The sequence below is a fragment of the Macrobrachium nipponense genome, chromosome 1 (assembly GCF_015104395.2).
Source record: "Macrobrachium nipponense isolate FS-2020 chromosome 1, ASM1510439v2, whole genome shotgun sequence".
Lineage (NCBI taxonomy): Eukaryota > Metazoa > Arthropoda > Malacostraca > Decapoda > Palaemonidae > Macrobrachium > Macrobrachium nipponense.
The window spans coordinates 8858606-8927703 of NC_087200.1; the positions used below are offsets into that span (position 1 = coordinate 8858606).

Below are 69098 nucleotides of genomic sequence, written 5' to 3' on the forward strand. Positions count from 1 at the left end.
TATACTAACTACCAAAATTTGGTTCAAAAGAAAAACTATGCTTCCACTAAAATTAGGTATATTTTCACTAAAAATTGCAAGGGATATCACAGGGGTTCCTATTGAACCCAGTGGCACATTAAGCTTTGTTAAACAGTTACAAACACTAACTAGTGCCACACCTGGTATGATGTAATAACTAAATTTGCTAGAACTAATCATAGAGTTAACACTTAGAGTAAAAACAGGTTTTTCTTCGACAGGTCTAACACAAAACAAGTAGATGCAAGGTAACACTCAAATAATAGTGTCTATGACCACTTAGAAATACTTAATTGCAACTGTTTCTGTTTAACATCGTTGAATGACACACAGGTAGACACAACAACACTGGTAGTATATGTGGCAACTGAGAACAGGGCTATTGGAAGGAATTTACTTTCCTTTGAGGCGCAAGCGCAAAGCAAAACTTCATTAATTTTTGCACTACGTTTCAAGCAAAAATATTACTTGACAGCTTGATGCCAAAAATACAACTAGATTCACTTATTAACAGATAACTATATCACTGCAAAGAAATATTTATGTCACTGCACTAGGCCACATTTTTACTGGAATGGGAATCTGAGAAAACAAATTCATGGGTGATTGAGGATTTAGGAATGGGAATGGAGAGGTTGGTTAGGAATGGGAGCTGGAATTACAGACACTGGTTTAAATCCAAAATACAATTCTCTCGGCACATTACCTGATATGTCAGTGGACTTAACGTTCGTTGTAGTGTGAGCCAATGGGATGATGGTCGAGGAAGCTGGTATCTTCTCAGCCAATGAAGGGAGTAAGTAGGGTGTGATTGTTTGTTTGTTTGTATGGTGCTTTTACGTTGCATGGAACCAGTGGTTATTCAGCAACGGGACCAACGGCTTTACGTGACTTCCGAACCACGTCGAGAGTGAACTTCTATCACCAAAAGTACACATCTCTCACTCCTCAATGGAATGGCCGAGAATCGAACCCGCGACCACCGAGGTGGGACGCTAATACCATACCAACCACGCCGCTGAGGCGCTTAGGGTGTGATTGGATTGGCTGATTGCACAAGGTCGATGGTAGAAGGTTTTGGCTGTGATGGTGAGTTAGGGGTTCACCTGGAGTACGAGTCTGTTAGGAAGGGTTCATAGGCTTCTAGTGTAAGCCAAGGCAATGGGCCGCAAGGTGGACAGCCAAGTCCGGTGATAGCTATGGGTGTATAAGCCTTTTGTGACTAGAACCTTCTTCCTACTTTACCGATTTGTAAGGGCGACCTCAGATCCTTATATCCCCGTCTGCAGCTGCCATCTCAGATGTTTTCCTATTGGCAGCTTACATTGTTTCTTCATCAAAGGAGGACCCTTCAAATCCCCAGGTAGTGCAGGATGAGAACAATATTTGGACTGAAACGAGTGTCTCTAAAGGAACAAGAATGGAAGGGGGCTCTCTTAGCTGAGGAGAGAGAGGTTGAGAGTAGGCGAAGTCACTGGGTACAAAAAAGTTAGGGTCAGGTCAAATACCACAAGGGGTTGGCCACTGGAAATGAGGTGTTAATGAGGGTATCGTGCCCCTAGGGAAATTTATACAATAGTGAGAACAGAGGTGTGAAGATTAAGGGTTGTCCCTGTCCCATGAATTTTATGACCAAATGCAGGTGGGCACATGCAGGTTGCCAACTAGTTGGGTGGCGTGAAGCGCTAATGACAGCTGGAGGTCGTTAAAGGTGACTATATGGATTTGGATAGGGAATTGGACTATAGGCTTAAGGGATGGACATCGCCGGAGATCGTCTGGAGGACTCGTTAACAGCGATGCGGGTGTTCTCAAAGGGGGTGCAGCGGTCTTTGCTGCTGCTAATCCGAGAATCCTTTGGAAATTCTCTGGATAGTTTTGCTATTGTATTCACAGTGCATGAAAGGAAATTTTAAGGCTATGAAGGGGTACGTTAAGTAAAATGAAGCTAAGCCAGGCTTATTATGGCACTAAGCTGATTTATGATGACATTAAGGAATTGTATTTGATAGCAAGATGAATTGGACTAATTTTCCCTGGCACTCTTTTGTGCTGCTCCTATCTGGAGGTAGAAAATAACTCCAGGTAAACCACCTGTGTTCCTGAACTGAAAAGAACCCACATTTTTCGCTTTCTTTCACTTTAAACATTCTTTTGGTTGGGAAAATTGAATTAAGGCGAAAATGTGTCATGAAGTGATGCATGCATATATATATATATATATATATATATATATATATATATATATATATATATGTATACATATATATATATATATATATATATATATATATATATATATATATATATATAGCATCTTTGGGATGAAACTGCTAGCTCTTCACCTTAATTAACAAATGTTCAAGAGGTTAACATGCAAACAGAGTCAAATTTGCTGGAGGCTCAGGTCATGCTTTAGTAGGTTTCTGAAAAGACAGTGGTTTGTTTTTTAGAAAGTGTTTTTTTTAAGCTTAGTTTTTGTTTATTCATTCAATTTTTTCTCTATAGCTGTAGTAAGTTTTTTTCTATTTTTGTCTTTTCCGGAGTAGTACCTTACGAAATTTGCTTTCGGAGGTTGCTTCTTCAGATGTTTGACGTTCTGTTCTGCTTGCATAAGAGAGGTGGTGTAGCCACGTAGGCAGTGTTCTGTTTATCGTAAAACGCAGTTTTAGAAAGTTGATATCTTTACAAACAAAATGTGAAGATAATACTTCTTAGCCCATATATGAGGTGAAAACCTTAATTAGGGAGTTTGTTTATGGTGGCTGTTGTGTAGTGAACTTAATAAAAAAAAAGTTTCATCTTTTTATTTGTTTGATCCAAATAATAAATTAAGGAATAGGCTACAGAAAATTGATGATTTATACTTGGTCTTCAGAACTACTTAAAGGCTTTTCTCTTTGACTTTGAGAACAAAAGTAACAGAATAGTATATTAATCCGGTGGTTGTGCATTGATTTTTTTTTTAACCTGGTGAAGGAACTGAGCCAATAGGCTGTAGGTGGTATTGAAGATTTTTGTTTTGTGTTTTGTATGTGTTGACTTATTTTATTCTCTTGTGCTGAAATCACTGATGTTGTAAAGTGCAAGAAAATATTATATATATATATATATATATATATATATATATATATATATATATATATATGTGTGTGTGTGTGTGTAGTGTGTGTGTGTGTGTGGTTTTCGTGGTTTGATTATGTAATTCAAGGTTTGATGTATGATTGATGTGTGTGAGTTGGAAGTCCCAGCATTCATTGGAAATATTTCACTGCTTAAATTTCATACCTATACTGTTTATATATATATATATATATATATATATATATATTATATATATATATCAATTCAAGCTACAAATGTCCTTTAATATCTAAATTCACTTTACCTCCCAAATGATATATTTAATTTTTCATATATGTACCGAAGGGGAATTTTTTTTAATTGATAATAATTTCGTCCCCCCTATGGGATCGAACCACCGTCCAAGTGGACGGGGACGAAATCAGGACAGTCAGTGACGCTATCCATCCAGCCAACAGAGACTGACTGTACTGATTTCGTCCCCGTCCACTTGGACGGTGGTTCGATCCCATGGGGGGACGAAATTATTATCAATTAAAAAAAAAAAAAACACGTCTAAGCACTGGCTAGACCCAGCATTGCATAAGTCTGCTCAAGATGCGATCAGCGGTATGGAAAGCTTCACCTCCTGCATGGCATACCATATGATTTCTTTGTCTATATTCTATAATCTTTCAAAGAAATTCTATCCTCAAGCAAATAAAACCATGCTATAGGGGCTACGATTATCAAATCAAAATACAATTATCAGGATGATTTTATAATTAGCATGTTTTATTTAACCAAAATATTAAAGGTAACTAACTATACCAGAGAGAGAGAGAGAGAGAGAGAGAGAGAGAGAGAGAGGAGAGAGAGAGAGAGAGAGAGAGAGAGATTTACGATACGAGCGTAAAAATAAAACTGTTAGCATTTCAAGAATGAAATTATCTTAAAAAATCTAAGAGGGTTCAAATGCATGCAAATATTTGTCAATAAAACTCCTCATACTAAACTCGTAACTTCGTTAGCCTGGTCACCATCTTGGTTGTACCCTTTCAGTTATACAGTATTCACCCAACCAGCCCTCTCGCCCACAGATATCACTCCATGATCTAATAGAATACTTCCACCAGTTTATTTGCAGCAGTTGCCAAGGGAACAACCACCAGACGGTCGGTGCGTCCTCTTTATTTGTTTGTTTGTCTTTTGAGTCATCCACCCACGAGCCTTAACAGATTCTATTCTTTTTACGTCATCTGCTTACAATTCAATTATGGATTCACACCCATATGCGCATACTTGGATTCTGGTTATTTATAAGTATTTATATGTGAAGTGTACAGTTACAAAAGAAAAGGAGTGAAACTTCAGCTCGGTTTCATAATACTGAAAATGAGAATATGACATCTTTAGCTGAATTGAGGAAACAACTTCTAGGTTATCAATGATATTTGTTTGTTCCTGAAATGCCAGCTCTCATACTTCTTCCTTCCATTATATTTAGTTGAAATTAGTTCCTAACCCGCTGCCTCGTCGAGGCGGAAGAAAGTTTATCCGTCTTTCGTGACATGAAAGTGAGCGCCGTTTGTTTCTCAGTGTTCGACACCACGAGCGAATCATCTTTGCGTCCGTGACGTCACAGTGACATCATATGGGTCTAGCACCTGCGAGAGGTGCGGAGTGACCTTCCCCAAAGAGATTGAACTTCAACCCACAAGCTTAGCCTTTGTCATCTCATAATCATCGCCAGTCCACTGCGTGTGGTTACTGTGATAAACCACTGCTGTACGACTCTCCATTTTGCTTCGGAACCAGCAAGGTAAGGGAATGCAATGTTTTATTTGGATTTTAATTTCATTATTTTTTTTTTACTTTGAATGATTGACATTAGTTAGTTATTAAACGATATTCAAAGAGAAAGGGGACATTCAGTGTTGTGAAAATTACAAAGGAATCAAGCTCGTATCACATACACTAAAGGTATTTGAAAGAATTATGGATGAAAGATTCCGGCAACAAGTTTTCTTTGGTAGACAGCAACTAGGATTCATGAAGGGATGGATGGATGTATGATATTTAGGGCCAAGAAGGCCATTCAGCGCCGTAATGAAGGTTAAATAAGTTGAATTATGGTAAATGAATTAATGAATTAGTGAAAGAAATGATTCATAAAATTAGATGTGACTAATAAATAAATTAAAAATATGAATTTTAATGAATGGAGTAATATATATTAAAAATAGTTTAATGTCTTTAAAAATCTGTATATGATATATAAAAATTTATCTAAATATTATTAAAAATTTCTATACACTTTAAAAAGGAAATGAGAGCAGAAATGTCTGCTTCATCTCCCAAGATATATGAGAGGGATTTACCCTGGAAGGATTGGAAATATCTTTCCCTTTGGTTAAAATATCTTTGGCAAAGCATCAGAATGTGCTCCACTGTTAGTATCTCGTCACAGTAAGCACACACTGGTGACTGGTGGGCTGCTTCCTTCTAAAATAAACTGATGGGTTAAATAAGTGTGCCCAATCCTTAACCTCGTTAAAATAACCTCTACTCGTCTGTCAAGCTGGAATGACGAAGGCCACGGCTGTATATTTTTCCTAATACTTCTATACTTACTGTTATTGGCAAGAAGAGGAGAAGTCCACCTTTCTTGCCATTTACTTAATACATAAGACCTAATAGGACCTTCTAGGTCTGTATGAGGCACTTTCCTGAAGGTTGTTTCTGGCAAAGCACTAGCAGCTTTTAAAAGCTTCCTTGTCTGCAGTCTCGTTTCCGTGAATCCCCACGTGAGAAGGAACCCAACAGAAAGAGACTGACTTATGCAGACAATATATACTGTTAATTCGGCAGTAAATATTGATGCAAAGTCGGGTAATTTAGCTGTATATGCTGTATCACCAAGGATAACAGCACACCCAACACCACTATCTGACTTTGATCCATCTGTATAAATCTTCACATAATTGGCATGGGTAACGTCGTGCTCTAAGAATTTTCCCCTAATCTCTTCTTCAGTACAATCCTTTTTCTTAAATGATTTCTTGCATACTAATGCTTCAGGAATAAGCCATGGAGGATTTACAGGATGTTTTACTTCCAGGACTTTCTGGGATTTGAGATGGTTATCCCTAACATCCTCATTCAGTCGAATTTGGAATGGTTTAGAAGCTCTTGTACCAGAGAAATTCTGCGAGTCTGTTTCCTTAAGTACTTGAAAGGAGGGATTTTTGGGAGCACTTTTCATTCTAGCTACGTATCGCAACCCTAGCTCTTGCCTTCTTAGATCAAGGGGAAGATGATCTGTGTCGACATACATGCTTTCAGCAGGAGAAGTTCTAAAAGCCCCTGAGCATATTCTCAACCCCATGTTCTGTACAACATCCAATTCCTTTAGCTTGTTGGTTTTACAAGCTGAGGAATAGATCTGACAGCCATAGTCTAGATTGGAGCGACACAGTGAGTCATATAGCCTCAAAAGGGATTTTTTATCAGCCCCCAACTAAAACCAGAAACAACCTTTAAAATATTCAAAGATTTTTTCACATTAATCTTTAGGGCATTTATGTGGCTGGCCCATGTTAATTGTGTAATCAATACATCCCCAGAAATTTTACTTCACTTTCATAAGGAATGATAGATCCTTTTAACTAAGTGTGGGAACTTCTTCCACGCCAGCATCTGGTCAATCTTACTGCAACTGTTTTTTGGAAGAGGAGAATTTAAGACCATTCTCATCAGCCCACTTAGTAATTGCGTTAATAGACCTTTGCAGATGTTTACATACTGACAATGAATCATATCCTGTGCAGTATATTGCAAGGTCATCAACAAAAAGTGAGCATTTAACAGGAGGCAAGATTTTTTCAACCACACTATTTATTGCCATTGAAAAGAGTGTTACACTTAGAAGGCTTCCTTGGGGAACTCCTTCCTCCTGCACAAAAGGTTGGGAGAAAGAGTTTCCCACTTTACCTTTAAAAAATCTGTCTGTTAAAAAGGATATATAAATCTGATCATTCTTCCACATATGCCCATATTGTGCAAGTTTTTCATGATGCCAATTCTCCAGGCAGTGTCATATGCTTTTTCGAGGTCAAAAAATACTCCGATGGTCTGACATTGTTTGGCGAATCCTTGCTGGATTTGGTTGGTCAGCCTCAGCAACGGATCAAGGGTGGAGCAGTTTTTCCTGAAACCAAATTGAAATGGTGATATTAATCCTTTAGTTTCTAAGTGCCAAACTAGTCTAGTATTTATCATTTTCTCCATCAGCTTACATACACAGCTGGTTAGAGCTATTGGCCTATAGCTGGTGGCTAGGGAAGCATCTTTATTAGGCTTTTTAATTGGAACAACCATGGATATTTTCCAGTCGTTGGGTAAAATTCCAGTTTCCCATATTTTGTTTATAATCTTCAGTAAATATTTTTTGGCATCGTCTGGGAGGTGTTAAAGCATTTCATATATGATTGTATCCTCACCTGGAGTTGTGGATTCACTTAGAGGAGAGCGCCTCCCGTAATTCTCTCAAGGAAAACCTGTAGTTGTATGGTTCAGATTTTCCGAAATCGAATTCCAGAATCATTTCAGAATTCCTAATTTTTTTAAATTCTCGAGAATAATTCTTGGCGCTGGAAACTTCAGAAAAGTGTTCTCCTAGCTCATTGACAACTTCGGTGGGCTCTGTGATCAGAGTGTCATTTATTTTTAATGAGGGTAATGGTGACGCAACAAATTTCCCACTCAGTTTCCTTATTTTGCGCCACACCACTTTCAGTGGAGTCTTTGAGTTTATTCCATTAATATAGTAAAGCCAACTTTCTCTTTTGGCTCTCTTATAAAAGCGCCGTTGCTTGGCTAATGCACGTTTGTAGACTAATTTAGACTGAGGAGAACCACTAGTTTTGTAACGTCTGTAGCACTTCTTAGTAACTTTCCTCAAAATACCACAAGTCTTATTCCACCAGGAACTGCAGGTCTACGAGGTTTGCCTTTTGTTTTGGGAATCGAGCCTTCAGCACTCTTCAGAGTAGATTCAATAAAGTAATCATAAGCATCTAGATGAGAATGAAATGACTCAAACTCCCTATCTAGTATGACGCCCTTACTGAATTTATCCCAGTCTGCCTCCTCTACCTTCCACTTCGGTAAAACTTCAGATGGACCATTCACAGAATATTTCAAATGGATCAGGTAATGATCACTCCCATTTAAATTCTCGTTAACAGACCAAATAAAATCAAGGTGGATACTTGTTGAAGAGATACTAAGGTCCAGTGCAGAGAAATAATGATCATGAATGCTGTGGAAAGTCATTGACCCATTATTATATAGGATAATATCATTCCTATCAATAACATCTTCAATTAATTTCCCTTTACTGTCTAGAAACCCACTCGCCCAAAAGGGGGTTGTGGGCATTAAAATCACCTAGGAGAAGTAAAGGAGCTGGAAGTTGGTTAATTAAGGACTTAATATCTTCACTGTTAAAAACAAGATCTGGTGGAAGGTATAAGGAGCAGACTGTTATCCTCTTTTCCAAGATGACTGAAATAGCAACAGCCTGTAGAGTTGTATTTAATTGTATTATGGAGTGCTGCAGAGCTTTATTAACAATAATTGTAGCACCTCCATGGGCTCGACCACCACTTGGGGGAGAGGAGTTAAATATTGAATAATTTAGTCCATGATTATAAGGAGAGTTACCTAACATTGTCTCCTGCAGGCATATAATCCCTGGATTGAATTCATGAATTAAGACTTGAAGGTCTTCTGCACGGGCTCTGAGACCTTTACGGTTCCACTGAAGGATATCAAACATGAATGTTAAGGTGGTAAAAAGTGCTACTTCCCACTCCTTAGAGGGGAAGTACTGTTCCTAGTGTGGAGAGGAAAGTTCTCCTTTATAAGTGACTGTTTCTTTAATCCCTTTTCATTTGAATTGGAATTTAGAGTTTTTGGCTGATCATATTTTTGGTATTGATTCTGATCAGAATTTCTCCTGTGATTCTGCGAATCACAAGGCATGTCCTTTGTCTTAGGGCGGCAAGACTGATCAGAACTCATATGTTTTCGGGCTGAAACTGCTTTTGGAACTACCTTTCTAGGTGGAGAGATCTCTTCCAAAACACTGAACCCATTTGAGGTTTTTATTTTAAAGCCATCATTATTTGGGGATGTATTCCTTGTGCGCTTCTTGGCGGTTGTAATTATAGTTTTCTTTTCATTTTTGTTTGTGGCTGTGGCAATTGATGGCTCTGAAGTAGCTCTATCTAATTGGGATTAGTACATTGGATTATTCTTGCTGGAAGTGTTTTTGGAACAGCTTCCTGAATTATTAATTGATTTTGGCTCCCTTTTTTGGGAGGTGAGCCTGCAACTATCATATTAGTCACCTTTGTATTGACTTTGGTAGGTGAATTTTCTGTACTTCTTGAAGTGCAACTTTTGGTGTTGGACCCCAAGGCACTAGCAGATGAAAATTTCTTGACAGATTGGGGATCTTCATTATTTACAGTCCGTGGAGTAGCAGGTATGTGATGCCTATTATCAGATGCAGTTATTAGTTGCCTTACAATGCTGGAACTTTTCATAAGTTTTATTACTGAAGCATAGGTTGAGTTGGCACTTTTGTTTGCCCCCATTACCACACGCTTTGCTTCGCTAATGCTGACATGTTCATTGTCAGCCACTGCCAATACATCTTCAAATCTGTATCTGAGGCAAGTCCTAGAATTTGGAGAGTGATCACCCTTACATTGAAAACAGTATTGGGCTGCTACACACTCGTCAAAATTATCATGCTCCGAAGAGCACACAGAACATCTTTTGTTGTTTTCACAAGAGTTTTGAATGTGGCCATATTCAAACATTTGCGACACTGTTTAGGAGTCTTTTATATCTTTTACCTGCATCCTCTCATGGCCAACAATGATAGTATCAGGTAGGTAACTAGAGGAGAAGGTTAAAAGGATAGCTGCATCCCCTCCATGTTTTTTTACGTGAGATACACAAGGAGGACATCGATGGAGAATCTCCTCCTCTTCAAAAACATGCAGGTCTTTTGAGTATACTACACCTTTCAGTGTGTTAAAGAATCTATGCGATGCAATACATTCGATATTTCCACTTTCAGGAGGTTTAAAATTTTGTGGCAGTAAAGAAACACAGACTTGGTTTTTTCTTCTTTACTTAAAAAATGATATATATATAATGGATACAGACACACAACAATCCTTTGGTGGAGAGGTATAATCTCCCTATAGGGCTTGACTTCAACTAACCACACATACTCCCCACTCTCCAAGAGAACATCTTGAATAATCATTGACAATCAACAACAAGTAATATACAAACTCAACTAGTCATAAACGGTCATTTACACCTCTTCCTTAATAACCCACAACAACAGAAATACCTTTATACATAAACTGTCCACTTAAACCCAAACAGTAATTAACAGTTTCAAACAATAATTATACACTACCCCCTGAATTACATTCACATATATTACAAACTCTAGCTCTTCTAACTCTTATTGAATGTCTTGGAATCGCGTTGCACTCAGCAACAGTGCCTGAATCTTCCTCTTCCCCCTCATCTTCATGAACAGGAAGCTGTATAAGAAGCTCCTCATCCTCAGCATCAGTAGTTTCCTCACTCAATATTAATCCTTGTGAAGAACACGAACGAAGATCTCTAACATGGCGTGGAACTCCATTGACTTCAACAGCTTGTTCTGACAAAACTCTCGTAACCTTGCCTCTTTCAAATTGCGTATTGCATCGCATGTTGGATGGTTTTACCCACACCTCATCACCTGCTTTGTAGGGGCCACTCACTGCCACTTTGTTCATTGAGCATGGATCCACTCCTCGGACCCTCACAGGGTAAGAATACAGCATACTGACAGGGGCAGTCGTTGAGTCGCAGTCATCATGAGGCATCAAATTATACAGATATACAGCCTCTGCAATGCTGCAGCCTTTCCTTGCAGCAATGACTTTAACAGTTCGATGGCATCTCTCAGCTATACCATTTCCTGATGGGAACATAAGCACATCTAAAATTAAGATGCACGCACCACTTTTTTGCAAAGTCAGCAAATAGTTTTGCTGTGAAAAGCAGGGTCATTGTCAGTTAACAGTTCCTCCGCTCCGGCTCCTCGTTCATAGAACACTGTCTCAAGTTGCCCGATGATGCTCTCACTGGTCTGAAAATGGAGCCGACGCCAGATGGCAAATCGAGATGGTCCACAATCAATGAGAGTAAGATACGGCCATCCATCATAGTGAGTAATATCCATGCCAACTCTCTGCCACACTCTATCCACTTCCAGACTACCCTTCTGCCACTTCACTGGGGCCGGGGTCTATTGACTGGCATGCCTCACAGCATTTGACAACAGCCTGTACTTGCCGCCTGGTAACTCCTGGATGGACTTTCTTCAACAAAATAGAGAGTTCTTCTCACACACCTGGGTGACCAGCAGCATGATGGATCTCCTTAATTCCATCACTAATGGCAGGGACAACAGAAGCACACACAAGTTTTGCATCTTGGTGACATGAACCAAGGCGCCCTCAGCCAGCGCTGAGGTACACGTGTCAACTGTCAGCGTTATTATTGGCAGAAGGACACCAAGTGTAATAGACAGCTGGAGGTCACACTCTTCTATCAATGACAAGACTATTCCTAGTCTTCTTCTGATGAGCATTTTCACTTGCGGCCTTAGTCTTCAATCTGCTTTTCCTAAAAAGTCCATCTGAAATCCATCTATGCACAGTAGATGAGTCAGTCATTAATTCCACCTTTTGTATCTTCCAAGCCAGTGCAAGATTCAATCCTTTAATGACTGCATCTAGCTCAGCCATATTGATGTGGCAAGAGTCGTCTTTCCGCAGCCAGCTAGCATCTTCCACAATGGAACCATTTACTTCCACTGCAACACCAAGCGCAAGAGAACTAGCTCCACCCAGATCTTGATTTGTCACCGGTGGACATTCCACTGTCCTCTCACAGGGTCATCCTTCTTAACCTTCTCCAGAAGTTCCTGCAAACATATTTTGATGTAATCATCATTAATGACGTCGTCCCATCCTTCAGTGACTTTATTGACTCTTCTCTTGATGAATGCTACCGCCACTCGCAGCATCCACAAAACAGGGTAATGCCTAACAGTCTACCACAGTATTAGAACACTGCTCGCCGAGTCAATTGTCTTGGTGCATCGCCCAGGTCATTGTCCCTTTTCCAAAAAATATCTCCTGCTCCCCCCAAAACTCTCAGGCCCAATGCTCGAGCCCCTTCATTCAGCAAGTCTTTGGTGTGGCTTACTTACTAGCCCAAAATTTCTAAGATGCTCCCTCTACACGGCTGGCCTTAACAATATCTTCATTCACCAAGATGTCATCAATATAAGCTGATGTTCCTTTTCTTACAATTGGGTCCTGAAGGAGAACACAGTTTAAAACAGATTTCATTACCATCGGAGCAATATTCAAGCCAAACCCCAGTCGAGTCAGGCAATACCTCTGGCCTTTGAAATATACAGTCTGGTATGACCACAGAGACTCATGGATTCTTATTTGCAGGTAAGCTTTAGCCAAGTCTACTACAGATACATTCACTCCTTGCCTGCGCCACTCACGTAGTTTGTCTGAGCACACATCCGAGTCTGCTGTAAATGCATCAATGTACGTATTCAGTTCTCTGAAGTCCATTACAGGCCGCACCTTCTTTTTATTTTGCTGTACAACAGCCATGAGAGGGGAATAAGCCCCTTAGCTGGTCCATATTTATTCTCATCATAAGGAAGCAGCCAGCCATCATTCACCCATCTTTGGTAGCTCTGATTTCATACAGGTCCTTTGCCTCCTGAGGTACAGAATATGCCTTTACTCCATTCTCCAGGACGCCAGGTTCCTTGCCCTCAGACCATTTCCATGTAGATGTCCAAACATTTAATCATAGGATCAATAAAATTGCACTAAAATCACGCTCATCCACCCCCACCTTCACATCAGCAGCTGCAGAAAAAAGAGTGTCTTCCATTCCAAACGTACACCACCCTGGGTATCGACAGTGACTCCTCCTAGAGCCCTCACACATCCATGCGAAGAAGAAATTTAAAACCGACATTAGAGTAGTATCACATACAGAAATGCTGGCAGTAGCTCCATTACTGAGCTGCAAATGCACGACGCCCATTCCTTCACACACCCATTCTTGCCCACTCACAGTTATCATGCTAACTGCGCACTTGTTCCATGCCTTACAGCATGAGACATGAGCGATGCTTTGAGAACACCCAGTGTCTACTAACACGCAACACCGAAGACCCTCTACACTCAAAACAGTACTTGGCAGCACCTTACTCAGTGGGTTTGGGGGAGAGGAGGCTGGCGCTGATGCCTCCTCTCCTTGCTCGTTTCCCGGACAAGCTGATGCAATGTGCCCCATTCACCACCACCGATAGCACTTTACCCTTCTCCGAAATCGACCATTTACTCGGTTTTGCGAGCAAAAGACAGTCCCTGGCAAAGTGATTTGGTCCAAGGCATACATGACATTTCTGAACTGTTGGTTTCTACTGGCACAGAACCCAAGCTTCCTGTGGCGCCCCAAAACATGTTTCCACTGAAACAGAAGGAAGGTCATCTTTCAGCCCAACCGCCCGTGCCCGAGCCAAAAAATCTGTTCCAGATCGAGGGCCTCACATGCGAGACCCAGCTCTCAACAGCTGACGAATTCTCTCTGGAAGTCCAGCTACAAAAGCACATGCAAGAGCTTTTTCAGAAATTCCTCCAAACAGGGATCCGAGTCGACGTAGATCAGCTAAGTAGACATCCAGTGGCCTCTCCACTGTGCAACTCCTACTGACAAACTGTTCATAGGCTACATAGGGATCAACAGCAAACGCAGCTAACAATGCTTCTTTCACCTTGTCAACCTTCTTCCTATCTGCTGTGGGTAACTGTAAGTACACTGCAAAGGCACCACCTGTAAGCCGCAGAGGAATCACACTGGCCACATCATCAACTTTCCGAAGCTTGCAAACCAGCTCCAATTGTGCGTTTCTGCCATCATACTCAGGGATCAGTTTCAAGTCGAAGTTACTCTCCATACTGCCTAGATTAGCTTTGTGGCAGTTAAAGAAAACACAGACTTGGTTTTTTTCTTCTTACTTTAAAAAATGATTATATATAATGGATTACAGACACACAACGATCCTTTGGTGGAGAGGTTAATAATCTCCTATAGGGCTTGACTTCAATAAACCAACACATACTCCCCACTCTCCAAGAGAACATCTTGAATAATCATTGACAATCAACAACAAGTAATATACAAACTCAACTAGTCATAAACGGTCATTTACACCTCTTCCTTAATAACCCACAACAACAGAAATACCTTTATACATAAACTGTCCAATTAAACCCGAACAGTAATTAACAGTTTCAAACAATAATTATACAAATTTGATAGCAAAATTGCTTGGGTTTCATTACCAGCTTTTATTAGCAAGTTCTTTCCATAACGCTTCAAGTTTCCAATGGGAATGGAACCTACCTTGCTCTCGATACACTCAGCAGCCTTTATAAAATTTTTTCCTCCCTCCTTGTAGCTAGCAACATGCCATAGAGGGGTAGGAAGCACTGTGGTACATGGGGCTGGTCCATGTTCTTTGTTCTTGGGGATAAAATCAAATGGCTCATCATTTAAATTTTTCACTGAAAACACTTTCGTGCTAAGAACCGAATCATTAAGAATGTGGCCATGGAGTCTTTGTTGTGCCTCACTAGCTTCCAAGGGTGAGGAAAATTTAACATAAGCAGAAAATGACTGCTTGTCTTTTTCCAGAACTAATTTCATTCTTTCCACTTTACCAAATTGTTTCATTACACTGTACAAACACTCATAATCTAATGACAAGTTTATATTAGTGCAATGAAGGACTCTATTATTAGGATCAAATCCACCAGATTTACTAACACCCTGGTGTCTCAGTGTTTGATTCTGTCTGATAGCCGAGCTCATATCCATCTTCAAGCCAGAAGTCGTTGCCAGTGCCAGTAAGTCGTCGGATCCAGGGGAGGAAAAACTTTGGTCCAAATCCATAGAATAATGCTGGTTCATATTCAGAAGTCCAAAAAGTGCGCACCCAAAATCCAAGAGCCCCGCTGAGACCCCAACAGCACATCAGAAAGGGAAACCAAGGCAGACCACCTCATATCAAGAAAGTATCGTGGATCATCAGGTATTCACATTCTCCACCAATGGCACAAGTGAGAGTGATTGCCCAGTAGTCCACCCCATACCCTACCCTTTCGGATAGCATCAATATGCTTGCAGTGGCCAGGTATAACCCAATCCGCTGCTGGGAGTTCTGCCCCCACTAATGGGGACCGACTCCCCACTCCAAACGTATTGGTGGGCTTCCGGACAGAAGCCAGGAGGCCCATCCCCAAACACCAGCCCCCCCTGGATTCCGATGGGCTGATCCCTGGAGATGGTTCCGCCCTCAAGATTGCAATAGGAAAATCCCATCACCATCTCTTAGGTCCAAACCATATCGGGTGGCGACTCAACCACCACACCTCCCACAATTAGCTTCGAATGCAAACCCCTTCCAAGGCACGATCCCTTCTCAGACTCACCAAGCAGTAAAATTTTTCAAAAAGTGGAAAATTCCACTAAATTACTCCAAAACATTTCTAATATTTTAAATACATGAGACTCTTGGACTCAAACCCGGGAACAAATTCCAGGGGTTCAAGAGCCCCCTCACCACGTCAAGGTGGTTTCACTTTGAGGGGGGGATTCATGAAGGGTCTCAGTACTGTGGATGGTATTTTCGCTCTGAGACAAATTATGGAAAAATACAGAGAGAAACAAAAGATCTTGCATGTGGCCTATATAGACCTTGAGAAGGCATATGAGAGTACCACGTCAAGAAATATGAAGATGTCTCAGGGAGAGAGGTGTGATGGAGAAGTATGTCAGAATGATCAGGGGCTGTATAGAAATGTAGAGACCAGCGTCAGATTTACAGTTGGAAGAACAGAAAACTTCCAAGTTGGAGTCAAGCCACATCAGGGATCCATTCTGAGCCCACTTCTGTTTAATATCGTATTGGATGTGTTGACGGAGGATGTCAGGGAGGAGCCACCATGGTGTCTACTCTATGCAGATGACAGTCTTGGTAGCTGAGAACAGGTGGGAAGAACTTGGAGAAGAACTTGAAAAAGATGGAGATATGCCTTGGAGAGTAGAAGTTTAAGGATAAGCAGGAAAAAGACAGAATATATGACAACCAAATTGGATGGCGACCAGCAAACCAAAATCAAATTGGGCGGCGGAAACATCAAAAGGGTCCATAACAGGGTTGCCGTTTTGAGGAATTTTGTCTACTAGTGTGACTTTCTGCTGACATCTGGTAGCCCTCTGTGGCTTTTCCGACCACGGGCCATGGCACTGAGGAATAAAATTCTTCACTTTGCCTTTTTATGTTTTATTATGAAAATAAAGTTATAAAACATATCCTGCTTATTTATAGAAATAAATTTTATGGAAATCCTTTATTTTTTCTTCATCAAAAATACTTTATGCTAAGCTAATGACGTGTAGTTTTTTTGTCACGGAAAATAATTCTACAGAGGAAAATATGCGTTCTAACCAGTGAATTACAAATAATATAAAAAAGAACTGTGTATGGTAACACTGTTAAAAGCCAAGGTTGTTAAGAAAAAATGGCAATGCTGGTCCATAAATTCAAGTACTTTGGCTCAGTGATTGACAATGAGGGTAACATGGATGAGGAAATTTACAACCGGATTCAGTGTGGTTGGAACAACTGGAGGAAGGTGTCTGGTGTCATATGTGATAAGAAAGTCCCTATAAGATTAAAGGGCAGAGTGCACAAGGCAGTGGTCAGACCAGCAATGACATATGAATTGGAAGCAGCACCACTAAAGAAAACAGAGGGCAGAAAGTTGGATGTAACTAAGATGAGGATGTTTAGATAGCTAGCGGAGTAACCAAAATGGACAGGGTTAGAAATGAACATATTAGGGGTACAGTAAAGATCACTGAAGCATAAAAAAAGTGCAAGAGGCAAGGTTAAGATGGTATGGCCACCTGATGAGAAGAGAAGAACAACACATGGCAAGAAAAGTGATGGACGTGCATGGAGGTGGATGGAACACGAAGGAGAGGAAGACCTAAGACCAGGTGAGAGATTGCATTGGCGATGATATGAGGAAGAAGGAGTGGGAAAAACGACACAGGGCAGAGGTAGATGAAAGAGACTCATTAAAACAGGTGACCCCGAATAGGGATAATTGATTGATTTATTAATTCTTACTGGCGTCGCAACGACGAGGTTATTGACGCCGTGATCATTAAAAGGAATTGCAAAGGAAAAAAGTCAATTTCAAAAGCTATAAATAGGTGTTTATATAAATTCTGTCAGAGAACTACAGAGAACCCAAAAACACACAAAATACCTATCTCACCTACACACCTATTTCAAATTAATTGTAAACAAAAAATACAAGCAACATAGGCACCCCGCAAACTTCCAATTCTACAGAGTTCTGTCAAAATAAAGAGATATTAAAAGTACTAAAAACTTATATATATGGTAATAGATATATCAATTGGAGGTAAATTTTATGTACATAAAAATTTCCTGATCTAAAGACTTAAAAGCAAATGATATACACTGACACATACTAACACATACACAAACTCAAACATCTTGACCAAACTAACCTAAATTTTTTCAAGAAGACCTGCTTCTCGAAGGTAACTAAAAAGCTTATCCTCATTAAAATCTCTGCCTATAATGGCATCTAGTTTAAGATCCATTCTTCCAACTACGTTAAAATGACGGTTCCTTGCTGATATTAAGCTGGGGCATTCTACTATTAAATGTTTTACTGTGAGGGGAACAAGACAATCCTCACAAAATGGTTCAGGGTCATTGTTCATTAAAAACCAAAAATCCCATGAGTAATCCGTGTGTGGCCGATCCGTAACCTACATAATGCAGTCTCTTTCCGACGGTCTTCTAACATATAAAGCCAGGGGTTGATTACATCAGTGAGTTCTCTCATTTTATTATTACTCTCTATTGTCCAATAGAATTGCCAAACTGATTCTACCGTCTTTTTAATTTCAGGAATGTAGTCTGAACAGGGAATTGCTATACTTTTTGGATTTTTGATGTACCTAACTTAGCCAATTCATCAGCTCGCGTTCATTTCCAACAATACCAACATGTGAAGGAACCCAGCAGAGGTTGACTACCTTCTGTTTTTGTTTTAATAAAAACAACCACTCTGTTATTTCCAGTACCACAGGGTGTACTGGATTAAAAGATGCTAAAGCTTCCAAAGGCACTCTTGGAATCACATAAAAATGGTAAAATTATCTCCTTCTAAAGTTACAATTTTCTTTAGGGCTGTTAAAATGCTAAAAAGTTCAGCAGTAAAAATAGAAGCACACTTGGTAATGCACCACTAACACTACTGTCAAGGTATACCACTCCAAACCCAACGCCTGCACGGATTTGGAGCCATCGGTAAAGAATTGCCTTGAGTTATCATGTTTTTCAGCATGGCAAAGGAATTTCTGCTTAAGAATATCACCTGAACAGTCTGCCTTGCAACCAGAAAACCATTTACAATATTTCACAGAGGGCAACTTCCATGGAGGGAATCTTGAAAATTTTGCTGGAATTACTTTTCCTTTTATTACACTGAGCTCCTCTAATGCATATTTTACCCTGTATCCAAAAGGCTTTGAGGATTATGAAGATATTTTTCATAAATACAAAAATTGCACCTTTAAAAACAGTATTGTAAGCTAAGGACTCCGGGAGTTCTCTCGTATGCTTGGTACCAATATTTCAACAGGGTAAATTTTTTATTCAATCAAATTAAGGGCAGTGCACCTGCATCCACTAATAAACTAGATATTGGAGAAGATCTAAAGGCTCCTGTTGCAATTCTAATTCCCCCATGATGAACTGCATTCAAAGTATCTAATCTCCTTGTCGTAGCTGAAAGAGTAGATTTCTGACCCATATGCCAATTTTGAAGCAACTATTGCTTTTATAAACATGTAACAAGTGCTTTCTATCAGCCCCCCAATTTGTTATGACCTAAGACTTTTAAAACATCTAAGGCCTTCATGCATTTGACTTTGAGGCTCCTGAGATGAGCTCTCCCATGTCAACCTGCTGTCAAAGATGAGCCTAAAAACTTTGTTTCCTGTACACATGCGAGTCTCTGTCCATTTTAAAAACAGATCTGGGTCTGGATGAACCCCTCTGATACGGCAAAAATGCATAACAACTGTTTTGGCAGAGGAAAATTTAAAACCATGCTCAGCTGCCCAACTGTTAACTTTATTTATTACCAACTGGAGTTTTCGCTCTGCAACAGACATTTAGATGCAGCACAACGAAATAGATAAATCATCAACGAACATTGTTGACATTACATCTTTTGGAATTTTTGAGGCTATCCCATTTATGGCTAAGGCAAACAGAGTGACACTTAACACACTTCCCTGTGGTACTCCTTCCTCTTGTTCTTTCAAATTAGACAGAGTACTACCTACTCTGACTTTAAAATAACGGTTTTTTAAAAAGACTTTAATAAAAAGTGGTAGTTCTCCACGCAGACCAATTTCATGCAAGACTTTCATAATTCCATGCCTCCAGGTAGTATCATACGCCTTTTCTAGGTCAAAGAAAACTGCCACATAATGCTGCTTGGAAGCAAATGCCTGACAAATTGCATTCTCCAAACGTATCCAATACTTTATCTGTGCAAGAATGCATACGGCGAAAGCCACACTGAGATGATGATATAATCTTCTTTGATTCTAAAAACCATACCAACCTAAAATTTACCATTTTTTCCATAAGTTTACAAAAACAGGAAGTTAAAGCTATTGGTCTATAGCTTGTAGGGACAGATGAATCTTTCCCTGGCTTGACAAAGGGTAAAACTGTTGCTATTTCCCAAACACTAGGGTAACCACTCATCCTTAAAAATTCTATTAATAACACTTAAAATAAAAAATTTAGTTTCTTTGAAGTATTCTTGATCATTTCATATAAAATTTCATCAGGTCCAGGTGCAGTGTTTTTACTGTTACCAAGAGCAAATAAAAATTCCTCCATGGTAAAAGGCATATTATATGATTTCAGATTTAAAAGAGGTAAAATCAAGTGTTTCAGACTCTGCTAACACTCTCTCCCTGTAGAATGGAGAATTTTCATCCCTACTTGATATCATTGCAAAATGTTCTGCAAAAACATTGCTTACAGCCTTTGAGTCTGTTATAAAGTCACCGTTGACTTTTAAAACTGGAAGGGGACTAGGATTGTACTTTCCTGCTATTTTCTTAATAACTGTCCAGATCTTGGTTATAGGTGTTTTCCAGGTAATTGTGATATAAAAAGTGCCCATGATTCTCGTCTCGCATGCTTTATTTGCCATCTGAATTTGGCTCGAGCCTTTTTAAAGGAGATCAAGTAGCATTCACAGCGATGTCTTCTGTACCTAGTATAAGCTGCTCTCATGACTTTATGTCTTATTTTGCATTGAACATTCCACCATGGAACAGGCTTCCGATGCAATTTTCCACTGGTTTTTGGGATTGCCTTTTCTGCTGCAAACGTAAAAATCATTGTTAAATAGAACACTGCTTCTCCTATTGTTGGCATATCTTTTGCATCTAGTTTCAGTATAACTGAGTTCCTCGAAAAGGGGCCAATTTGCTTTATTGGTACACCACCTAGGCATTCTGTATACTGGCTCATATTTCTCAGTTCTGATGACAATTGGAAAATGATCACTGCCGTATAGATCTTCCAATACCTCCCAGTTGAAGTCAATGAATGTATCAGAACTGGTGATAGATAAGTCAATACATGAAAATGTACCAGTCTGAATGTGAAAATGGGTGGGTTTTTCAGTATTCAAAAGGGTCATATCTGAATTTTCTATTGATGATAAGATAAGGTTTCCTCTTTGATTTGTTAAAATGTCACCCCAAAGTTCATGTCGACCATTAAAGTCTCCCAATATAAGAAATGGTCGTGGGGTAGCTGTTCATACAAGTGTGTTAACTGTCGTTCAAGTATTGGGTTATTAGGAGGGAGATACAATGAACAAATTGTGTAAGTCTTTTTTAAGTGAGTTTTGACAGCTACAGCTTGTAATTGAGTTTGCAACTGTATTTTTGAGTGAGCAATATCTCGTCTTACAAGAAGAGCACTTCCAACCCACCGAAATTCCCTATAAGGGAATTGGGAGTGGAATGCAAAAAACTCTTTTTAGGAGGAAGCAATTTTTGTTGTTGCTTAGCATAGTCTCTTGTAGTGCTAAGCATACTGGATTATAAGTATTAATCAAACATAGTAGCTCTTCATATTTGGCACGAAAGTTCCCTGGCAGTTCCATTGTAGTTTATAGCAGAGAGAAAGTACCTATTTTCTAGAGGATGATCCCCTGTCCAAGATCGTTTTATTGGGTTTTTTCTTCGAAGATGACATCTGAGTTTTGTGACGGACTTTTGGTACAGTTCCAGATGTCGAAGGAGTACTTAGAGGGTCATTTGAATGTACCAAGTGATCACTTATGATGGTATTTGAAACAGCAGTATCTTTAGTATTATCTTCGACCCTTGCAGTATCTGGTTTATCATTTTCAGCTAGTCTAATTTTATTGTCTAAACCAAGCTGAACTGAGTTTAACATTTTGTTTGCCTTAGGTTCTACATTTGTTGCTGCTGTTTTGTATGATAAGATAGTGGGATACGACTCATTATTTTCCATTAATTCCGATGTTCTATGGAGGGTCAGCTGAACCACAGGATGGTGAAGGTTTACTCATTTTTTGTTTTGAATCAACTTTTTTCTACGGATGTATCTCCTTTCTCAAGGTGCTTGACCTTTGATTCAGGCCATTGTTACAGACTCTTCACTTAAAGTCCTCTTGTTGACAATTTTCCCAGCATCCATTTTTCTTCTTTATCTTCATTACACTTTTTAAGATTCAATTTCTTTTGTCTTTCCTCATTTCCTTTTACTGCATCTACAAATGACTTCTGAGTGTTGAATTTCTGCAAAGTCTTTTGTCTTGCTTCTTTAAAGGTAATGCGCTCTTGAGTCTTGATACAAAGTGTTTCCTTTTTCAATGAGATACTTGATACATGATTTATGTGCTGCATTATGGTCTCCCCACAATTAGGGCAGCATGGAGTAAGTTCACAATTCCCATGCTCTTTTCTTCCACAGTTAAAGCATAGGCTGGTTCATTCCTTTCTTTTTTCCTACATGTTGTTATCAAAGGCCAAACATTTGGCAATGGAAACATCTTCTGGGAGCGGGAATATACTGTCTAACTGGCAGGTGAAGCCATGCAGCTTTCAGAAATTTAGGGAGTCTCAAACAATCAAATGTGAGTATCAGAGTAGGTGTTGGTATGTAATATTCCCAAAACTTTTTCTTGATTCGTCTCACATCTACCACCTTTTGATCAGCAAATTTCTTTCCGGAGAGTGTCCTCAGAATAATGTAGGAGTTCAGTACTATACACTACTACCTTTAGACTGATTCATTGTTTTGTGAGGAGTGCATTTTGCTGTGCTTCCTTCTACAGCACTAATAGACAGTAATTTTCTACTTTCATCTGGTGATGAAACTTCGACAAGCAAGCTTCCTTCACCTTGAGAGGCTATCTTTGGTTCTCTGCCAATGCATTTTACAATATCTCTATGGACATCAAATATATTCAGTTCTTTTATGCTTTTGTCGAGATCAAGAGAAAGGTATTTATTATAAGTCTCAGGTTCTTGAGATCCAAGTAAAATTCCAATATCAGGATTAGCATTCTTATTTCTATTATTAAATCTGCTATTCTTTCCTCTGTTCTGAACTACATAAGGGCTTGTAGTAACAATCAAAGAATCTTTGATGTTTTCATTGGAGGAGGTTGGGGATGGCAAAGGGAGGTCCTTATCCAAGCCTAAGGTTGTCAATGGTGCCAAGAGTCGGGGATCCAGGGGACAATGTACTAGACATATTATCCATGTTAGTTTGAAGGAAAAAAAAAAAAAAAAAAAAAAAGGGGGGGGGGAATATACACACACACACACAACAACTGCTTGGGAAGACCAACAAGGTATCGCGAACTAGACAGGGTCCGACATTCTCCACCAATGGCACACGTAGAAGTTGCTTCCCCACGGTCTGCCCCATACCCTACCCTTTCGGGATAGCACCAATATGCTTGCAGTGGCCCAGGTATAAGCCAATCTGCCTGCTGGGAGTTCTACCCCCACTAATGGGGACAGACTCCCCACTCCAAACATATTGGTGGGCTTCCGGACAAAAGCCAGGAGTCCCATCCCAAAAACCAGCCCCCCCTGGATTTCCGACGGGCTGATCCCTGGAGATGGTTCCGCCCTTAAGATAACAATGGGAAAATCCCATCACCATCTCTTGGGTCCAAACCGTATTGGGTGGCGACTCACCACCACAACTCCCACAATTAGCTTCGAATGCAAACCCCCTCCAAACCACGAACCCCTCCCAGACTCACCCAAGCAGAGAAATTTTTCGAAAGTGGAAATGTCCACGCAAATTAATGCCAAAAGTTTTGTAGGCGTTCCGTCAGGATCCGGCCTTCGCAAACTTGAAGGCAGAATCCCTTACCCCCTCACCACGTGAAGGAACCTACTCGAGGGGCCGAATAGGGATAAAGCTGGAAGAAGAAGAAAAAAGAAGTTTTAAACAATTTCAAGTATTCATACACACACACCACACACACACACACACACACACACACACACATATATATAAATATATATATATATATATATAGATATATATATTATATATATAGTCTATAATAATATATAATTATATATCTATAGATTACGGGTCAAAATGACACTCGTTTAAAAACAATGAAAAATACTCCTAACTGGTAACATGGCCTACCTTTCATGTTGAATGCCATCTCTGAAGTTAGCTGAAAATCAAAGTATCAAATTATGCTAAAATAAACTCGTGCTGTTACATAAATATACTTTTTATTTCCCAAAATTAGCTAACATGAATATGGAATAAAATGACCCCCCCCCCAAAAAAAAAAGAAATGTTAAACTATCATATTCTTCCCAAAATCCTATTTAAGTAAGTATCCCTTTTTACTCTTTCTGTCCAAACATTCATAGTTTATCAAAGTAAAAAAAAATACTGGCTAGAGAAAACCCATTTTTCTAATTGGTGACTTCGAATCCATCTGAAATAAAGAGACCATAATTATTATAACACCATTAAACATTAAAGTTTGTCAATAAAATGTGTGTCACATCGCACTTCCCTTTCTCTAGAACTGAAGTAATTGTCGTTTCAATTGTTAACTTTTCCAAAGTTTTCCACATTACCTTTTCTGATGGATCTCCAACGCCTCTTCTACTACACCGAAAACACTACTGTCCACTTTGACAGTTAGCCGTCCAATTTCCCTGCCAATTCACATACCAGAGATTACATGTCATTTTCTGTGACACCCATAACAAACTCCCACCCACTAACTGACGCACAGATACACGCATGCTACATACATGAAACTCGTGATTAACTCATGTCTTTGGAATGTGTCAATGACCTCAATTGTGCACAGGCAAGTTTCCTGTTTGTTTTTTCGTCTTAGCATCTTCGAGGAATCCAGCGTTTTGCATCTGTCTCTAACTGGCAAGAGCTAAGGTTATCAACCCAACTATTTAATATTATATATTGCTACCAGTGCCTTTAAGATGGCTCGGCCACCTCTGTCTTTTGTGCACCCCTGTTGCACACAACATTGGCTACTGGTATATACTACATAGTTCATAATGTTTGCAAGATAGCTCCTACAGCACACATATTTTGACCATCATTATGGCTACATAACAGCAATCACTGGAACTGTGTAGCATTCGTCAAAGAAGAATTCATCCCCATCGTTATCCTCTAGCGGTGGAACTGTAACCGTCTCCAGTGTAGGCGGAACTTTAACCGCCTCGTGGTTCCATGTAAGTGTTTCACGAACACCTTTGTCGAAGAATTGCAGATCCCGGCTGAGCACATAAACCATCTCGAAACAACTCTGCATGAGCCATTTTAAGTGTTTGCGACCCCTGTAGGTGTATCCTAACACCCTCGTTGCTGAATTGTAGATTCGACGTCTTCCAATGAAGGAATCGTAACCACCACTTCGCTGCCGACTTGAAATATAGCCGTGACTCGCATGCAAGTGCGTCCTGCACCCGCCTTGTAGAAGTATTGTAGACTCCTGATTTGTCCCAGAATGTATCCTGAGCCGATCCATCGACATCTTCACCCGTGTGAAGATCCGACCTCTGGCACTGTAGATCGTAAATTGTTTTCGTTGTCACCACTCGTGTGAAGTTGGGAATTCTCTAAAGTCACCATGTGTCCGTGTTTCATCATTAATAGGTTCTAACTCACTTTCTGACAAGTCTACATGATCTTAGAACAAATAAAGTCTTGCTTTGACACACGAATCTGTCATGAACTAACATACCCAATCTCATAGTCAATTATTAAGGACTAAAATTCTATGCTAAAATAAAATATGATCTTTATCTACTGACCCCTATTAAGCTTACTGGGAGAATTATTATCACCAACTGACCACTCATTATTAATCCCATATCTGACAAATATACTATCACAAACCCCATAATGTCTATACAGCAAAACCCCTGTAATGTTTATATAGCTAACCTCCGTGAAACGTAATGTTGAATATCCCTTCTATCTTATGTATCTTATGTATCCCAAGATAAATTCTACCCCCTCTCTATAATAGAAATCATATGTAAAGATACCATAAAAAAAACGCTTAATCCCGATTACAAGTTTCCCTTGGACAAAAAAAATAATTCAACTTTTCCCATTACAAAATGTATAAGGAGAAAAAAAATAATTTAGCACTTTTCCATTATAAAATGTAGTATATATTGTCACGCAAATTGCTGCTGCAACATATCCGCATCAACCCCTGAATTGACCCCTTAAAATTCTTCACCATAGAATGTCATCATCGACATTCCTGAAAGCAGTGCAAACCTCTGAGTAATCAACTCAAAAAGAAAATATCATCAATCTGTCTCATCTCAGACACCACAGCATTGTCAGCACCAAGCCACCTGTGTATACATGTGCTAAAATCACACTTTTGACTTGTCTAGTCAGACTCGTAAACTCAGAAATCATTCCTTCAAATGACCCAAAAACCATCCATTAGATCCTCGCTGGGAGTCCTCAATAAATCCCCAATAAATCTTTACTGATACTATAGAACCACATTCCTCAAAAATTATCCTAAGGACATCCTCATTGTCACCTCAAGGATACCCAAAAAATTGTCCTCGAAAACGTCTATTAAAAAGCTACCAATTATGAAATATCCCCCAAAGGCTAAATCCTAAGCCATTTGACCACCGATGTACCTCAAAGTAAACCATTTATGATACCGCCACATGTATATAACACCCCAGTAATCACCTAGTCGGGATATAAACCACAGAAAATTACAATCCAGAAATTATGCATAACAATTATATACCGCCAAATATAACCACTGGTGAATATAATCATATAAAATATAACACCTTTATAGGGCCCCATAAAACCACAATGCACTAGTGTCACCCCCCAAGAGCCATAACACCAAAAGGAACCACAATCACCACCTCTTTGGTTCATAAAACCACAGATCACCACCAAAAATCATAGGTAATTTCCCATATTTTTTCACCCCGTTTTCCATCATGAAATAATTACTTCTGGTTTTTACGCTAAATTGCCGCAGTTTGTGCATAATAAGAAAATAGTAAAAGAATGAAAGGAAAAAAAAATGTTACATTAAACTGCTTAATCACATTTTGTCATCCATTTCCAAAATCTGGAAAGAAAAAAAATGCAACTGCGCAATGTTACATTATTATCTACCACTACCAATCTTTTTCAATTTAGATATGTGAGTTAATTTTGACCGACCTGTTTTTTCATCTAAGACTACAAATCTGTTTCCTGTCTTTTCCTCGATAACTCTAAAAGGACCCTCAAATTTTGGACCTAACTTGTGATTTAGTTCATTTCTCACATTGATTTTTAGGAATACATTGTCTCCAACAGCAATTTTAACATCTAATGATTTCTCGTTGCTTCCTTCCACCATTTCTTGGGTTGTAGCCTCGAGATTATGGCTGAGACAAGCATGTCTCTCCTTTGCTGTGGAAATTAATGCTTTAATTGTATCTTCTCTATGATGAAGTATAGTTAACAGATCGAATGTGCCTTGTGCTTGGCAACCAAACAATGCTTCGAATGGAAACATTTTAATGGAATCACTGACCATAGTGTTGATGTTATGTCTAATAATATCTATATATCTACCCCAGTTTTTATCGTTTCCTCCTACAGTCTTCCTGAGAGCTTTGAGCACTTTCCTGTTTGCTCATTCACATAACCCACTAGCTTCTGGTTTGTATGGAATAATTGTTACTTTCTGTATCCCCATGACTTTCTATCCCCAAGTGTGGACTACGGAACCTGCAATGTACTATATCCAAAACTACTGGAATTAGGACTTTCTGAATTACGATGTGTCGTGTCTCCTTTACTTTCACTAGTCCTTAATTTATATTTAATTTTCCTGACCAACAGATGACCTTCTAATTCTAAACCTGAAAAGGGTAACTTATAACCTTTCCTGACTGATTCTCCTCTGAAAAACGCTTTTGTGTTTGCCAAAATGTCATCTTCATCTTGCCTTAGCTCTATGAGACCCGTATCCCATTGTATAGAATCATTAGTAATTATCTCAACTTGAAATCCTTCCGTATCATAAAAACTTCTACCAAGGGCATCTGCAACTACATTTAATTTGCTTTCTACATTTCTGAGCTTTGCATCAAAGTCCCTGATAGTTAAGAACCATCGAGCTCTTTTGGGTGACAAATCGGGTTTATTAAAAAGATCCAATAATGGCTTATGGTCTGTAAGAACTACTTTATTCCCCATCAGTAGCATTTCAAAATGAACCAAACTTGATACTATTGCAAAGGCTTCTTTATCTATGGTAGCCATAAGTCTTTCATTGCTGCCCTTTATCCTAAATTTCCTGCTATAAAAAGCAATGGGATTGAACCTCCCATCAAATCTTTGCATAAGGCAAGCACCTATACCCTCCTGAATGGCATCAGTCACTAATGTGAATGGTTCGCTGAAATTTGGAAATTTCAGAACTGGGGGATTCATTAATGCGTCTTTAAGTTTTTGAAAAACTACTCTTTGCAATTCTCCCCAATGAAATTGAATGTCTTCCCGCAATACAATCTGTTAGAGAAGCTGCTATGTTAGAAAATCACTTCACAAATCTACGTAAAAATCCTGCCATTCCTAGGAATGACTTAATTTCTTTCTTTGATTTCGGGGTACGAAAATTTGATATTGCTTTGACTTTATTGTCATTTACTCTAACCCCTTATTTAGATATGACATGGCCTAAATATGTGATTTGCTTCTTCAAGAAGGAACACTTAGCTAGCTTAATTTTCAATCCTGCTAACCTAAGTCTCCTATGTACTTCCTTAAGCACTTCTAAGTGTTGCACAATCGAGTCTGTTGCAATTAGTATATCATCCGTGTACACAAAAACAGTTTTACCCAATGACCCGTGGAAAACTGTTTACCAACCTCGTAAGGGTCATAGGACTACCTGATAAAACGAACGGCATCCGCGTAAATTCATAGCATCCCTTGGGCACTGAAAAGGCAGTATATTGCTTGCTATTTTAGCTAAGAGGGACCTGCAAAAAACCCTGCACTAAATCAATTGAGCTATAAATATTATGTCCCCCATTTCTACAAAAAGATCTGGTATGCACGCGACTGGGTAACAGTCAGGAATTGTCTTCTCATTCAAACGTCTAAAATCGACGCATACTTGGACAGAACTGTCCTTCTTAGGCACTACTAACAGAGGAAAGTTGTATGGAGACGCACTAGGTCTAATGATTCCTTCCTCTTCCCATTTACAGACCTCTTTTTCTACCTGTTCTCTGATTCTGAAAGGTATGCGGTATGCAGGAATAAAAATGAGTTTTGTACCTTCCTCTAAGTTCACCTTATGTTCTAACACATTAGTCAATCTCAGTTTATCCCCTCCCAAATTCTGCCAAAAGTTCGCTTAGTGCTTCTATATGCTCTTCATAATCTGCATTAGCTAAATGTTCTCTAAATATTTTCTTCCTTGATCGCATTTCTGCCTCTGAAAACTCAGTTTTCCCTCTACTGAACCACTGTCACTACTCCAATCTTGGAGGTCTACCACATATGTATTCTTCTGGTATTTCCTAACTGTATCATTACAGTTCAGTAATTCTACCCATGTAACACCAGTGTTTGATGCACTGTTAACTGATGCAGTGCTTATAACCCCTCTTAGTTTCTCGCTACCCTCAGTTACGCATACTTCCCTGGGCTTTTTCACTTCCCTCAGTCTGGCTTACCATAGACTTTGAACCTGGAATTAAAATAACATCCTCTGATAAAACACATTTATATTTGTGGTTAGTACCTCCCTGTTCCACGATTCCATTAATATCACTACCCGTGGTTCTCATTTCATCCACCAAGACCCCATTGTTAGTATCATTAATAGTATCAGTATTAGTATTAGTATCAGCATCACCACCCATAACACCATTGTAAAACCCGCCAAAATTATTACCACCGTGGCCCTCTATATCCCGTTTATTATCACCAACATCACCGCTGTTATTCCCCGTATCATCAGTGTGGGTTCTGGTATCACCACTCCCCATATCCCTGGTATCATTACCATTAGCACCGCCAAAAGCACCCCCATTTTCAGTATTCCCCATATCCACAGTTTCACTTGCGTCCTCATAAGGGACAAAAAGACCTGGTATTCCAACTGTTATATCACTAACACCTGTATGGACCGATATTCTGTGTCTTCTACATGCAAAGTCTGTTGCCCAACGCAACCCCTTTTATAACCAAAAATGGATCTGTTAACACTTTATCACCCAGAGTAAACTGTATTCTAACAAAACCCAGGTTGTTTAATCTATGGGCTTGCACATCACACACCGTCTCCATTGAGAGTTTCAAAGGGTAATGGGAGAACATGGATTGATACAGATTATGTTCCATTAAATTCACAGACGCTCCTGTGTCAATAAAAATTGGGATATCCACATCCTCCACTGTTCCATATACTATCGGCCTGAGCTCTGGGGCGTGCCCCACAAGACCACAATGGCATGTACAAATCATCTGTACCCTTTTTGTTGATCGGCTTTCCAAAAATTTCGCTGATCCCTTTGCCCTTTTGAGTGACCTGCCTGGGAAGTTCTCGTATTATAACTCCCAAATTTCTGAGGTGTAGGTCTTGCATCCCTCTGTATCTGAGATGGACAAGCCTGCCAACAGTGATCCGCACTTTTACACATTCCACAATATTTGACTCTACATACTTTCTTTGTGTGCCCTGGTTTATTACAATTGTAGCAATGCAATTGCTGTTGCCTTTGATTGATCAATCCTCTATTATATTCCACTTTTGCACACAAACGAGGAGAAGGAAAATGTGTCTCTTTGCATTGCATTTCTTGGACCGGTCCCATTAAAAAATGTACTATCCACTGTGGGGCATTTGGACATATGTTTCTGAATTTGGGCATAAATTAGTTCTTCGTCTGATGTAGGTTCAATGTTTTCATCAAAACTATCTACAATGGCATCTGGGACGTCATGTAGAAGCATTGCGAAATGCAGCAATTTATGTAAATTGTCGAGTTAGACATTATTCCCATTTACCCATGTGGAATTTCTCAATTTCTGTATCCATTCTCCTGCTGAGTGAAAAAGTTTTGAGCTATGCTCAATAAGGCTTGTTGTCCCTTTTCTAATTTTGTACAGCTCTCTTAAATATCTTACTATACCTCCGTGTTCTTTCGAGCCATAAGCCGCCCTTAAAAATGCTTGTAATTCGGTCCATGACCGACATCTTGTGTACTGAAAACTACGGCATCTAAATGACAAATCCCTTTTATTGAAATCTAACAAGGCTTTTGCCTCTGTGAACGCCTCTGCATCACCTTTAATTCTCTTGGCATTTAAGTAGTTATTCACTCCATCAATAAAAATTTGCACTGGTTGGGACAGAATGCCATCAACAATGCCTCGAAAAGGGCTAACTCCTGCATTTATGTTAGTTATCTTATGCACCAACTTTTGACTTGTACTTGCTTCGGCCACTTTGCCTTCTTTATGGGAACTCTTATACTTCAGGATTCGCCCCGACCTCAGTAACATTGATATGTTTATGCCCATACAAACCACCAACACATCAGTAATAATATATCATTCACCAATAAAAGAAAAAATAAACATGCACCAATTCCCAATAAACCGCTATCAAGGTCGACCAGCTGATCGAACTATCACAAGGTCACAGGATGGTCTATAGAAAACAGGAAGAAGCTAGCGAGAGAAAGAGATTGTATCTCGAACCAAAATCTGCTGAGTTAGCGCAACCATTTTCCAAGCAGCCTTTCTCTCTCTCTCTCTCTCTCTCTCTCATGCCACACACAAAAACGAAACTTATCGTACTACTTTTTCTAATGCATTGCAATTACAACCAACCCCTAACATTCGCTGAATCCCAAGGGACATCAAAATGAAATACACTTGTGAGCAAATTAACACCAATAAAGAAAAAAAAGCTTATACACTCACGTCTTCATAGGTCCGAAGTTATTTGCACTCGTCTTAGCTTAGTACCCGGTTACACTAGCGGCCACGCGTAATTAATTCCCGTTATCACTTATTCACTTTCCCCCCCAGAAACACAGGAACACTTCTTACACTAAACAGCATTTAAGATCACTGCCAGCAGTAGCTACCCGGCTTAATTCCTGGCTATCGGATGAATTCCCCTCAAATCAGCGAAAGAGTCAGTTGCCCAATACACAATTATAACCACATTTTTCCCAAAATATGCCTAACCTGTCTAATTCTAGTCTCTTTGGAGGCGTAACCTACAGGCTTGAATGCCTCTTAACTGCTAGCCACGATTTTATACAAATATTTCGAGATATGAAAGAAAAGGCCATTCTGAGCAGGGAATGTTCTATAGACATATGCATTTTAAGGCTTCGTTTGTCAGTGAGACAAATTTTTAAAATGACCGGTTTTCCCTAAGGCTGCCCTCGGCCAACATGGCGTATGCAATGTCTGAGTAATCAGGGAGAAGGGGGTTGATGAAGTGCATTAGGCAACTGGATTGCTAGGCTTTAAATCATGATTTTTTCTTGCAGGTTCTTGAAAAATGTAACATTACAGTTTCTTCAATTAGTAAATCAACCGTGAATGGCCTTCACTGTAACCTAATTTCAATGATAGCTTTGCATATCAAGAAAGTAGTGTAAATGTCACGGAATTGTTGAATCAGGAGTTAGGACTAGGTCTGTGCTGAATGAGTGATAATGAGAGCAATCATGATGATGAGGGAATGCAGGTAGGGAGGTTACTGCTCTTTGAGCAACGTCAGATTTTTTACCTCTTTCAATTACTGCATGAATATACTTATCTGCTACCTTTTTCAGGAAAGACGGAAGAAAGTGAATTTTCCATAATGTTCTCATTCTTTTTCACCAGACAGAGACAAATGCATTTTTGTAAGTGTGCTTTTTCCTTCGACTGGTTTATGATGAGTATTTTTAATGGAGAACGAAAGATTTTTGAAAATATGTTTGAAATCTTTGATCAGTGTTTAATGGATTGGCCTATCTTTGATGGAGGGGAGATTCCATCTGGCTTCCTTTTCTTTTCTTTATTGGATTCCAGTGAATACCATAGACGGAGAGGGAGACGGTTTCAATGATACTTGCATTTCCCCCCTTTGTTCAGTATCTAAAGAATACATTTGATTTGGAAGAAGTATTTCATTCATATCGCTTCATCCCAATCTTTAAGAAATGAACCACAAAACCATGCACAGTCTTCTCTCTGTTGCTGAGTGATGTTGGGCTTGCTGATATCATGAAATGGCTTGATACCAGATTTTTTCAACTCACGATATACAGCACTATAACATCTCTTCTTTCCCCTTTATGACTCCTGAGACTTTAGGTCTTCCAAGATTCTCACTCTTTTTGCGGTGACAGTCATATGGATTTTTGTTCCAGTTTCTTTTAATAAAGGATTCACCTCTTTTAATGTATTTAGCTATCCAGGAACGTGAAATGAAGGATGCACCAGCATCCCTGGCCTCTCTGAAGGTTATAGCCCGGATTTGGTTGATCCATCTGATTTCTTCTAAGTCGTTAGTCACGGCTGTATGTAACTCCATCACTTAGTCTGAAAATACAAGAAATGTAAAATGAAAAATTGCTTAATAGAAACTTAAGATAATGTACTTGGAGATAGGCTATAGCAGAAAACTTCATAACTTTTCATTTGTTCTGTGGATGGAGGGGGGGTGGGTCTAAATTTGAAACACCTGGTATGTAAAGTGACAAGCATCTTTCTAACACTTGTTCTATACTTTTTGCTCCTTTTAAAACATGAGGGAAATTGGAAGAAACATGGGGAAACAGAGGAATCAGTTTTGGAAGAACATAGAGTAAAAGCAAAACGTGTTGTGACTTGTGAGATATTTTGACTTATTGTTTATCCATATTGTTCCTTAATGATGTCCCGAAGACAAAAAAATGAAAATGTCTTTTTAACATTCTGTCAATTTTGATTTATTACTAGTCATACTCTTGTCGTGGCCATCGCCGTCCCAAATCCAATTAAGACACCAGCTTTAAGTCAATAGTGACTCAATTTTGAGGAAGGTAGCTAACTTATGGGACCTCGGCCCCTTTCCGTCATTATGCAAATCCCCAGTCAAATTGCACAAAAGTCCTTTGAAGGGACAAGCCCCCTAAAGTTCGTTAGAATTCACACCCTCACGCTTATGGTCTCTATGACCTGACATCTCACCCTATCTTGTTTTCACAGAGCTTCGCACCTGCAGCTCTGCTGGCAAGCCATACCTTTTCAAACTCAATTAGCACTTCTTTGTACACTTTCCCATGCCAGTGTTTCAATGACCTTTTCTGTTACCTGCTAGGGGATTAGTGGGAAAAACCAAAGGAACGAAGAATGTCACCCCAGTTTTAACAGATGTTAGACATTCTACATCCGGTGACTCCCAAAATGGATATATATATGGGCTGGTATGCCCTATCAAATTGCATTTCACCCTAGCCAGTTATTGTGGCAGTTAGCCCGATGAAGCAGTATCACATCTGAGTCCGACAATGCTGCCAGCAACCCACTCCAGTATGCTGTAGTCTTGGTGAAAATCTATGGCTAATTCCTCTTCTACTCCACCATCTGGAATCCAGACTCTGCCTTGATGTTTGACCCCACTATCCCACTTGGAAGCTGTCACCTTTGAAGTACCTGAGTATTGCCTGATGAGAAACGCTTTCCATTTGTTCCCTGGTGGAATATTCCAAGCGACGAAGTCCTTCTGCTGACGCCCTGGCTCAAGTCCCCTGAATGAGGCAGGCAAATCCACAACGTCGACGTGGATGTGTCCGGAATGCCGTCTAATTTTGTATGTTGGCTGACCAGCACCCAACTACCATCCTTGTGGCTTGCCTCACACTAAAACGGTCGACGTGAGTCGTGAATGGCCGGCCAAACTATTCGTTAAACACCGAAACACACTGTAGTGAGTCTGCGGAAAGGCCAGATAATTCTACTACATAAGATGATGTGCATTAGAATTTAGCATGTTGTTATAGTGGAATGAAAATAGCAAAAGGACGTTGTCCTTACAAGCTGACTGGTTGTTTTCTCTAAATAATTGCATTATTGACAAGAAACTGGGAAATGACATAGCCTTTTAAATCACTTATCAATGACTAGTCTGAAAACATGAATTCAGGTAATAAATAAGGAGACTTGCCAACAAGCAGTGATTCTGGAATGAATCAAGATACAAACATGGATGCCCTTAATATGTGATGGAGGTGATGAGTTCTCTGATGATCAAATCTCTTCAGTATCCGTAACCGAGTACAAAGCGCTTAAATATATAGGTGGTCACAGTGAAAAAAAAAAAAAAAAGTGTGAAAAATTCCCAATTTAGGTAAAAAGGACAGAAATGCAAAAATGAACAATGGGTAAAAATGTTAGAGACAGGGCACTGTATCTGACTTCAGATGAAGTTTTTCCGTAACTAGCTGCTCTGCGTGAATCATTGTTGCAATACGCGGTGAATCTCTTACAGAAGGAAAAGAATGCATAAAACTGATAATGAATCGAAATGTTATGGAGTAAATATTCAAAATTATATTACCGAAACCTTTTCCATAATATCGGAATAATATAGTAGGCTATAAGCAATCTTAACAGTCCAGTTAAAATAACAAAAAGAAAGAAGGAAAAATAAGAGTTGTATATAAACAAAAAATTATTTCTAAGACTGCTATACCTATACTCTGTTTTTTTTTTATCTGTCCATCCGCCTGTGGTGTTTTTGTATGGCAACACTGCGTCCCGGGCTTTAGATAGTTACATTCGGCTTACATTCAACGATTATAATAATATCCTATTTCGAATATTAACGGTGTAATTCGCATTCAGTAAATTATTAAAACACTTTTCAGTTGCAAATGTACACCCAGATATCCTTTTATTTAACCTAACACTTACACACAGCGTAACTATTTACCGGGACGCAGTGTTACCATACAAAAACACCACAGGCCGATGGACAGATGAAAAAAAACAGAGTATATATAGTTACACAGTTCCATACGGAAACACCCATGATTCCACTGCGAAAATAAGAGCGGAACTGTATTTGCTTTTCTCACTTGCATTTCAGATTACAACCCTAAAGCCTCAATTGCCCACGTCAGAGGCGGGGAAAGTCAGAACTTCATCGAGCAAAGCTAACACAACAACAAGAGCATTTTTTTGGTAAGGTGAAATAAAACATAAAAGACCAAGGACCTACGGTAAAGTACGAAGGAAGTAAGGCAACAATGCAATGTGCTTAACACTGCGGCTAAGGTCTGGGGCGCGCATCACCACATGGAGAAAGAAAGAAAATGGCTTATTTTACTTACAGTCAGTTTCTCTTAAGCAAGCAATCATTCTTCATCATAATCACTACCATCCACAGCATTAAAGTACTCAGTAAACTAAGTCTTGAGCCGTAATCAGATGCCACGGCGTATCTTCTTACGAATTGTTGGCGCTGGATGCATAAGGGAAATAACTTCCTTGCCGGGAATAAGTGGCCACGTGGGACTAATGTTACCTCTGTCTTCATGTTCTGTGACTCTTGAATGTCAATAGATAACAGAAATATGCAAGGTTGCATGTCTGTCTCAATAGGAAGACTATTTGGCTTTACAAGTTAAACTATTTTACAAATATCTTGATCAACTTCCACACAAATGTAATTTTTAGCAATTATTTCACAGAGAATTTTTTCAAGGACGATTTAAAAAAACCCGTCATTTTTATCACTTATGCTGCGTATTTTTGAGTGAAATTTTTTTGTTCTATAAAAAAAAACACGTACAATATCACAATATTACCGTTTTTTCATGGTTATTGTGTACTGTAAAGTTAATCATCAGAACTTAATATCCTTCTGGCGGCGACTAAGCGGACCTTTTACTTTTCAGGCAACATGGAAGACACTTTCGTTCGCCCGAGAATGGATCTTTTGGCGATGACCCCCGAAAAAGAAGAGGCGCCCTCCAAGCACAGTTTGGAAGAAGGCGAAGGAACAGTATGGTCCTCCCTCAAGAAGACCATTGCAATCATAACCACAACTTCTGTGGTTCTTCTGGCCATGAGGAATACGGCCACATAGTAAGCAAACATTTATACATGCATGCACACACACATCTATATATATATAATGACTGCATTCTCTGATGATCAATCTGACATTACTTTTGTTTGAAGAGCATGACTGTGGGAAAGTTTTAAAACAGTAAGAGACAATAAATTAAAATCTCCTCTTCCAGAAAAAATAAATTTGATTATAGAATTGCAGCATCCTCGTCATGTTCGTCGTTGCTGAGTTCCTTCTCTTTCAGCCATCTGCAGCACTTCTGGGGAGCCTCTGGCAACTTCTGGCAGCACCAGTGGGACAAGATTCTCGATCTCTTCGGTCATGACGACTTCAATCTCTTCGTTTATGGTAAGTCTAACCAATAAGAGAAAATTTACGATTTAAAAAGAATGCTCAAAGCCGTCACATTAATTTATCTAGATTTCTATATTTATCGGTTTGATTTTACGTATTCATACCTCGCTAACTAGAAAATTTGTCATCTTTACATATCTTGCCAATAAGACGGCATCGCTTGCAAACAAGCGAGCAATATGTGAACGCAAGATTAAAAAACTACAGAGGCTGTAGGGCTGCTAATTGGTATGTGATCATTCACCCTCCAATCATCAAACGTGCCAAATGGCAGCACTCCGTAGTTTTAATTTGATTCAAGGTTAAAGTTAGCCATGATCGTGCGTCTGGCACCGATATGTGCAACAATACTCGCCACCACCGGCCCGTGGCTGAGAGTTTCATGGGCCTTGGTTGAAAGTTTCATACAGCATTATACATTGTACAGAAAACTCCATTGCGCCGAAGAATCTTCGCCGCATTTTTAACCTGTTTTATTCTTACCCGGGTCTTCACTGATCAGGAGCAATGGTTTGCCTGTCCGTCGCTCTCTCGAAATAAACTCATCCAACCTCCACAACAATTATTGTCATGGCAACTAATGGACTTTTCTTGTATTCACAAAATTGTTCATTTATGGGCAAACAAAGATGGCCCTCACAGGGGTGGTAGGGTTTCCTGGATTTCTATATGCGGCTCTGAGCACCTTCAGATGGCTGCTAGCAAGAGATGGCTTCTTTGGAGTTTGCAGTTTGGACTCCACTACTAGTCTGCGCACATGCGGATGTTTCAAAGGAGATTGATATTCTAATTGAGCACCTCTATTACATATATATATACACACACACATATATATATATATATATATATATATATAATATATATATGTGTGTGTGTGTGTATATATATATATATATACATATATATATATATATATATATATATGCACCTATAGACTGACTTTTGTGGTTATGATTGCAATGGTCTTCTTGAGGGAGGACCATACTGTTCCTTCGCCTTCTTCCAAACTGTGCTTGGAGGGTGCCTCTTCTGGGGGTCATCGCCAAAAGATCCATTCTCGGGCGAACGAAAGTGTCTTCCATGTTGCCTGAAAAGTAAAAGGTCTCCTTAGTCGAACTGCAAGATGCTTAGTCGCCGCCAGAAGGATATTAAGTTCTGATGATTAACTTTACAGTACACAATAACCATGTAAAAACGGTAATATTGTGATATTGTACGTGTTTTTTTTTTATAGAACAGAAAAAGTTCACTCAAAAATACGCAGCATAAGTGATAAAAATGACGGTTTTTTTTTAAATCGTCCTTGAAAAAATTCTCCGTGAAATAATTGCAAAAAATTACATTTGTGTGGAAGTTGATAAAAATACTTGTAAAATAGTTTAACTTGTAAAGCCAAAATAGTCTTCCTATTGAGACAGACATGCAACCTTGCATATTTCTGTTATCTATTGACATTCAAGAGTCACAGAACATGAAGACAGAGGTAACATTAGTCCCACGTGGCCACTTATTCCCGGCAAGGAAGTTATTTCCCTTATGCATCCAGCGCCAACAGTTCGTAAGAAGATACGACGTGGCATCTGATTACGGCTCAGACTTAGTTTACTGAGTACTTTAATGCTGTGGATGGTAGTGATTATGATGAGGAATGATTGCTTGCTTAAGAGAAACTGATTGTAAGTAAAATAAGCCGTCATTTTCTTTCTTTCTCCCTGTGGTGATGCGCGCCCCAGACCTTAGCTGCAGTGTTAAGCACATTGCATTGTTGCCTTACTTGCTTCGTACTTTACCGTAGGTCCTTGGTCTTTTATGTTTTATTTCACCTTACCAAAAAATGCTCTTGTTGTTGTGTTAGCTTTGCTCGATGAAGTTCTGACTTTCCCCGCCTCTGACGTGGGCAATTGAGGCTTTAGGGTTGTAATCTGAAATGCAAGTGAGAAACCGCAAATACAGTTCCGCTCTTATTTTCGCAGTGGAATCATTGGTGTTTCCGTATAGAACTGTGTAACTAGGTATAGCAGTCTTAGCAATAACTTTTTGTTTATATACAACTCTTATTTCTCCTTCTTTCTTTTTGTTATTTTAACTGGACTGTTAAGATTGCTTATAGCCTACTATATTATTCCGATATTATGGAAAAGGTTTCGGTAATATAATTTTGAATATTTACTCCATAACATTTCGATTCATTATCAGTTTTATGCATTCTTTTCCTTCTGTAAGAGATTCACCGCGTATTGCGACAATGATTCACGCAGAGCAGCTAGTTACGGAAAAACTTCATCTGAAGTCAGATACAGTGCCCTGTCTCTAACATTTTTACCCATTATTCATTTTTGCATTTCTGTCCTTTTTACCTAAATTGGGAATTTTTCACACTTTTTTTTCACTGTGACCACCTATATATTTAAGCGCTTTGTCCTCGGTTACGGATACTGAAGAGATTTGATCATCAGAGAACTCATCACCTCCATCACATATTAAGGGCATCCATGTTTGTATCTTGATTCATTCCAGAATCACTGCTTGTTGGCAAGTCTCCTTATTTATTACCTGAATTCATGTTTTCAGACTAGTCATTGATAAGTGATTTAAAAGGCTATGTCATTTCCCAGTTTCTTGTCAATAATGCAATTATTTAGAGAAAACAACCAGTCAGCTTGTAAGGACAACGTCCTTTTGCTATTTTCATTCCACTATAACAACATGCTAAATTCTAATGCACATCATCTTATGTAGTAGAATTATCTGGCCTTTCCGCAGACTCACTACAGTGTGTTTCGGCGTTTATTTAACGAATAGTTTGGCCGGCCATTCACGACTCCCGTCGACCGTTTTAGTGTGATATTCTAATTGAGGCACCTCTATTATATATATATATATATACACACACACACACACACATATATATATATATATGTGTGTGTGTGTGTGTGTATATATATATATATGTTATATATATATATATATATATATATATATATATATATATATATATATATATATATATATATATATATGCACCTATAGACTGACTTTTGAGAGACAAATGCGAAAATAAAAAGTTTGCTTCTTCAACAATATTGTATTGATTGTAAATTGGCCAAGTTAACAATTTTAATTAATTGGGAATTAATGAAAATCTGCTTTGATATTTAGGGATGAAAATCCAAAGATATTATGTAAAATACCCCATCTATTCACTTTATGTATTTAACATTTTTATCCATTCCCTGAAGAATGAAACTCAATTTTTTAAACATTATTATTTAATTAACTCTTATATAATTCTAATAGTGACTGATTTTTTTCTGCTGTGGTGCAGCCCCCCCCCCCCCCCCACCACCCACAATTCCGCCACTATCGTCCAACCGTCAGTAATAACTTCTGGTCAAGTGCTGCTTTATCTGCGATAAGCGAAAGTATCGCGTGACTTGACAACTTGGAAGAACCTGCGCTCAACCCTTGATAACTGGCATCACTTTATATCAATCGAGGTGAAGGTCAGAACATACATAGCAGCTATTATACGTAATACCTTGTCATAATGAGGATCATCCGACATAAAGTCCCCTTCAAGTTGCTGCAAACTGAAACTGGCCATCCCTCAGTGGTTGGTCCGAGCAAATCTGTTCTCAAGTATTTGATAATGATTATGGTACTTGTATCCGAAAAAAAGGCTCCACAGAATTATAAAAAAAAGGGCTTCAGCTATTTATGGTCTGCCCGGCTCTCGTCTTGCATTTCGTGCTTTTTTAGTTCCTCACTTTTGGTCCTTCGATTCTCAAGTGGGATCGCCCTCTCATTCGGCCAGCAAACTGGCTCGATTTCGGCCCATCCATGTTTGCCTGCATCTTCATAAAAACAAAACAACTGGAAAACAATTTCTGCAGAAATTTCACTAATAAGTGAGTTACCTTGCAAATTTCCAAGTGATAGTCGCTCAAAAGTTGTGATAAAATTGTCGATTATTTTGTTGTGAAATCCTCATCCTTTATTAGCTACTTATCTAAAGAATGGTTATATGAATTGCAAACCAACAGCATTTCCCGATTTCCGTAATACTGATCTCATTTAACATGACATCAGTAAAGATACTGATTACAACATTTTCTATTACCCACTACAGAAATTCTGCAATTAAAAAAATTAAAATATAACAGATCTTCGAGAAATAACTGCAAAAGCAACAGGAAGAATATTATGCTAAGAAAAGATCAGGCCACTGTTAGCATTCAAATAATACAAAGGGAGAAATCCTTCCAAAGCCCTCTGAACTATGCTGTTGCACTCCACCCGAATAATAATATTATTCACTTTCATTTGAACCATTTTAGCCACTGCAAGATTTGTCTAGGTAGCTCCGATCAGTCACAGATGGGAAATATGTAACTGATTGTATAAAAGTATAATGTTTACACACTTGTCATGAAACAACCTCGCGTAGCATCAACAATATCTCCTCAAAGAAGAAAACGCAACGCTAAGACTGTAGAGGGTCATGGATTCCACGTTTTAAAACACTAGTTACCTGACTACCGACCACCGCAAGGTATATACTACATGCAGTACAGCAGTCACAAACTGCAGCCCACGTACGTCAGTCAATAAAGCAAAAGATAATTTTAACATGACGAGGGTCCGTGAGTGAGAGAGAGAGAGAGAGAGAGAGAGAGAGAGAGAGAGAGAGAGAGAGAGAGAGAGGGTGGGGGGCTAGATCCAAACCAGAGTTCGATTACTAAAGAGTATTCGCGTACCAACTTTTACGTAAGCGAGCGAAACATCAAAACTCAAAAGTGAAATGCCAACAAAATCTGTTCGATGAACAACAATCTCACCTAATGTCCTACTCTTTCCAGGCCCAGTCATTGTGAGTTACATCGTCTACTGGGGGGTTGGATCCCTATTTATTCTCCTAGACCTGACGAGCCTCCATACATTTACTAAGAAGTACAAGATGCAGCCAAACACTAATGAACCCCTGCTGCTTCGAGAGGTACTCAAGGTGAGGAATAATTGTGGCATTATGAGCGGGTATACGTTCAGGTACGAAAAATTTTGGGGGAGAGTTTCAAGCGTGAGAGTTTATGTGAACCTTTTAGTGAACTAAGTAGGCAATACTGTGCATAAAGAACTGAATAACTTAATTCACAGAACTATGGGAAGAACAGTTTTATTAAAGAGTTTGTGAAAATGAATCAATTTGGATGAGGCCTATGGAGGAAACAATTCCTTGGTTGAGGGTATCATTTGAAAAGAAAACTATGAAGAGAGTACCTAGCTGCAGCATACTGTATATATGTATTTGGAAACGGTCATTTCATGTATTGACCCAAGACGACTAGCTCTATGCATGTGGAAATCTGCTACCGTATCCTTTTAGACTATGAGGGATTATAAGGAAGATCATTTCACATACAGAAAGCAATTTTACATATGAGAGCTATGATGAAGTCACTTTTACATGTAAAAACTATATAAAAGGTAACTTTATAAAAGGGTTCTATACGGAAATAGATAAATGAACGAGGTATAGAGGTACAGAGGTATAGAATCTCCTAATCATTTTTTACCAGATACATATGTGATTGTAATAACCACAATGTGCTCTTAGCTTCTCGAGTTGCTGACCTGCATAGGCGTAGGAAGAGAGGGGACAGAGGGGGCATGTGCCTCCCCCCCCCCCCCTCCGAAATTTTTCAGAGAGAGGTCAAAAAGTTTATCTTGCCCCGCCATATTTTTACAACAGAAAAATTCAAGTATATATATATTATATATATATATATATATATATATATACATACATATACAGTCAGTCCGCGGTTTACAGCAGTTGCGGCTTACGATGTTCCAAGTTTGCAATGCTTTTCAATTATATTCATCAGAAATTATTTCCAGGTTTACAACACATGTTCTAAGGTTACGACGCCGATCCAACGGAAGAAATTTGACTCCGAAACGGCAAAATACTATACATACTTGAGTAATATTCGACTGCATATAATGTTCAACCCCATTTTTACTGCATATATTAAGACTTTAGCATATACCCCTTATAATGCTGAGTTTTGATTCTGGCAATAAGCCTAGTCTATGTAAGCAATTGCTTTTGTAGCCTAGTCTAACATTCTGACATCTAAAACTAAGAAGCTAAAAGCTTAAAATATGCTAATAAAACATAAAAATAATCAGTATGTACTCATTTCAAATAATTATTCATTAACCATTAACTATAATATACAAAACAAAAATGAAAAAAAAGCTTCCAACATTTTGCTTACGTACATGGTTTCGTCAACACTACTGAGTAGCAAACGATCAAGCAACCACTTTTAACTAGCACACTGTATAGTAATCATAAATTGCCCATATCTCTCTTCAACTACTGAAACTACCAAACAGTATAATAACCATTCATTTCTATTCTTTAATCTATCTTTACCTAATGGAGATACCGACAGCTAAAATGAAACATATAATGACATTATAACAGAAGAATTCTAGAAAATATTTGCTAGTTTCGATGAGAGCAGTCTTTGATTAATTTTCTATTTTATGATGTTTAATTCAAACATTTTTTTTCATTAAATGTATTGCATGGCTAAGTTTTTCAATTTCAATTTTACCAATAGAATAAAAAAAAATACATGATTCTTTGTGAATCATGAATGAAGAGTTATCAGCTGACGAAATACAAATGGTGGTTTTGCTGTGGCTAATAGGTACTAGTACTACTTTGTTTACATTTGGGAATGAAGGTAGGCTGCACTTATTATACCCTAGAACAGCCGTAAATTAAAAACAACATAACAATAATAATTGATCCTCAGATAAGTAAAACAACATGTATATTTATTGTCGTGGTTATTATACAAAAATAAAAGTTTGTCGACTTCTGTGGAAACAAATGTTGCTTTGTTGACTTCGTTGTCAGGAAATTCAAAGAATTTGGTAGGCTTCGCCTAGTCCTTAAAGTTTGCACTTTTCCAATATAGAAACTAAATAACAATAATAAAATATTCTCAAATAAGTAAAACAACATTTGCATTTATTGTCTGTTGTCAGGAAATACAAACCCTAGGCTTAGCCTGGTGCCAAACTCTTGCACATTTCCAAAGCTAGCCTGCACCACATGTAATGTTCAATCCCAAAATTGTAGGCCATAAAATTGGTCTTTAAATATCAAACCTTACAAAAGTATATACATTGAACAATATTTGAAGGCTTTTTATGAAAAACACAAAATGCAGTTTACACAGTTTTCAATAGACCCCAAACCATTCAAAGTATGGTTTTCTTAGAATTTTTTTTACGATTTTTGAAAATTTTCTTACCTACGACGATTTTCGGCTTATGTTGCATCTTAAGAATGGGACCCCTGTCGTAAATAGGGGCCTGCCTTTACACACACACACACACACACACACACACACACATATATATATATACACATATATATACATACATACACACACACACACACACACACACACACACACATATATATATATATATATATATATATATATATATACATACATAACATATACTGTTCAAAATCCAGGAATTTCTCCAGAAATGTTGCAAATATGTCGGGAAAATTAATAAGACTGACCTTATTAAGTGATCTGTAAAAATAAATAATTTACATCAGCAAGTGTGGTTCTTTTTGTAATAATGACTGATATACATAAGCAATAAACATAAGTTAACTTAATTCAAGTCCATTGTGTCATGGTGATATGGTTAATCCCTAGGTGACATAGATTGGATAGCAAGGTGATAAGACCTAGGTAGCGCATAAAATGCAAAGTAGAGTATGAAGACTTTGATACTTAGAAGGATATTAAATATAAGGGGCTCAACAGGCTTTAGCGGTAAAATTTATTGCACAACCCCATAACAAAGATATGAAATCACTCAGTCTCAGCTCATGGCATGCATGATTATTTTTATTGTAAGAGACATATACGTGCTTCATACGTGCTTCATTGGGTTCATTGGAAAGTGCTTATCAAGAGCTTTTAACCGATGATAAATTCATTAAAATTTATATTGAAAAATTCGGAACAGTAGAGTAAAAAACCAAACCCAGGTAAAATGCATATCTGGATACCTTTACTTAAAACACTGCAGCCCCGTATTTTCGACTCGGCGGGAGAGCAGTCAAAACGACACATGGCCACACCAGAAACGCCACCCTCCCCCCCACGCGTCACTCTCAGCAGTCAAAGATATACTTCTGTGCAAATAAGTCATTGTCACGGTTGGATAGGAAATTGCCTCTAATAGAAAATCTAAGTGTTAAACTTGACGATAGACTGCGTATGACCCAACGGTCTTTTGATTCTTTGCTTACGGTGGTAGAAGTCAGTCTCACAAAACAAACTACGCACCATAGACAACCCATCACTTCCGAAGTGTCTTTCAGGAAGTAGTAACCTTATTGGCAGTAAATGTTGTGATAATAAAAGGTTAAAATCCATATTTTTGCTTTACTTCCATTAAAGTTATTACTTTAAGGGAAGTGAAAGGAAAATATGGAATTTAACTTTTTATTATTACAAAGTTAACTGCATATAGGGTTACTTCCTTAAAGATATTTAGAAAAACAAAGGAACCAGAATTAACCCTTAAACGCCGAATGGACATATTAAACGTCGAGTCAAAATCTCCCCCGATTTCCGAATGGACGTACCATACGTCGGCTCAAAAAGTTTTTTTAAAAATTCGCGGGAAAAATACTTATAGGCCTACCAGCTGAAAACTTTTGAATCACGCACCTTGGGGGATGCTGGGAGTTCACGGATCAAGGCGTTGTTTTGTTTACAATCGTTACGCAGGCGCGCAAGCGCGAATTTCTTTCTTATCGCACTAAAAAGTATCAGTGACACATCTCAAAAATTATTTCGTCACTTTGACATAATTTTGCAACCGTTTAAAATTATCCGTTACATGAAGTATTATATATGAAAATATGCGCAATTTCATTTAAAATACAACAAAAAAATACTCATGATTGTAACTTTTATCAATTGTGAAATATTTCCATATAAATAACGATAATTGCCAAAATTTCAACCTTCGGTCAACTTTGACTCTACCGAAATGGTCGAAAAACACAATTGTAAGCTAAAACGCTTATATTGTAGTAATATTCAACTATTTACCTTAATTTTGCAACAAATTGGAAGTCTCTAGCACAATATTTCGATTTATGGTGAATTTATGAAAAAACTTTTTCCTTACGTCCGCGCGGTAACTCTTCCGAAAAAAATCATACATGCGATTGTGGTAATGTTTGCACCATTTTAAAATTAGCCGTTACATAAAGTTTTATATATGGAAATGTGCGCAATTTCATGCACAATACAACTAAAAACAACCCATGGTTGTAGCTTTTATCACTTTTGAAATATTTCCATATAAAAAATGATAAGTGACAAATTTTCAACCTTCGGTCAATTTTGACTCTACCGAAATGGTCGAAAAACGCAATTGTAAGCTAAAACTCTTATATTTTAGTAATATTCAATCATTTGCCTTCATTTTTTAACAAATTGGAAGTCTCTAGCACAATATTTCGATTTATGGTGAATTTATGAAAAAAATAACATTTTCCTTATGTCCGCGCGGTAACTCTTCCGAAAAAATCATACGTGCGATCGTGGTAATGTTTGTACCATTTTAAATTAGCCGTTACATAAAGTTTTATATATGAAAATGTGCGCAATTTTATGTAGAATACAACGAAAAATAATTGAAAGTTGTAGCTTTTCTCATTTTTGAAATATTTGCATATAAATCACGATAAATAGAAAAAAAAACCCGTTCGGTCAACTTTGACTCTACCGAAATGGTCGAAAAACGCAATTGTAAGCTAAAACTATTATATTTTAGTAATATTCAATCATTTAAATTCATTTTGAAACAAATTGGAAGTCTCTAGCACAATATTTCGATTTATGGTGAATTTATGAAAAAAACTTTCCTTCCCTCCGCGCGCGGATTCTCCGCCATAAATCTCCGAATTGCGTACATCGAATTCTCGGAAAATTTGCTCCGTTTCATATTAGGCATTTCATAGAGTTTTATATATGAAAATGTGCGCAATTTCATGTAAAATAAAAGGAAAAATATTTGAAGGTTGTAGCTTTTCTCATTTTCGAAATATTTGCATATAAATCACGATAAATAGAAAAAAAACCACGTTCGGTCAACTTTGACTCTACCGAAATGGTCAAAAAACGCAATTGTAAGCTAAAACTTACAGTATCGTAATATTCAATCATTTGTATTCATTTCGAAACAATTTAGAAGTCTCTAGAACAATATTTAGAGTTACGGTGAATTTTTGAAAAAAACATTTTTTTACGTCCGCGCGTTACGAATTCGTACATCATTTTGTGATAATATTTTCCCGGTGTTGCTTTTATTGTTTTACAATGTATTATATATAAAAATGATTGCAATTTAGTGTACAATACAACGAAAAAAAAGAAACTCGTTAGCTTTTACCGTTTTTTGCATAGCTTGATTTTAATACAATTATGTATGAATTTTTTTTTTCGCTACCATATATCGCATTATTTACATATGATAATGATATTATTTTTCATTTCTGATGATTGCATACTAAACTTCAGGCAATGACAAAAAAAGGAGCCAAAAATGAACTCTTAATCTTAAAAACTAAGCACTCTGTGATTTTTTTGAAAAAATTATTTTTCCGCTTCCGCGCTCACTCAAAACCGGCTCCGGCATTCGGGGTAGTTTTTGATTTTTACCGCTTCGGCGTTTAAGGGTTAATTGCAGATTATACAAAACTAAATTAATAATTGACAAGATCATGTTAAATTAAAACGAATTACCGGTATTTAAGAAAAAAAATAGTTCAATGGTAAACTTTACACAAAAGAAAGTAACACAAGGAAAAATCAGTTTTGTTTGCACATTCATTGTTAACATTAACGAAGAAAGTACAAAGTACCACGATTATTTCATAAATCAGTGATGCTGCTGCACTGAGAATTCGTAGTTATCAAGTCTATGCAACTGGACAGCGCTTATTTGTGAATGGCTGAGTGCATTATAGTTGGCACCTTTAAGTTTACGTAGAGATTAGGAGTCGAATGCATGACACCGATGGCCACATTTGAGGGCCACTCGTTCTATTCTACTTCTTCCATTTAAAAACAATGTAATATTATGGAATTGATAAAATGGATCCCACAAAGTTCACCTCCGAAACACCTCCCCAATTAATTGATTCTTATGTAACCACTACCGCCAGACACGACCGACTGACCAGGTGACACTTTGGCAACTGATTGTCTGTTCATCTGTTGGAGGGTCTGTTTATGTATTGTGGTCCTTTTGAAATATTCACTTTAAATTCAGTAATGAACTCATCCCCATGGGAAGCATTTAGAACATCGACATGGTAAAGGATTCCCCAGACTGCATTCATGCTGATATCAGTTACTTAACAATGATAATGCGCTTTAAGCAATTTCTAGGTTACAAATGGGAGTTCTTTAATAAAGAAACTAACTGCACCACATAGTTATCAATATAATCAATAAAAGGAGGTAACCTTTCAAGTAACATTGCCCATAATCATATAGGAAATGGGGTTGTTTTGCAAGAAGACGCCGGGAACCGCCACATTATTTTAAAACATGTTGCACTGCTTAGCGGCAACTGCAGAGGGTCGAGCCGTCCCGCTAGTCTTGTGTGGCCACCCGCATAAGATACCCAATGATTCAAACTGCTGCGGGAACCTCTTCCCCGCAACCTCCATGCTCGCCGCGCCTGGTGTGGCCTCACTGTTTCATATGGTGCCACGCAGTGATAATCAGCGTCAACACATTTATACGCACATGTCCATTCCATGTTTATAGTTCCATGGAAAGTACTATACTGATCTTCTGAGTAACGAGATGTTCAAATAGGAGCAGGAGGCATAAAGGAAGTTGATGATGGCGAAACAGTACAGCTGAATCACTATTTCGCCATGTTTAGCACTAGGCCTAGGGTATCAAATGTTCCTATATATAAATTTTGTATTTAACATGTTTTTATTCTGCCAAATGTCACGACCTTAAGCACTGTGCTAAAGCACTGTATCTCATATCAAGCGTTTTCCCTCGACGATGTCTCCTTTTCCAGACATTCGTAGTCGTGAGCTTCAACCAGATCTTCATTGGCATTCCCTCTGTCGTTCCGGCCTATTGGTTCCTGCAAGTGAGGGGTTACGATCGCTCGCCCCACCTACCAACATTCCACTGGGTGCTCTTTGAGCTCGTCATCTGCATCATTGCCATCGAATTTGGCTTTTACTACGCACACAGGTTAGATCACATCAGAGCTTAACAGAACATATTGTGCAAATTGTAGTTAAAGTTTCGTGTAAGATGTGCTAAAAACCGATTAAGATTGATTATCCGAGTTTCGTATAGAAAGTTTTACCACTCGTAAAACATGGTGTAAATAGAATTGTCACTCATAATCACAGCATACGAACAAAGATCCTCTTAGTTGAGGGTGCAATCACTAACATTGTTTCATCATTCACAGCACAGTATAATAAGGTTTCAGAACTCGAAAATCATGAAAATGAGAATGTTTCCCAATTATACCATTTCAGTATACATATAAGTATAAATATTCCATGCAAAGTTCAGCAAAAAAGTTATCAGACAAATCAAAAAGTTCTTCAATTCCCGAGGTATTTTATGAGCTAGTAAAAAGTTTCCCTTTGCATAAGTCACAGATTCTTAAGGGCTACATAAGATACAGTATTACCAATGGGTGAAGAATATAACTGTAGAAATATGAAGAAACGTGATATTTTAAAAGCGTATCTGCCTTGTTGTTTCCAGCATTACAAAATACTTGATGTACATAAAAGCAGAAAAGAGAAATCACTTCATAAATGAAAGCAAGGTCTACTCAACCATATTCAGTGATTTCCTAGAAACAGCACACATAGCTCAGAACCCTTAAAACTATTACAACCTGCTTCAAGTCAGGTACAATGCTTTCGACTCATTGAACTCAATGAGACCAAATGCAGTAGACTTTTTTTTATACTGCTAAACATAATTCTTCTAACTGTCCGCTAACCTTATACGGCAATATAAACATCTGTGCATTACCCATAGGAAAAACTACAATGGCTCATATTCTTTTGAAAGATAAAAATAATTAGTACTTTTAATTCTAGTCCCTCAGTACGTCTCCATGAGCATGGTTATTAACCCGAAGTCTTTCTCCCTGAACGTGGCTCTGGCACTCATGCGTGTTTGTGGATGGCGAACTGGTGACCGTAAAGATGTGGCAACACCATCGCCTATCTCTGTTAAGGCCAATTAGCTCGGCTCTTTGTTTCTTAAGTCCATGCATAGCTCTCCTCTAGTTCACCCGTCTGTAAATAGGTACTAGCAGGTACTAACGTAAAAGATATGGGGCTAGCAAACAGATCCCCTACACACTTGCTGAGAAATTGGTGGGCCCAAAAAGCAAAGAACATAAAAGGACTCACCACTCTGTCTACTCACAAAGACTTGAGCCAAAATTTGTGCCTTCTGTTTAGAGCAATATACAGCAGTTCCATTAGCTTCCTCATTATAAGCTCTCTCATTCCTTAACTCTCACAAACTACCTGAGCTTTTTAAGCTAAATGAAATTACGCCACCAAAAGTTCTACCTATTGTTCCTCCATTAATGATAAGGTTCTTGTTTTTCTTGATATGCATGGTAACATGCAGCATTATACAACCATGGCTTATCTTCAAAACTAAACTTGAGGATTTTAAAAGGAACCCTCCCCTTGATAATAGTGTTGTAGTGATCACTTAAACAGTAATGTTTGGACTAAAAATAATGCTTCACTGAGGTCAATAAGATCATGTGAATACCATCCCAATTGGCAAGGGATTTCAAGTACACCTTTCATGAAAATCTAACATCAGGAACAAACTGATCCATCTCTACATTACCCTGAGCCAAACAGTGATTAGATGAGCCTAAGAGTGAACATACTCCTAAAGATACAATCCCTGTAATATTTGTGAATACAAGGTCAAGATGTTGGCCAGATTGGTGTGTGGGTTCAGTTAATAACGATCAGAAATAGCGGAAAATTTTTGAGCAGAAATGCAATGATTGAGCTACGCCATTCAGTGTGATGAGACTGTCAACACAAACGAATGTGAAACAAGCCTTGGAGTCAACTTCCGGAACTGCGTACATTTTGATGAGCAAAACACAATAAATAGTCATCCAACTCTGGGTTCCTACAGCTAGCAAAACAAAGATTTATTAGTCTTTCACAAACTTTAACCACCTGTGCTTCGTGACTTCCACAGTTATACAGTGGCCTATGAGACATGGAAAAAGCATTCCACGGGTCTTTGGAATGGCATTACTGTTCTTCTCCCATCCAGTTTTAAATTGAATGGAAAAGGACAGTAAACTGCCCTTCCTAGATGTATTAATCATAAGAGGACAGAATACATACACCTTCACAGTGAAAAGGAAGACTACTTTCGTGGTTTCTTAAATTATCATGATGTCTCTGTAAAGAGATATCATGGTTGTCTGAAATCCATCTCCCAGAAGGCTATGAACATGTTTGCATGGATATGTAAGAGAAGAATTTTATACGATCCATTAATGTCTGACCCACGAACTCCACCCAGTAGACATTACCGAGAAGGCAATTAATAGTGAAAACCAGATACACTACAGAGGTCCGACAAATTACAAACAGATTTTAACTATAAAATGAAGCTCCCCTATGTAAGAACATCAAAAAGTCACCGAACACCTCAAATCTTACAATTCATTTATGTTTTAGTGTCTTAAATCCTACGGGGGCTTCAATCATTATAATGTATAATAGATAGAAAACAAGCAGACGCTGGTGTTCATGATTCCATGCCATAACTGTAACGAAATTGACGTTGGGGAGCCTGGCTCACCCACCTTACAAGATTAACAGAACATAAAAGATGAGTAGAATATGGCTCAAAGAGCTTAGGGATTTCATACAAGTGAGGGATACTCTCTATGCCCTAATTAGGAGTGGGGGTCTGAGATGTTTTTCTACAGAAGCTGGGCCTGGCAAAAGGAAGATTCCGGAATGGGATATCATCAGCCAAACTAACAACATGACTCTGTCAGAAGGACACTGTAAATTGGATTCCACCAACCAAGTAATCTTAAGAACTAATTTTAAGCAAGTGTTCCAGTGGATATGCCCACAAGACTTCACATATGTAGGAGCTAACGAGGACTACAAAATAATGGTTTGACCCCTTTCTAACACATGACAATTACCGCATTGTACATACCACCAATGTTGCTGTGCCACACCTGTACATGCTGTATAAATACACTTGTCACTAACCCTCTACATTATTTAAGAATTTTTTTAACTTAATAAAACACTATTATTTACGGCAAAAGAAATTCATACATACATACATACATATATACATACACACACACACACACACACACACACACACACACACACACACACACACATATATATATATATATATATATATATATATATAGATAGATATAAACATATATTCACAACATATATAGTGCAATCTGTCTCTTCACTTGATAAGTTATGTTACTCATATAACTTATCCCGTTTCCATGAATGATCATATTGAATGTCATACCTAAGTTTCTCACCCTTTAAATAGTAATTGACAGGTTTCATACAAACATCTTATTTCAAGAGTTGTTTTAGCTTGTCTTTTAACTGATATATATATATATATATACTATATATATATATATAACTATATATTTTAATATATATAGATATATATATATTATATATATATATATATAATATATACACACACACACACATATATATATATATATTTATTATATATATATATATATATATATATATATATATATATATATATATATATATATATATATAAAAACACTGTATTCCAAAGAGTTGGCTCAACTGCCACTTCTAACAATTAGAATTTTGGCTCCCTCTACATTATTCATTCAAATGCCTTCGTGAGCGTCACTACCATTTTTCTGTCAGCCACCAATGTCCACTCAGACTTCTTTTCTGCTGATTTTCTCTTTTATTTCATAACCCTCCCAATCACTTTGACTGTTTCACCAGTCTCTACAGCTTCTCTTTGATCAACTCAGTTGCCACTGTATCATGTTATCTGCAAAACAACATAATCCTTTTTCAACTTACATGCAATGTATTGTACTTTTGTATACACAGAAGTCATCCAGTTTCCTTAACGTAGAATTAAACGTTTTTTATTGCACTGTATTATAGCTTTATGTCGAAATTAGTACTGTAGTCCTTTTTATAACATGAAATTTACTCTACAGGTTAATCCATCACCGTTCCCTGTATAAACATATCCACAAAATACACCATGAATGGCAGAGCCCCATAGCCATCTCAGCATTGTACGTCCATCCTGCGGAGTATATTTTGGCCACAGTAGTGCCCATCATGCTCGGACCCATCATTCTAGGGTCCCATCCTGCCACACTGTTTCTCTGGTGTGCGCTAGCGACAATGAACACTTTGAACGCTCACTGTGGATATCATCTCCCATTCTTCCCATCTCCAGAGGCACATGATTATCATCACCTCAAGTAAGTCCTACTTTGTGGTGTGCTTCACCCTGCACTGACGCAGACTGAGTAATGACTAAACCTATAATACTCTGTTTTTTTTTTCATCTGTCCATCTGCCTCTGGTGTTTTTGTATGGTAACACCGCGTCCCGTGCTTTGGATAGTTACGCAATGTGTAAGTTTTAGGTAAATAAAAGGATATCTGGGCGAAAATTTGCAATTGAAAAGTGTTTTAATAATTTACTGTATGCGAATTACAACGTTAATATTCGAAATAGGATATTATTATAATCGTTGAATGTAAGCTGAATGTAACTATCTAAAGCACGGGACGCAGTGTTGCCATACAAAAACACCACAGGCGGATGGACAGATGAAAAAAAACAGAGTATAGTGAATAATACCGAACTTGGAATCAGGTCAGAGAAAATAGCGCCGAAGAACTATCCACTAGGAAACAGACTGATAATAATGATAAATTTATCTCTCTCCAGTGACAGGCAACTTATTCTCTGAAATTGCTTACTATCCTCCGCATTCCTCGAATCTTAATTCAAGATAGCTCCCTATACTTATAAAGCATACACAACATAATTTCGAGGTTGATTGCTCATTATGCACTTCAGTTCCCTTAAAGTTTTCACAATGTGGGTGGGTACATGAGTTCAATCTTTCTTCTTCTCCTTCCAGCTCTCATCATATGGAGTACATAGACTAGTTATCCATTCAGTCCTTAACTACACATTTTCCACAATCATTCAGCATGAGCATGCATATATATATATATATATATATATATATATATATATATATATATATATATACATATATATACAGAACGTGCATACATAAATCAAGTTCAAGTTTCAGTGTGATCATAATTGTGTGAGTGTGCGCACATGTGTTGAATACATACATACATACACACACATACACACATATATATATATGTATATATATATATATGTATATATATATTGTTATATATATGTATATATATGGATATATATATATATGTATACTATATATGTATAATATGTATATTATGGATCTATATATATATATATCATGCAATGAGCGTGTGTATATCTGTTGAGCAAACACAATTGAAATGATCTGTAATGGGGAAAATGTACTATACAGGACAGAAATACAGAAGGGAGCAATCACAATCATTCAGGAAAGCATTTCTTAATTTTAAAGGACGTCCATCAAACAAAATCAGTAATAATTTTAGAATAAGGAAATATAAAAAAAAATATTGCATAGAACTTTACATGCCATTTAAAAAATTCTGTTTTGAATCTAAGAGCAAAGTTTGCTTTTGTATCCTCCATGGACTCTACATCTTAGAGAACATGAACAAGAACTTGAACGCATCCCAAAAGGCCATAAAGGGGAAGGTGCCCTTTCTTCTGGTAATGATCCCATGTACAAAATGTTGCAGCCAAAACTTGGCATAAAAGCCACATACAATATCTGACGACTATTGTGGAGTGATTACTAACTCCATCCATTTTAAGAGGAAGAGGAGTACCAATCTAAAGACTTGAGGGCCAAGTGCAAATTTATGCCTTTATGAAATGCACATTTACTTTGGCTTGGTCACCTACACATCTGAGGAGTCTGCTTACATAACTCAATCTCGTGTCGTATATCTCAGTCAATACAAATAACTATACATGATCAAATGAAGTCAGAGTTACAGCGTGTCTCCCCAAGGGCATAAGGGAAAATGTGTATTATTCTATAAATGAAGCAAGTTAGTTTATATGACAATTTACGAAGTGCAATTCTATGTTCTTAATAGGCCTCCTACATTTCATGCTAAGGTGATTTTAACTTGTGAGTGGATCTGCTGAATTTGATTTTATCCTGCAAAATGAATGACTAAGTGTAATGTTTACAGCTGCAAGTAGATGAAGTGTGAATCATCTTTTATGTCATTCACTTCATTCATTTGTAACGTAATATTGCCACGTACGATTTTACCCGCAGAGAACACATTTTCGTCGTTCCACCAAATCCCAAAGAGGGCCAGTTTTAGTCAGCAGAATCTGAATCTGGCAGAACATTTTCAGTTCAGACGTGTCTACAAGTGAAAGCTAGCTTAGTTCTTTTAATCAGAAGCATCACCATAACAAAAAGTGCAAAGTGCTTGGCATTTTGATTTTTAAGTATAGGCATTCTATAAAAAAGAAAAACTATTCAATCAGATTCTCGAGGTTCATTTCCACTATCATTTCACTTGTCATCTTATAGGTTAAAATGGTTTCAGATTAAAATAGGATAAATAATAATTCCGGGCGAAGAAAAATGGCTCAGGATGTGAGTATAACTGTTTTCAAAACTTAATTTTATAAACTAGCAGAAACTTGGAATAATAAGACATAAAAATGAGTATCCAACAGGACTAGTGTTCATTCCACATTAAGATATCAGATGATACGTCGCGTGCAAATCAATGATCGGTGTAACATTACCAGATTCATTGAAAATAATGAATGTTACTCCTATATCCAGTCACCTATTTTCAGTAAGGTTCTTCATGCATACACAGCACTTTTTCCATACCCTTCCTTGCAACAAATTTGAAAGCCCCAAGAACGATACATCTCTGCTTCAACTAGTCCTCAATTCACAATGCCTTTGGAGCCTCCAACAATAAATAAAACACTGAAGGTCGGGACACGCAGTGAATAGTCCTAATAAGTTTGTTATCAGAAGTAATGAAGTTCTGCAAAACTTTACAGCTTTACTTTTGAATGCAGATTAAAAGGCTACGATCAGGAATTAATTGAAGTGGTTTTAGACCAAAGTATTATCCCTTTATAGTAAAAAGTTAATTAAAAATTAATTAACAAAGCCGTATCCTTCAATTCGGCATGAAGTTTCTAAAATAGTGAAGTCTATATTTTGGCCGTTGACCTGTTAGGTAAAAAAAAAAAAAGTCACAATGAAACTGATCATAGATCACGATCACTAAATCATTTTCCGAACTGTGTACGGATAGCATTTTATTCTCAAAGCTTAAAATGGACTTATTCGCAACCTTCAACCCAGTCTTATTAGATCTGCACTTTCAAATATCAGCCATACTCGAGAAGGATAAAGTCAGAACGCTAACTTTACTATAGGAATGAAATTAGCTTCTTATTAATGCTCTCATGGTTTCATTATCTCAAAACAAAACAAATCAATCAACAATTTATCTTAATTGTAATTAACGCATATTATCATTTGTAGCAATAGCTAGTTTTTTTTCGTTGTATAAATATTATCATTAGTACTACTACCACTACTACTCCCTAGATTCAACCAGTGCTATGGAGTTCTGGGCATCTTGGATCACCTGCATGGCACGAACAAGAACTTCAGGGCCTCCGTCAACTACCCGAGGCACCAGACCTTCCTTACCATGACGCCACCTCGCAAGATGTTCCCGGATGTAGAACCTGACGCCAAGGCCATCAAGGGCAAGAGCTGCTAAGGAAACAGTCCAAGGAAAGAAGCAAATATGAAAGGCTGGCCAAAAAACCAACGAAAGTATACAGTGAAAGCCAAACATAAGTTATATCGGTGAACAAATAAAGCAGAAATTCAAGCAAGCAAGTATCACAAAGAATTCACAGGCAGTTTAGAATCATGCTTTGAGTAGAGAGGATAATTCCGGGATGTAAAAAAAAGTTGACAAGGTTATAGATTCAGGTAACCAATACTGATGTGCTTACATTTGGTTTAATATCCATAGTATATCAAGTTTGGGAGCATTTAACAAATTGCGTAGCATCTTGAAGTTGAATGGCACCCAACAATAAAGTGTGCATACATACGAAGTTTTAAACAATCCATAATACAGGAAATTATCCAATTATAAAAAATATGTTTTTCACATATCATCAAAAACTCAAAACAACGCGCATCTTTAAGATGGCAAACGTTATATGCCGTTCAAATACTAAAGTACTTTAATTTGAATAAAATAATTTCAACATGAAATGCATATTATTTAACCAAAAAGTTATCACAAAAACAACTACTTTAAAAGATAGAAAAATTCAAGATTACAGTATCAAACCGGACGCAACAGATATGGAGGAGAAAAAACATGAAATGCCAAGGTAACGTTGACTTTGCACTGACACTTGAACATGCTGAGAATCATAGTAGATTACAAGGGAACCAACAATTTCCAAAATCTTCAGTCTAAGACTACAGACACCCTGCGTTCCTTTCTTGGACTAATATGAAACTATGGGTCCCACATAATTTTTGAATCCAAAATCTGAGACTAGCCGGGACCTGTGGACACCACATCTGTTTCTTCCTTCTTGGTCTGGGCTAACTGGACAACTGGACACCACCAATATTTTATAACTTTAAAACCAAGTGCAATGATGAGCATAAACCTTTTCTAACATTTTCATTTAGGGTTCATTCAGCGCCTTATAGTTTACAATTTTCTTGAAACACTAGGGCGTTTAAGGTCCCACCTGACATAAAATGCATACAATAAATAAATACAAATACTAGAACTATACTGTCTTGAGTGTTGACCTCTGACAAGTAGCCCTTAGATTATGTCCATCTAGGTGTCACCTAAAATTTTTGAAATATCCTTACCATCTAAATGGTGTTCCCTCCTTCGATGGTCATAATTGGAGCAGTGAACCACAAAGAGCTTAACAGACAGATAACTATCACAATCACTACATGGACGGATGGAATTTTGGGACTTATGCCAAGTAACTGGGACCTCAAGATCATTTAGTACTAAATGTGATGAAATGGTACAATTACACATCATGAAAAGTTTCCATTAGGCTAGCCATACATCTTTACTGTTTAAAAATCAAGACTATAAATATACATTAGGTAAACGAAAACATATATGTTAAGAAAATAAAACGGAGAAACTATTATCACTTAACAAATCTTAGTGTTTTAAAAGCTGAGAAGTACAGACATGTCTGCATCAGTTCCTGAAATTTCAGACGGATTTTCCATGAAAATAAAATCACCAATGTTGCTTATTGGACTTGGAGATTTGCACTAAAGTACACTCTCCATAAAACAAATCATAACGAACACACTTCAGCTATTCTCACACAAGACTTTTGCCCGTGCTGATTTGTGAGGAAAAAGTTGTTTGTTCCTGCACTCAAGAAACCTATGAAACTTTTACTCGAAGATAATGGTAAGCAACTTAGGATGCAGGCAGGCCTGCTTTGCATTAGCAGTGCCCCTATGAACTTGACCAGGTAGCAAGCTTCTTTTTCTTCTTATTAACTTGTGTTTCTCTTCTAAAGATGAAAGATTTGGAGCTGCTGGATTGGACTGTTGTTTTTGGCAACCTCCCAGATGGCAAGGAGTAACTCCGCCCAACAAAAGTTTACTAAGATATGACCTTAACCTCATACCCAGTCTCAGTCAAGTATGGTAATGAGCCCAAAATTTTCAGCTAGGATTTAGCTGAAGCAGGAGAGACAGGCTTAGAGATAAATTTAGAGGGAGAGTTGTTTTTATATATTACCCAAGAGAAGTAAAGTCTAAATATGTGACCCTCCTCATTTATGGTCTGAGAGTCAGTGACACCAAATCTGAAAAAAACTCACACATTTTTTCCTTATAACAAAGGCATCTGTCGATTCAGAATTTTTATTGGCCACCATCAACTTTTGCTTAGCACCATCCATCCTTATTTACTGTGTTTGCATTTTCATTAGGGACTTGAACTAAGGGGCTTGGCACTTTTCATCTCCCTGGAGCTGTTTCGTACTTCCAATGCTGATGCATTCATCTCCAGAGGTGCTTATTCAAATCTATAACAAAGACAATCCTTGAGAGAAAGGGAATGACCCTCTTTGCTACATTTGAAACAGAACCTGGCACAAGATTCATCTTCATACCTGCCAGAACTCGCATGGTACCTTGAATAATTGCATGCTATAACCAAATGCAAAATTTAAAGCATTGCTTTGATACTCCTGGATGTTGTTTGTATAATTTTACCTGGACTCCAGAGTGAGTCACATCAATATAGTCTGGAAAGTAACTTTTGGAGAAGGTGAGCTTAATGAAATGGTTACTACCTTGCGATTTCTTGAACCAGTATGTAGAAGGAAGACATCTCTGAAGAATTGTTAACAAAGACTATCCTTAGAAGAAAGGGAATGATCCATTTCAATAAGCTAAAACAGAATTTGGCAAAACACTCGCCTTCTTCATGCCTACTAGAACAAAAGTGTCACTTGGGGTCTTAACTAAAATCATGTCAAACTCAAAACACTGAAAATATTGCCTTAAGACATTAAATTTTGGGATTAGAGTGAGACCCACCAATATATTCTGGAATGTAGCTTTTGGAGACAGTAAACATAATAGCATGATTACTGCCTTTCAGTTCCTATACCTGATAAACAGAGGACACCTCTGAAGAATCTTTTCCTCTGTACATCCATAAATCTTGGCTGTAAATAACACTGCATGAAATATTGAAGAATTTATGAACATAAACTTTCAAGATGTCACCTTGGGAAGCTGGGGTGAGATTTAACAGGGTCAATTGTGCTTAGCTGACAACCTTTAAACAACATACATAACAAATTTTGGATATAATTGACGGTAACAGGCTGTATCTCCTTACCAATGCCTGAGAATGAAAAATTCTGTAGAAGTTGTTCAGTACGTCCTAAAACTCCCAAAAACCCAATCACAAAGAGATATTTGTAAAGCTGACAACCGACTTTATGGTGGAAAAGTACATTTTCCTAATTTTCAAGTTGAGGTGAACCCTGTCATGCAGAACCCAACTCCAATGGTGCTTTAGATGGCTGTACTGTAGTGTCTTGATTACCATATTATCCAGTGTTGGTCATCTAAACTCAGCCAATTGTATGCCCAGTTGATGTAGGCCATATCCAAGCCCTACAGATTTTTAAATCCAAGCAGTCAGACTGAATCAGAACAGTAGGTTTGATTCATATGCCTGCATATCCATGCTCTCTGATCTAGTAGATGCAGCTGTCCTTTCCAATTCTACCTTCCAAAATGGAAGAATGTGATGTGAATGATTTTAATTGTGTTACATGTTACGAATTTGATGCCACAAACCCTTTGCTGTTTGGAAACAGTATAAGAAAGGTATTTCATGTAAACTTTTACAGTTTCCTGAAATAATTATACAATTAATTCAGCTGCTCCAAAGCCACTGAACATTGCCTCCTGAAAACATGTTATAGTCTCGACCAAATGCATTATGACTTGGTTATAGTACTTCTACAATCAACCCCTAAACACCTGAAGAAGGATAAAAAAACAATTTTGTATAGAGCAAGCAATTCGTTTGTTATCTTGATAAATCAGCATAACGATATGCCTAAGCCAGTCCATGTGTTTAGTTTTGAGTGTTACTTTTGGGGGTCCAGTAGTGGCAAAGTCCCCCTGGCCAGATTGGGCATGGGGCTAGAAGGCTGAAAAAAGGACTTCAAATAAGGCGAGTAGTTCATTTTTGCATTGTATAAATTAGTATGACAAAAATTAAGGATTTGAACCTACTACCACAAGGGGTAGCCTTGGCCCTTGGAGGCCTAGGCCAGTCCAAACGTTTGACATTTAGTTATTTGGAGGGGAGTTTAATTCAGATTAGGAAAGTGAGTTAGGTCAGGGTGAGATGCTTTAAAAATGTTGTGTTCTGATTGATTTCGTTAGGTCTTAACCAGTGCCAGACCACATTTTCAAACAGAGATTTAGTCCCGCTGATCTGTTTTCTTCAGTAAGAGTACAGAGTGATGAGAAAACACTTCCAAATTTATGTCTAAGCCCATTTGTCATCTTGCACCTTTTTTACGGTGTCTGGTTCTTGACTGCCCTTTGTCCACACCTTTGCCTATACCAGAATGTAAAACATCATGTCAAGGCCATAATATGGTAACATTGTCATTACTACTATCACTCCAATAATATGGTAACATTGTCATTACTACCATTCCCCCTAGTCTGTACAATAAAACAAATGGATGTTTTTCGACATTTTTTGTATTGCCCGCTGAACCCTGTCATCATAATTCTAAAATGGCTCCTATATTTCTACATGTTGCTCCTAGGAACTACCAATCTTCACTTTAATGGGCTCAATCCCATGGATCATGTTATCACTACCTTTTTTAAAGGGTGCAACATATCTTTGACTTGTCCATTCCAAAACTGCCATCTCCCCAGTGACTGCTTTGGAAAGGATAACATGATATTCATTGGAAAGCTAAAGATGACTTACGAGGGTGTCAATATTTTAACCACCGTAGCCCTGATAGGCACTTATGCTAAGGTATAATTGTCAAAAGACATAAATGCTTAAAACCTATCAATATACTAATTAATTTCAGTTTAATCCTTACAATTTTACAAAAAGTCCTTAATTGTCAAATTACATTTCATAACCGGTAGCATGACAGAGTGATAAGATGCTTTATCTATCTGTTTAACTACAGATTGAATTACAAAAATGAAATATAAATCGACCAAAGCCTCCAAATTATCAAAGACCTCTTACTAGTAGAGAGTGACTTCAAAATATTCCCACCTCATACCCTACCCTACCAAAGCAGCAAAGGATAGCACCCCTAAAAGTGACAGAGGCACAACTGTAGGCCAAACTCTCTTGTTAGGTTGAGAAGATGACAAAGATACAGTCACCCCCATTGTTGCTGTTATGGTGGGCAAGTGGACAGAGGGAGCGAGCCCTACCTCTGGATAGAGCACCCCCTGGATTCTAAGAGTCCATCCTTTGGAATAGTTTTGGTCTTGAAACGGCAATAGACCAAGGCTTTTGAAGTATCGATCCAAATATTAAATGGGAGGCTTATCCCACCGAACATCACAGCCTTTACAATTGGTGTCCAGCAAAGGATGTTTCCTATTCGACCAGGAAAATCTTTATGAGGCGGCCGCGGAAATTTCCACACCATTTACAGTAAGAACTATCTTTATTGGTGATGATGGGAAACATGACAGTTATAGATGAAATAATAGATACAGGGTTTAGTAGCAAAATGGGGAAGAGTTAAAGAAAGAAGTAGCAGGACGAAGTATTAACATGAAAATAAAAAGAATTAAGAGACATATTCAGATTCAAAGTGGGAGAAGGGAAATTACCCCAGTTCGAGTTCCCCCTCGCCTGTCTCACGGCTTCAGCAGAAAATATAAATGTTCTTTGGTGAAGCCATTCTCTTCATCAAGGTCTTCTCACACTGAGTAGGTGCAAGTGTGAAATGACCTCCGTGCACTGACCTTCCGCAGCCTTCGGGTGTGTCAAAAATACACTTCTTTCTACAAATACGTTTCTTTTCTTTTCCACTTTTTACAGTTAATCAGGAACTTACATTCATTTCTAGTTCCGTCTCTATTTCCGTGGAACCAGATCTTTTCCTTTCTGCCCTGTTGCTTTCATTTTGAGTGGAATGACATGGAATATAGAGTTTAGGCCAAAGGCCAAGCACTGGGACTTATAAAGTCATTTAGTGCTGGAAAGGAAATTGAGAGTAGGTAGGTGTGAAACGGGAAACAGGAGGAAAACCTCAAAGTTGCACTGTGAAATTGTGAAATAATTGTCGGGAAAGGGTGGATAGCAAGATGGAAGAAAGATAATATGAATGGAGGTAAAGTAAAAGGAGTGATAGTTGCAGCTATGGGCCCGAAGGGACGTTGCAAAAACCCTTTAGTAGTGCCTATAGTGCACCCTGTGAAGTGCACCGAAGGCGCTAATCACCCTATGGGGATTTTGATTTTGAAGATGGCCCTATTGGTTTGTTCTATGAGAATGGATGCCTACTACAAACATCAAAACATGATCGATGTAGTACACCTGATGGTGAATATACGAGACTTCATCTACCTTGTCAAATGAAAGTCAATCCTTGAACCCTGACATTAAGAAATCTGGGAGAAAGTTAATAAAATAAAATAGAAATCGGTTGAAGTAATAATGAGAAAGAGAGGGGGAGAAAAGAGACATTAAGATTCGAGAGCTACTCATCCATCACAAGCTTCATCTATCATAGAAGATCAATATTCTATGCTTTGAAGCCGTGCAACTTCATCAAGGAATTCCCTTATTGAGAAGAATTTGCAAGACAGTGGTCATTTAGGTGTGTTCCATAAGACTGTTTGGATATTTGAGAAGCATTAATATTACACAAGTTGAGGTATTTAAATCCTGAACAATATATATATAATATATATATGTATAGATATATAAAACCTATATAATCTATATATATATATATATATATATATATATATATATATATATATATATATATATAATATATAAGGTTCAATGCTGTAATTATTAATTCCCCTTGTGATGCTAGTAGGGATATGTAAACATCCCCAGTTAATCAAGCAACATAGTATTCCTTTCTATATATTATATATATATATATATATATATATATATATATATATATATATATAATATTAGTGTGTGTGTGCTTGCTTGCTTACGGTTTCTTATATATTAGGCCTGTTGCCTGGCTTTAAAATCCAGCCTAATAAGAAGCTTATATATATATATATATATATATATATATATATAATATATATATATATATATATATATATATACTATATATATATATATATATATTGTTCAGGATTTAAGTCAGAACCAAGTAAAATAATACTCTTTTATAAGGGAATTTATTCTCGAGTTGCCCTCTTGAAATGAAAGCCTTCATTCTCTCTAAATCATTTCTATTCCTATTGGCTGCCTGGAATTAAACTCCACAGGTATCTGGAAGGGTTGGTGCATCTCAATTCCAGAGATTTTGGAAAACGGAAAGGGCGACTGCAGCTCCCTCTCAGAAGTCCCAGATGCGTCCCAGAGCTCAGACACCTGTCACTTACAAAAGCTTGAACACCACTTCCTCCCTTTTGCTCCCCTACTTCCTCTGGGGATCCCACACGTTCCTTCACCTCCATAGTGCACTGATTGATAAGCAAATCAGAAGACAATAAGACCACAGATTTCCTGGTACTGTAGAGAGTAATTTTGGGTGCAGACAGTAATCGTTTTTGCCTTAGTCTGTATTTCGTTTCATTCTTTCTAAGGTGACTCTCCCTCCTTCTTGGCTCAGCTTCTCATTCCCCAATTTTGGTTCAATGCTGTAATTAATTCCCCTTGTGATGCTAGTAGGGATATTTAAACATCCCCCTGTTAATCAAGCAACACAGTATTCCTTTCTGTGTAAGCTCCCAGTCATTCTATGCCCCCTGTGAATGAGTTTTGATATGACATACTAAGAGAAAGTAACGTTTCACATGTGTCTATCGCCTTAGTATTGATGCTAGAATGCAATCTCTTTGCAGAAAACTATCGTCCCTGGTTGTGGGAGGAAATTTGGGAACCCTTGGGTACAACACATTTATTTAAATAACCTGCTTTGCGCTATCTGTGTCTGGGTCATTTCCTAGCCACGTATTCCAGTGGACCTGCAATCAACCAACTTCATTTATTTCAGGACCTACTCGAGTCCCCTACACCTTAAGGTGTGAATTACTGCTCATATAATTTAATTGTAAACATAGCTCGTTTAAACTAAGTTCCGGAGTTGTACGTAAATTCCTCTCTTTAGTAATATTGGCCTTCAGCTGTAGGTTTTTGTTAGTAATAATCTCGTCCCACCAGAAAGTCATATCTCCACATTTTCTACTGAGGAAATGTGACGTTTATTACAAAATGGAGACCTCTTCCAGAATTGCGAGAAAACTTATTTTAATTTTCCAGTCATAGCTGGTATTACGAGCTGAGAAACGAATCTGAATTCCTTTAATATTTTTTTTTAGACCAAGCGCAAGACAAGGGCTCCAAAATCTCCACAACAGGTAGAGTAAATTTTATTTTCTCGTTCTTGTGTGTATTTCTAGGTATTCTAGACAGGAGTGAATAAAATATGACTACCATTAAGAATAGCAATAGGAAGATTCTTAGAAACGTGCATGCCTAAAGAGAGAATTCTAACCTTAGTTTTTTTATGTGCTATTGCATGAAGTATACTAAGTATTTAGGGAGTGCAATTGTGATAGTAATTGCTTCATAGCAAAGAAGGATAAAGGAAAGGAAAACGCATTTTCGAGAAGTTCGGCAGCAAGGAGGCTTTCGTGCCCGTGTTGGAGGCGCCTGTTTTCGCGGTTGTTCTGGAATCGTCGGGCGTGTTGTGGAGCGCAACACGCGCCTAAGTATCGGGAGAAACACCGCGATTTCTTATGCAATACCTCGTCTAGATTCATCTAGGAAGTTCTGGGAATCTCGCGAGTCTGTGATGCTCGCCGTAGGCTCCGCCCCTAGAGTGCCGTATAAATACGATGGTCGTAGCAGCAGCAGCAGAGATCGTAAAAGAGAAACTCCAGTTAGTCACAGAGAGATATCCTCAGTAAGAGCCACAGATCAGATTATCAGTGAGAGATCAGCAGCAGCAGAGATAATCCGTGAGAGATAGAGAAAAAGGAACCGACGAAGGATCAGAAGAGTTGGTTGGATACTGGTCTAGTTGTCTTCAGGGGTGGACGACCTGTTATCTCGACGTCGAGCAGACTTCAGAGAAGAAAAGGTCCTGCTAGAGGTTTTGGGGAGTTCCCGCCTTACAAGTAGACTAGTTTCTGCAATACGGAGTCAAGAGGACGTCTGCAATCACCGTTTTCCTTTTGAGAAGCCATTGCCTCGAATTGCCAAATTGACTAGCAAGTATTTGAATTGCCTCACTGTTCCCCAGTACATGCAGTGTAAGATCCTATCTTTTTATGTAAATAGGAGATACCATTCTGCATTTACCTATGTTAGTAAGCTTGTAAATAAACCTTTGTTGTGTTAGTGTTTCTTTCTATATTCGTATCCCCAGTTTCAACTGTTGGTGTTGAAATTTTTTTTTTTTATTTCATATCGAACCTGAAGCGGGCCTCTCTCAGAGGCCATAACAGCAATAAACACAAAATGAAACCAGCACCATATATCAGTGTAAATCGTCGAATCTTGTGTCATAAAGAGATTCTGTAGCTAGGCATTAAAGGAGAATCCGCGCTGTTTCATTGCTGTCTGGGCGCATTTTCTCTCTCTCTCTCTCTCTCTCTCTCTCTCTCGTCTCTCTCTCTCTCCTTCTCTCTCCCTCTGCCGCGCTCTCTCTCATCTCTCTCTCGCTCTCTCTTCTCTCCTCTCCTCTCTCTCTCTCTCACCCGAGGTATCACCTGTATGCTTAGGCAGGATAGGAGAATTAAAATCTTTGTACATAAGGATTGTTCCTGAAGAAATCTCTGGGCACGTGTCCAATCAAGTCCTATTGCATTGTCCCTCGTTTATAAGAAAAGAAACAGAAGAGTAGGTAAGTTAAACGATAAATAACGTTAGCACAAATTCATCTAACGTTAGAATAGCAACAAAGAAAATCAACGTCAGCACTTTCATTCTGGGTAAATAGAGATCAGCAAAGCAGGTAAATAACTTAATGTGTCTTGTAAACACAAGAGCAGCTACTTGAAAACGTGTTGTTTTTCCCTCTTTCCCTTGGATTAGAACCAAGTGTGAATCTCCCCCAACCCCCTTCCCCAAACCTCCCTCTGTTTCACCGGCCCGTGTGAGAGCAAATTCTCCAGGAGTTTAAATTTGCGAGAGTTAGGATTTGGTAGATTTTAGTTTCGTGAGGGAGAAAAGTATATAAAGTAGCTAAAGGGAATAACGGGAAATCCGTGAAGTGGTGCAATTACACAGTGATGAGAGAATTTTTATTTTGATTCTTCCTCTTCCCTTTATCATTATTGTTTACGACGCTAGTGTAACAAAATGTGGTTTCTGAGCATTGCCGACTAACATTGAAGGATAAGACGGGATCGAGGACTAGCGTTGGTAAAAAAGATTTTTTTTCCCCTTTCATCTCATCCTCGAGACAATAAAAATACCATATACATTTTCATTTTATCAACTGCATCTACCCATGTCTATTTATGTCGAGTTTTCCGTGAGTACATGGTTATTTGTTTTTATTTTTATAACCCAGTATTTGCATTGAGTTTTCCGTGAGTACGTTGCGACTTTGTTTTATTTTACAAGCCAGTTATCTGTATTTACAGAGATTTTTACAGCAATTTCACTAGGAATCGGGGTCGAGTCTTCCGCCCGTATGTAGCATTAATTTACAAAGCCAGTTAACTATATTTAGAGAGACTTTTACAGCAATCTCGTTAAGTATCGACGTCGAGTCTTCCACCCGTACATAGTATTAATTTACAAATCCAGCTAACTATTATTTACAGAGATTTTTACTGCGATTTTGCTAAGTATCGCTGCCGAGTTTTCTGTCCGTACATAGCCTAAATCTACACGCCAGCTTAACTGTAAATTACAGAGATTTACAGTGATTGCCACCCAGTTTAGGTGTTGAGAGTTCCGCCTTCACGTGGCATCCCATTACAGCTTAATTGAGCTTTTATTTACCGGTATCTACGTTGATTTACAGCAGCATTTCCGTGAATTTCTGCACCTGCAATAAGCATTTACAATTTGCTCGACTAGCATTTCCACGTCGTTTGCGCGAGTTTTACACACCAAAGTGGATCTCATTAATAGTCCATTAGACTACCATTCCCCACGAGGAATTTACAATTTGCTTTACTATTATTTCCACGTCACCTGCGTGAGATTTCCGCATTACATGGGGGACATTCTCAGCCTTTTGGCTGTCATCTCATCTGCTTCTGCATATATTCCAGCCATAGGGATCCTTGTTATTTCCCTGGTATAGCGTTAAATATTTTGCATACCTCTGGAGACATTTGCAGTTTTGGTGACTGCCATCCATTCTATTGCCCCTGGCTAGATTACTAGCGTTTTACCTCTGAGAGGATGGCTAGTAACGCAGCACTGGAAGAGACTAAGGCCTTCACCGAAGCCAGAAGAGTCATGGCTGGAGGGCACAACTGA

General features: G+C 38.1%; 1 protein-coding gene across 3 annotated transcripts; it reads left to right on the forward strand.

The window, feature by feature from the left end:
* The first annotated feature begins 4123 nt into the window (after positions 1-4123).
* Positions 4124-58129, forward strand: LOC135219112 (fatty acid hydroxylase domain-containing protein 2-like). 3 transcript variants are annotated; one of them, XM_064255557.1, is made up of 8 exons: positions 4124-4263; positions 4684-4906; positions 36943-37132; positions 37363-37466; positions 42332-42477; positions 49644-49825; positions 53877-54149; positions 57443-58129. In XM_064255557.1, the coding sequence occupies exons 3-8, from the start codon at positions 36948-36950 to the stop codon at positions 57618-57620; spliced, it is 1068 nt and encodes a 355-aa protein (XP_064111627.1). In that variant the 5' UTR covers positions 4124-4263; positions 4684-4906; positions 36943-36947; the 3' UTR covers positions 57621-58129. The 3 variants fall into 3 exon arrangements, with proteins under 3 accessions (XP_064111627.1, XP_064111626.1, XP_064111629.1); XM_064255559.1 differs by having other exon boundaries at positions 4226-4263; positions 4592-4906; XM_064255556.1 differs by having other exon boundaries at positions 4222-4906.
* The last annotated feature ends 10969 nt before the right edge of the window (positions 58130-69098 follow it).

What these genes read in the sequence shown, in the direction of transcription:
- LOC135219112 (XM_064255557.1), top strand. Translation starts at nt 36,948, where the DNA reads ATGGAAGACACTTTCGTTCGCCCGAGAATGGATCTTTTGGCGATGACC. An exon ending in ATGAGGAATACGGCCACATA is followed by an intron (nt 37,133 to 37,362) that starts GTAAGCAAACAT and finishes CTTCTCTTTCAG; the next exon opens with CCATCTGCAGCACTTCTGGG. An exon ending in CTTCAATCTCTTCGTTTATG is followed by an intron (nt 37,467 to 42,331) that starts GTAAGTCTAACC and finishes TACTCTTTCCAG; the next exon opens with GCCCAGTCATTGTGAGTTAC.